This window comes from Mauremys mutica, chromosome 8 (genome assembly GCF_020497125.1).
Source record: "Mauremys mutica isolate MM-2020 ecotype Southern chromosome 8, ASM2049712v1, whole genome shotgun sequence".
Taxonomy (NCBI): Eukaryota; Metazoa; Chordata; order Testudines; family Geoemydidae; genus Mauremys; species Mauremys mutica.
In genome coordinates, this window is record NC_059079.1 from 86206736 (window position 1) to 86278824 (window position 72089).

Consider the following 72089-nt stretch of genomic DNA (forward strand, 5'->3'; position numbering starts at 1 on the left):
GCAGCCAAAGAAGCGGGACCCGGTAAGCGGGCCGGGCGGCAGGCGAAGCGGGACCGGGTAAGCGGGCCGGGCGAGCAGGCGGCACGCGAAGCGGGGACCAGGTATGCGGGGCCGGGCGGGCGGGGACGGGCAGGGACGGGCAGGGACCGGGTATGCGGGGCCGGGCGGCTGGGGACACGGTGGGTCGGGGACGCGGGGAGCCGGGCGGCTGGGGACGCGGGGAGCGGGCGGCTGGGGAACCGCGCGGCTGGAGAGCTGGGGAGCGGGCGGCTGGGGACACGGTGGGTCGGGGACGCGGGGAGCCGGGCTCGAGATATTAGGGTTCGGCGAATCGACATAACGGATGAGAAACCCATAAGACAAAGAGGGAGTTTGGCGGTTCCACTTGTAAAACGTCGACTTAATAGGATTGGCAAGTTAACCGAGGTCGAGATAAATGGGTTCGACTGTATAATATAAAATGCATAATTAATATAGTTCAAGTGCTTTCCATCTGAGGACCTGAATGTGCTTTATATATATTAATTACTTAAGCCTCACAACAGTCCTGCAACATACTGTATATAAATATTGTCTTTTCTGAGGCACAAGAAGTTGAAATGATTTGCCCAAGGCAAACACCAATACAAACAGAACCTTGGAGTTCTGAGTTCTCTAATCATTAAACTGCACTACTCTCATTGAGTCTGTTTCATAAACTTTAGGTTATAGACCTGGTTCTCCACTGTGTTACTTCATTTTCATGTTAGTGTAACTTGAGATGTATCTGGCCCACGCATGCATAGTTTGCAAACTCTTGCACAGTGTAAATAATTTGTCCTACCACATTTACTAATCTCTTTCACAATTCTGAAAAAATGTGTATTAATTCACTTTGATTCTTTTCCAATGAATTGTTGCCCACCTAACCTAACCTATCCCATCACTTAGGGTTACTTACTTCCTTATTTACATAGAAAATACCCATTGGTTCTAACAGGAGTTGTGATAGTATTAATGAAATCTAAATGAGAGAAAAATGATATAAATAGAACAAAAACCCTGCAGAAATGTCCCTGAAATTAAATTCTTCCCTTTGCTGAGCATTAGCGTGCTAACTAAGCAGCCAGAAGCTTTTAGACAGAAGGAGAGGGTGGTGACTTCATTTCTTTAGGAAATAAATGAAAGGACACAGACAAGGTAACAGTTAGGGTAATTAACTATTGGAACAATTTACCAAAGGTGGTGGTGGAGTCTCCATCACTAGCAATTTTTAAATTAAGATTTTTTTAAAAATAAGATGTGCTCTAGTTCAAAAGGAATTATTCTGGGGAAGTTGTCTGGCCTATGTTGTACAGGAGGTCAGAGTAGAGATCACAGTGGTCCCTTCTGGCCTTGGAATCTATTATCTGCATTGCTTATTTATATGCGGAGCCTCTGAAGAAACAATTCTGGACAGAAGTGACTACTAAATATCTAGTATGTTTAAATGTAAAACTTTAGAGATTCAGGAAAGTCTGCCTTGAACAAACACAGACACAAAAAGTCAGTCCTATTTGTACCTGTTTCTCTGCAAATGCTCTTTTGAGCTCTGGTTAAGTGGTTTGGAGGATTGCTTCCTCCTGCCGGCTTCAAAGCCCTTCTGTCCAGGAGTTGGTACAAAGGGTAGCCACTTAACAGATTCTGCACCTTACCTTAACACCTTATTATTTCAAATGCACTTACACGGCATGGGCCTGTAAGGACCTGATTCTGCATCCTTTCTGTTGTAACATTTACTCATGTGAGTGGCTCCACTAACTCGCATGGGCTGTCTTAAACACTTTATCAGGATAGGAGGCACTATTACTTCACATTAGTACTCTTAAACTCTTGACATCTAAACTAAAGATCAGTGTTGCTGAATCTTGCAATTTTACTGGGAATCTTGCAATAGCTGATATTTTCCTTCAAGCCTCAACTGCTGGAGGTATGTGATTTCTTGAGAAACTCAGCTTGCATTAAAAAAAAAAGTTTCTACTCCTCATGGTCACGGGGAAACAAATGAAAACATGACCCAAGTGTAATCTAAATGCTCAGAAACTGAGATGAGAAATTTATTTTTAAATGTTTTGATTTTTAAGCCAATCACATGATTTTGGGGACCTGAATCATGATTTTTTAATGTTTTGGCTTAGCAATACTGAAGACTAACTTCCAGCATTTCTAATTCTAAGGCCTGGCCTGTGTACATTTTTTATAGTGGTATGAATATTTCAGTTAGGAGAGTGATTTTTTAAAATAGTTATATCAGTACAACACATAGTGTGGATAGAATTATATTGGTATAAAGGCGCATTATACCAGTACAGATTATTCCTATTCCTGTGCAGGAATAGCTATATTAGTATGAAGCACCATTATACTGATACAATTGCATCCACACTGTGGGAGGGTGGTAGAGGTGTGTGACATCCTGTACCCCATGTTCACCACTTTTATATGGTTATGATATATTTTGTACAAAGTATGCCTTGTGAGTACCATTGAAAACTCATAATCTACTGAATATTATTATCCTGTTGAAACGTGTGCAGCATCACTGCAGTGTTACCTCACAAGGCATACTTTGTATAAAAATGGTGAACATGGGGGTCAGGGTGTCACAGGGGGTTGGGTGTTATACTGTTTTAACTGTACTGGTATAGATAAAGTGGTACAATTTGTGTGTGCAGACAAGACCTTATTGGTAGGAGAACTTCCTTTATTAAGTTGCATAAGTTTGCAAGTTTAGTCACATCGTCCTTCTTGAAGAATAGGGAACATTGTTATGCACAGTGTTCTAGGTGAAGTCAAACAAATGCCTCATACAGTAACAGCATCAATTGTTTGGTTCTGCAACTGCTAATATAAGTAAGTATTCTGTGTTCTTTTCCCTACAGCTTTGCTCTGAGCCAATAGTTTCCATGACTTTTCCACACTAAACCCCCCAAATCCTTTTCCTGTTCAGTGTGCTGTATAATTGTCCCATTTAGCACACTTTCTCTGGCTCAGTTCCTTGCTTCCAGACTAATTATTTTGCAATTATCTGTGTTGAACTGCTTTTGCTATCTGTTGGAGCAATCACTTAATGATTCAAATCCTTTAAATCAGGTTGCATTGTTCCTCATTATTTATTCTGCCTCAAGTTTTAGTATCATCTACAAACTTGGTGAGCTTGTTTTGAATGCCGGTGTTTGCATTGTTTCTGAAGGGAGTACAGGAAAGTTAGTGAAAAGTTTTATTGTTTATTTTGGGGTTGTCAGTTTGCATGCAAGTATTTGACCCCAACATTTTATTTCCAATTAATTAGTTTCCACGGTGACTATGTTATTGTGATAGAAGACACTTATATGAATAATCTATCTTGTAGGTACGATATTCCTGTCATGGGGTCTGTATATCATGTTCAGGTTCAACAGCTAAAGGATTAACAAAGCATCTGCCTTCCAGCTCATCCAGAGCCACAACAGCTGTGCAGATGAAAGGGCTGCAAAGCAGAAGAGTGTGGTGGCTGCTAGGAAGACTGGTGAGAAGATGCCAGACAGACCAATGCACCTAAGAAGGAGACACTGGGAAAGACTACAGAGGTAGGAAGTAGCTCAGGGAACAACAAGGAACTGGTCCTGGCTATTTCAAACCAAGAGCCCAGCTGGAATGCAGTGAATGAAGTGGGGATTGGCCTGGGATACCCTGCCTAGCCCATACAGGGACTCTTTGAGAAGATGGCCCTAAACCAGGAGAACTAGGGCTGATTTAGCCCTCATTGGAGACACAGAATGTCCATTTTCCCAGTATGATAAACTATTACTATTATTCTAAAGGTGACAGAGACCGTTGAGGACTCAGCCAGGAGAAGGTTTGGCCCAGAAAAGGATTTGACAAATCTAGAGTTGGGTGGGATGGAGCTTGGTGGGTGTAGCTCCCTATCTCCCTGCAAGTGGACACTAATGAATAAAGACACCCATGTTACAGTTACATCTGCTTCCTACAGAGATTAAGCTTTAATGCCTGTGAAGTAGTTTTTCTTTTTCCATTGCTAAGAAAAGGTTCTCCCTAAGGACTTCAATGATTACTGTACACTCAGAATGAAATTCCCCCCTGTGTAGAGAGGTCTGTGCATTTATAAGCTCTGAGGCTGTAGGAACTGACTCAAACATTCCCTTGTAAGCCGGCGTGCTAACATAGTTTTCAGGAAACTTTCTCCAGCTAAGCAACAGTAGCTTAGGGGTGAATTCCACATTACATTGATTTTATTCAAGTCACTAGTGAACTCTCCTTCCTGTTCCATTAACCTCAATGCGGTGTTAATTTAAAAATGTTCTTGGGACAACTAAACCTTAGTGTAGGATAGAAACTGAGAAAGACAAGGTATAAAATAGACCTTAGTTAAACAATGGCTTAACTGATTACCTGTACCACCTTTCCTAGGGTACTTTTAATTTCAATTAATTAAACAAAAGGACTCGAGCGTTGAAGGTATGTCCCAAGATAGATGTGCCAACAGCTATGGCCTAATTTGTCTTACACAAACTAGTGTAAGAAGATGTGTTGCACAAAGAGACTGGAAAATTCCAGTCAACCATACAAGAACTCAAAAAGTGGTGTTCTGACTAGATGGTGAGAGAGGATATTTGGAAGGACATTGTACATCTTCTAAAGAAGTATGGGTTACTATCTGATTAGTCCATGCTAGCACCTGGGATGTATCCTTTGGCCAATTTTGTAGTTATACTTGCTCAAGTTTCAGTATCTCCATCAACATTCTGCTAGCTGCTGAAATGTCCAGTTTAAAGTTCATATAATTTATACAAAGTCTGTCCATATTCTTTGATGCTCTTTAAACTTGTTTTAACAGTTCATTATACAATCAAAAGTCACTTCAAGAACCGTTTAAGAACAGCAGGTCAGAACAGTTATATAAATATTCCATTTCCGGTATCCTTGTTTTAATAATAATAGTTGGACCTTTGTATGTATGGTGGAGGTGAGTCTTTGCATTATTAACCAAACAGTAAAATTTCTGATTATTCCACTGTGTGGTCAAGTGTCCTTATAAATGTAACCCTTCTGCCCCTCTGAGTTGGCAGCAACAAGGGCCGGGTTCAGTATCCAGGGGTTCCGTTTCAATAACACAATGCAAAACCGGCTCGAGCCCCCACCCAGTGACCTGGGACAATTACCTACCACCCCCCCCGGGCGCCTCTAGGAGGCAATACTTCCCCACTCGCAAGCATGAAATCTGAGTGTAGCAAAATCCTTTTAATAAAGGAGGGAAACAATGTGGCATCACGTTGGAGAGACACCACAAGCAGGACTATACACAAACCATAAGCAAAACCCACCTCCAAGTACATTTGGCACTGTCCTTAGGGTCTTAAGTCCAATCACCCCAAAGTCCAACAACCCAAAAGTCTCAGTCTCCGGTCAGTGCCACCCCAGAGTTCAAAAGTTTATCTGCAGAGTTTTACTCCCCCCCAGCCTGGGTGGAAATGGGGGGGGTCGCGCACACAGGGTGCTAGGGACACCTTACGTGGGCCAGGGCCGACTGCCCCGCTTCTCCGTGGAGTTCTGCTGCAGCCTTCACCACGACTGGCTCCACTCCACCAGCTGTGCCGCTCCTCCAGCAGACCCGTGAACCACGTCAGCCGTCCCCCACAAACCGCTCCACACTGCTCACTGTTCCATGGGCTGCTCCAACGTGCTGCAGACTGCTCCGCTCTGCCAGCTGCTTGGTGATAGATCTTCAGGCTCTCCCACTACTTAACACAGCACTCAGTGATCTCAGCTTAGTAAGCTTAGCTCTTTTAGTGATTTCAGCTCTTAGTGATTTCAACTTGTAGTAGGAGAGCCCCACTGCCACATGGCCCAACGTGAATTCAGGTCAGCAACCTCTAGATGGACTCCTAAAGGAATCAAAATTAGCTCTGCTCTTTAACAGTGGAGAGAGGAGGAAGTGCAATTGGTGTTCCAGGCCCTCAAAAGGGGCCCATACCATCAGGTACACACACCAGTCCCCAGCCTCTCTCCCTTCACTGGGTTTTGGAACCCATGTCCCTTGTCTAGCAAGTACTATTTAATGTAGGTTGAGTCATTTCTGTCATAAAGCAGTCTCATAGTTCCTCATTCACATAATTAAGGTAACAGCCCCATTTTTTTCTTCCTGCCCCAATAACAAAGAAATTGGAGATTCCACAGTGTGAAAATAACCATCCCATGCTGCTGTGTGTTATGCTAAGTGGAGTGGGTTTACCAATGCAAATGCACATTCCTAAAATTCCTTTGCCCACTCCTCATAATGTACCACCAGATGTCAGGGTAGATCTCATCCTGACTCTGCTTACATAAACATACTGTTTCCGTTCCTTTTTTTTAGTGCTGCTTTCAGCACAGTTGTATTTCACTAACACATAATATAAGCATCCTTGACTGCAAACATTAGCCTTCTTCAATTTGTCGCTGTGACATTTCTTGGGATGTCTAGGACTGTGGGCTACCTTGTTATCCCCTTGCCTTAGTGAAAACCAGACTTGCTGGTGCTATATTAGATGTTAGTTCCCTCTTCACCCCAGTCTGTTAGCCACCCCAAACAATCTCCTCAGAAGCTCTGTTAGCCTTTCACTCTGCCATGCAGGTAGCACTGGGTATACTCCAGTCCCCAAACACCTCAGAAGCATCTTCCTGTAGTGTTCAGCTGCTGTCACTGGACACTCTCAGTAATTGCCAAGTCTGCTGTCTCCAAAGAGACAGTGTACACACAATTGGAAAGTCACCACTCAGGATTGGATCCTTTATAACAACGTAGCACTGTAAATTATTTATGATGAAAACAAATATAAGTTTATTAACAAAGAACAGATTCACAGATTTAAGTGAGTATTGAGTAAGAATAATGGAAACAGAAATGGTTACAAAAAATAAAATGCTTATAAGAGACTAAACATAATGTTGACAGGCGACATTCCTTTGTCCAAAATAGCTTTTCACCCTTAAAATCCTTTTGCAAAGCTTGTTGATTTTCAATCCAGTCAGGATCCAGATTATCAGGAGTACCACCAACATGAGTGTTCCTCAATTAAATGCAGAACTAAGGGTTTCTTTTAGAGTGGTAGCCATGTTAGTCTGTATCAGCAAAAACAACGAGGAGTCCTTGTGCCACCTTAGAGACTAACAGATTTATTTGTCCTTCTTATTGTCCATAGTAAAAGACAAAGTCTGCCCCAAAGAGCTTATAGTTGAAAATATTCTTTTGAAGTATATCCCTAGATAAGATTCTCCTTCCCCAGTTGCTGGTTCTTTGCTGTGTCAGTGACGTGCTGATGTTACATCCCCCTGTTAACTTGTTTTTTCCTGTTTACTTCATTTGCAAGGGCAATTCCAGATGTACAGCAGACCCTCGCTAGAACGCGCGTCTTTATAGTGCAAATTTGGTTATACCACAAGACCGCGCCTGGATCCCAAATTTAATTGCCTTCATTGGAATCCCTGGTAACGCAGTCCCCGTGTTAATGCGGGACCACGCATGGATCCAAAACCCTGCATTCTAGTGGGGGTCCGGTGTACTTGGTTTCACAATGCTTAATTTACATTAGAGACAGGGATAGCTGAATAGACATGTTTTGTCTGGAGAAGACCTGCTTGTTACCTTGTTACAGACTTTACAGCATAATATCACACAGTATTAATACATACATTTCACAGTGATATTAATGACCAGAGTGTCACTGGTTTTCATTGGATACCTCACAAGACACTTTTTGGATAAACACTATTAAAACAGTGTATTAGATACTATTATAACTGGCACATCATATAAATATCAAAGTCTGATATTAATCTTATTACTATTTTCATTCATTCATTCACAAACAGGGAGAGGGGGAAGTCTCTTTAGGTGCATCAGCTTGCAAAAGGTTGCAGCAACTCTGAGTTTCCTCAGACCATGGAAGAAAATCTAGCCATTAGACCATAGATTTTTATTCTCTTAGCCCTCCATTCTATCTTTTCTAAAAGGCCTTGATGCCTGGGCAATTCTTAAATAGTAATCACTCATAACTTGAGGGGTGGGAGGGCTTAGTTACTACAAAACTACAAAGAAGAAACTACAAATATGACTTGATAGGAAAACAGTCCAGGAATCTTAAACATTTTTAAGAGCCATTACATAAAATATTTTTTTGTTTTCTTTTTTTAAACCAGGAGACTTTTGGACAACATTGTTAAAAAACAAAAAGAAAAACATAACCTCTTTTGTTCTAAAACTAATTGACAGGATAGTCTTCTCTGAGTTCTCTTAACCCATTTCCATTTTGAAAAACACATCTTGATTATTTGTTGTTGTTATAGCAATACCCAGAGGTTCAACTGAGAACAGGACCCGGTTGTATTGGGTACAACGCATATAGTGCCTGCCGCAAAGAGTTTACAGTCTAAATAGACCAGTCAGAGGGTGGGAAGCTACTCTTCTATTTAGTTCTTGAATTAATTATTATTGTTATTGAAGAAATTACTGTAATACAATGATAAAACAACAAATTATATTTCTCTTTTTAAAGTGATGATGTACAGAATAGAATAATTGAGTTTAAGGCGAGAAGGGACCACCAGTCATCTAGTCTGACCTCCTGTATATCATAGGCCATTAAACATCAGCCAGCTACCCTGATCCCAAGCCCACCAACCAAAATTAGACCAAAGTATTAAGCCCTCAGGAAACTAAACTGTTGTGTGCCATGGGAAGAGAACAGGAGGGATCATTGTGCATCAATGTCAGAGACCCCTGAAATGGCAGAGAATTGAATTGGTGAGATGTATTCAGATGATCCTAGCAAGTGACCTGTGCCCCAGGCTGCAGAAGGTGAAAACCTACCACGGTCCCTGCCAGTCTGATCTGAGGAAAAATGAGTCCTTGGTACAGGCTGATAGAGAGGATTACCCCATTCTCTGGCTTTACCCTCAGGACAATATCTTATTATGTCAGGAAATAACTGTGACATTACACCCCATATTCTTCTTAGAAATATTGTTATGATACGAATATGGCATAACTAAGATATGTTTTATGCAAGAGGGGTCATGTGAGGTATCATTGAAAAAGTTATGATCTACTGAATGTGTTTATCCAATTTATATTCAGGCTGTCGATTAATCGCAGTTAACTCATGCGATTAACTCAAAAAAATTAATTGCGATTAAAAAAAATTAATAATGACTAATCACACTGTTAAACCATTTAAATTTATTAAATATTTTGGATGTTTTTCTACATTTTCAAGAATATTGATTTCTATTACAACACCATATATAAAGTGTACAGTGTGTACTTTATATTATTTTTTATTACAAATATTTGCACTGTAAAATGATAAACAATAGAAATGGTATTTTTCAATTCACCTCATACAAGTACTGTAGTGCAATCTCTTTATCGTGAAAGTGTAACTTACAAATGTAGATTTTTTTCTGTTACATAACTGTACTCAAAAACAAAACTATGAAAAACTTTATAGCCTACAAGTCCACTCAGTCCTACTTTTTGTTCAGCCAATCACTAAAACAAACGAGTTTGTTTACTTTTACGGGAGATACTGCAACCTGCTTCTTATTTACAATGACACCTGAAAGTGAGAACAGGCATCCACATGGCACTTTTGAAGCCAACATTGCAAGGTATTTACGAGCCAGATATGCTAAACATTCATATGTCCCTTCATGTTCAGCCACCATTCCAGAGGACATGCTTCCATGCTGATGATGCTCATTAAAAAAAATAATGAGTTAATTAAATTTCTGACTGAACTCTTTGAGGGGGAGGGGGGAATTGTATGTCTCCTGTTCTGCCATATATTTCATATTATAGCTGTCTCGGATGATGACCTAGCACATGTTCATTTTAAGAACACTTTCACAGCAGATTTGACAAAACACAAAAAAGGAACCAATGTGAGATTTCTAAAAATAGCTACAGCACTCCACCCCAGGCTTAAGAATCTGAAGTGCCGTCCAAAATCTGAGAGGGACGAGGTATGGAGCATGCTTTCAGAAGTCTTAAAAGAGCAACACTCAGATGTGGAAACTACAGAGCCCGAACCATCAAAAAAGAAGATCAACCTTCTGCTGGTGACATCTGACTCAGATGATAAAAATGAACATGCGTCGATCTGTTCCGCTTTGGATCATTATCAAGCAGAATCCATCATGAAGGTGGTTGAAGCATGAAGGGACATATGAATCTTTAGTGCAACTGGCACATAAATATCTTGCGACACTGGCTACAACCGTGCCATGCAAATGCCTGTTCTCACTTTGAGGTGACATTGTAAACAAGTGCACAGCATTATCTCCTGAAAATTGGAACCAAACTTATTTGTCTGAGTGATTAGCTGAAGTAGGACTGACTGGACTTGTAGGCTCTAAAGTTTTACAGTGTTTTATTTTTGAATGCAGTTATTTTTTGTACATAATTTTACATTTGTAAGTTCAACTTTCATAATAAAGCAATTGTACTACGGTACTTGTATGAAATGAATTGAAAAATACTATTTATTTTGTTTTTTACAGTGCAAATATTTGTAATAAAAATAAATAGAAATTGAGTACTCTACGCTTTGTATTCTGTGTTGTAATTGAAATCAATATATTTGAAAATGTAGAAAACATCTAAAATATTTAATAAATGGTATTCTATTATTGTTTAACCATGTGATTAATCACAATTAATTTTTTTTAATTGCGATTATTTGTTTTAATCGCTTGACAGCTCTAATTTGTATGCATGTATCATTTTTGTCTCTGAAGCTAGGAATATTGACCATGTATCAGTATTTCAAATGTGCTACTTTGGGTGATACCCCCCCAACTATCCCTTCAGGTTCAACAATGAAAAATTTAGACTGGGCTGATGGCACATCAGCAGAGACAATGGACTGTGAAAGAGCTTAGTCTTCCTGTGGATGTTCCGAACAGCCTGCGAGTAATGGCTGCTATGACCTTGCAGAGACATGTGACTGAGTCACCTGGTATTGGACCTCACCTCGGAATGCCAGTGTTTTTCCACTGGAAAACAAAGGGTTCCCACCATACACAAAAGCTATATAAGGCGGGGAGTGACATCACCAAGGTTCTCCTCTGCCTCCCCACCCAAAGAGACACTGGGAAACACCTGGAAACAAGAACTGAACTGGGGAGAGAAGAACTGAGCCAAGGCTAGAAGGGTGTTCAGCCCGTGAGTGAAAATACCTGAAGTTTCAAGCTGCAGGCCAGTGCAGCTGGCTTTCAAGAATCTCTTTAATCTGCCTGAGACAATATTTAGGGTGAGAAATCAATATTTGTAGCCAATTTCTTTAGTGTATTAAATTTAGCCTGTGTGTTTTGTTTTATTTACTCAGTAATTTGCTTTGTCCTGTTTGTTATCTCTTATAATCACTTAAAATCTACCCTTTCTAGTTAATGAACTTGTTTTTGTTTATTCTGAAACCCAGTTTGTGCAATTCATAAAGGGGGTGGGGCAGAGAGGATAAGAGGCTGTGCATGCCTTCCTTCACATTAGGGAGGGGGTAGATTTCACAATATACCTTTTGGCTCTGCACTCCAAGGGAGTAGGGCACCTGAGTTCTGGGGCAAGTCGCTTAAGCTGAGTCATTCCAGAGCTGATCTCAGTGTCTGTGTCTTTCTGCAGCTGGGTGTGGCCCTGCTTATGTGTGCGCTAGTGGAGGCTTAAGAGCCTGCACCGCAAGACAGGGTAAAAGGGGGCCCAGGCTGGCAGAACAGGTGGGTTCAGTGGTATCCCAGTACATTAGGTGGCACCTTAAAAGGGGGCAACCTGTTACAATAACTAGGAGACAGAGAGAGCGAGACTCTCACATTTTATACCCTGGCGACTAGGGCACAAGATTGGGATATGGGAGAAACCAGATTCAAGTCCTGTGCTCTGTCTGATTAAGAGCAGAGTTTTTCACTCCAAATCAAGCAAAGCAGGGACTTAAACCTGCTTGTCCCACATCACAGGCCAGTGCCCTAACCCCAGGACGTGCAGACATGACACAATTCTGTGTTTTGCAAACATGTTTCACAGCTTTTGTTTTCATTCCAATGCAGAATGAAAACAAATTTTGAAAGCTTGACATCATGGTGATATGTAATTGTCATCCTCTGGTCAGCTCTACTGACAATGACTTTGTGGTCAGTGAAAACAAGTGCAAGTCACATTCATTATAGTGATGCTGACTAACTCAACTCTTTACAAACACAATCTAATATACTAAATCCTTGTACTCAAGACAAGCCTTTCATCTGACTAGACCAGGGGTCGGCAACCGGTGGCTCGCGGCTCACCAGGGTAAGCACCCTGGCGGGCCGGCCCGGTTTGTTTATCTGCCGCGTCGGCAACTTCGGCCGATCGCGGCTCCCACTGGCCGCGGTTCGCGGTCCCAGGCCAATGCGGGAGGCAGGAAGCGGCGCGAGCCGAGGGATGTTCTGGCCGCGGCTTCCTGCCTCCCGCATTGGCCTGGGACCGCGAACCGCGGCCAGTGGGAGCCGCGATCAGCCGAACTTGCCGACGCGGCAGATAAACAAACCGGGCCGGCCCGCCAGGGTGCTTGCCCTGGCGAGCTGCGAGCCACCGGTTGCCGACCCCTGGACTAGACTATGGGCTATATTGCGTGCCCTTGGTTCATGTATCAGCAGGGCTAGACCAGTTTTGGGGGATTACAGAACAGAATAGTAGAGGGCTGGTGAGGTTTTTGCTGCCAAACTCAGCCCATCAGCAAGGAATGTTCTCTGAAAAGGGTAGGCAAAAGGAGAGATTGACTTCAGTTTAGACTTTTTTTCTGGAACTTGAATGAAGTTTAACTTAGACCTGGGCTTGAGCAGTTGGTAGAAGCAATCCTTACCTTATTCATAGACTTGGGCTGAGTACATTTGATTTGCCTTTAAAGTTTTTTTGTTTTTTTTTTTACAATAAAGCCAACCACAAAATGTTTAAACTTCACTCACCATACAAGATCCTTTCCTGCTTCAGCTGTCTTCACACAGTCTCTCTTGTGGTAACTGATTTGAAGAATGTGAGGTGCCCAGTTGCCATTAGCATGGGCACCCTAAAACAACCTGTATAGATAGAGCCCTGGTAATTAATATACACCCCTGTTTTAATAACTTGTTACCTTAAATTTCTAACATGGAACCTTGCCAAATGTCTACTGTATTTGCCTTCTCTCTCATAGCAGCAATATCTTCAAAGAATTCCATCAGGGTAGTTATGATTAAATTTCATTGCTCTTTCACCATCTTTTTCTTGTCAGCAATGAGCAGCTCCATTGTCAATATAAATATAATACTTGTTTCTGAACTCCTTTAAATAAATCCATGGTACTTCAATAGTGCCTGTAAAATATGCTGGATGACAAGAAAAGGTATATCTGCTTTATTATCTGCTCCGATGGTCAGAAAAGTTTCTCTGCTCCTGACTAAAGGGATTACTCTAAGGCTTTATTAAACAAGATGTCCACTCACTTTGTAGTCTAATCACACCAAGTCATTTATTATGAATTTGAAATTCAATGAAGGGGCCAGAATTCACAGTCAGAGTTGGATTCATCCAGAGAATAATGAGAGGGTTTTTTGTTTGAATTTTAATGAAGGGCATTGCTATTTGTTATTTAAACCACTGATGAATATTAATGGATGACCCTGTTGCTAATGATTGATTTCTAGATTCAGGGGGAGGGATAGCTCAGTGGTTTGAGTACTGGCCTGCTAAACCCAGGGTTGTGAATTCAATCCTTGAAGGGGCCACTTAGGGATCTGGGGCAAAATCAGTACTTGGTCCTGCTAGTGAAGGCAGCAGGCTGGACTCAATGACTTTTCAGGGTCCCTTCCAGTTCTACGAGATAGGTATATCTCCATATATTATTTATTTAGATTTATAGGAGACTGGCAAATATATAGTTGATAGCATTTAAATTGAAATCTACCAAATGGTGGGATTTTTAAACATATACAAATGTAGTAATTTTGTTAATACTCAGGAGTGGACTAATAACTAATAGACATGCTATTAACTTTTGTAAACTGTAATACAGATGCACAGTATTCCTGTGACAGATGAGCCCTTAACTCTTGACTTTGCAGGAGTTTCTGACTCTTTAACGATCCCACATGAACACATTCCAGACCAGTTCATTAAAAAGATTTCACCAGACATGAAGAAATGGCCTTCACATATCTAGGAGGTCCACCCCTAGGTCCATAACTTCCTACCCTCCACCTTCTCTGTCATAACTATATATTAACCTATGAAAAGTGTCTGCCTGCCTTACAGAAGCTGTAACTCAATATATCACAGTTGGGATCAATCCTCTCTATTGCTGAATTACTTGATTTGATAGTCATATTATCCTCCCCACTAAAGTTTTCCCCTCTCTTCTAAATCCTAATTTCTATACACTCTGCAGTTATGGTATTTACCAACTCAGACTATAACCTTCTCAGAGCTTTGGCTTGGAGAAACACCACTGTTTCTCTAAGTAGGAGCAGCAGACATAACATAATCTTTTATTTCCCATATGATCTTTCTTACCAATGAGCTAGGCAACTCAGGACTTGGTGTACCATTGCCTTGTGTCTTGTGTAGTCATTTACTTCAGTGCAAATATTCAGGGTAACTATGAATCTGCTTAGTGGGTGAAGAAGGAGAGGACAGAATGGATCTCCCACCTCTCCTTTCTTGTTCCACCTTGATTTTAGGTTAATTCCCCGTTTGTCACTGGAGGCTCGTAGAACTGTTGTGTTATTTAAAATGATCCTTTTGTTGGGTTCTCCTCTAAATGAAAGGGAACTATGTGTTTTCCAAATCTGACTTTCCTGGATGTATATTCCTTTTGAAAGCTTTTTGCCTCCTTAAAATATTCAAAACATTATGGCAGCATTCATTCTCTTTAAGGGTTTCTGAAACTATCAACAACACATTTGGAAATTCCTAAAGTGCCATTCTTTAAGACTCAAAATCTGATATTTTTAAGGTTACCTTGTACCTCATCCTTCACATGTTCATCAGTTACTCATTTTTCTTTTCTATTGACTTTTTTTTTGGCCTACTTTTATGAACAATTCTTCAATCCCAAACCTTCCCTAACTTTGCCTTTGCCTTTCATATTTGGGGTCTGATTACCCGTTACCTTGCACTTTCTGCAGTCTTTTACAATCTGGAAAAACTGATTTGGTAGTGTTTTATACTCCCTTTGCACTTCATTTGCACAGATGTAAATAACACAAGGCGGTGAGGAATCAAGCCCTTTAGTCAATGCTGATCAATTTCAAGCCCTTCTGCAATTAAACTCATCTGCCTATTCACTTAGGCTCTTAGCAGCTATTCATGCTTTGAGCCAAATTAAATATAAACCTAAGTTAGTTTTTTCCCCCCCTGTATTCTAAATGTCAACCCAAACTGAATTTGAAATACTGCTTTTCTGTATTAAAAACACCTGGGACTTGAAACAGACAGACCTCTTGAAAAATGCTTCAGATTCTAGCCTACGGAGAGCTTTCATCTAAGTTCACCCTTCACCTTTACAAGCACTAAGGAATATACAAGTTCAGTGTTATATTATTTTCAGAAAGTTTACTGCGACTATTTAAAAGCTTTACAGGAGAAGGGTAAAATAATTAAATTAATGAGGGCTGTAGATATGCAGATCTATCTTAATTGCAATATATTTTCAGGATGCTTGTTGAACCAGCCAGGCCTCACTATATACTGTACTATGCCAGGGTTACTAGGATAAAACTGGAATAGCATCCTGAAGAATCAGGCTGACAGGCTGCAAAAATTGACTGTGTTAAACCTAAAATTCAAGTAAATATGGACGTGGATTTTAGTAGGGAAATAAAGACAATCTCTCAGTTTATTAGCTGATGAACTACTGGTAGCTTCTTCTTGGAAAAGGGAAATAGAATGTCCGAAATTTGTGAAAAGATTAAAAATATCTGATATTATTGTGATGAGAAAATTAACGCATTAAGTGTCTACACAGCAAAAATAGGCAAAGGATATACAGATTATCAGATACTTTGTAACTATTTGTTCAATAGTCAGGCAGAATAGACTTGTGTGCAAAAAATCACCAAAAACAAACAACATTGGGTTTGCCAAACTGCTTTTACTATTAAGTGTAATAGATAGACTTTGGGTGGCTACTATGAATAAAGACAGAGTTTTATTTAAGTTCTTTAAGGAAAACCCCAGAAATATGTCCTTGATGTTGTAGGAACGACCATCTTGTAACCTGGTATTGTCTAGACTCAAAAAATGTGATGAGTGTATTATTCCTAATGTTTCTCAAAACAAACGTATCCATTGTTCGTAATTGTTAATATTTTATTTTCAGTACATGCATGATGATGATTTGTAAAATTGCTTGTATTTCCATTAGTTCTATCTAGATTCACTCCTAAAATAATTCCATTAAAGAGCAGTAAAAATAGATAGCCCTCAACATGTGTAAGGCTATCACAATCTGAATTAACAAAGCACTGACCATGATATAAAAACACCTCATGGTGACCCCTTGTATCTTCCAAAAGAGAATAAATGGCCTCACTCAACATCATCTGGAAAATCCTAGCTCTGGTGACTCTCACTTTTGGGAGTCCAGAAATGAATTACTACATCCGTATTTCCAGGGTTGCTTTTCCTGATTTACAAACCTTAATGATATATAACATGGTTGGCTAATGATGGACAGAACCTTTCCAATGACTTTAGTAGGAGTTTGATTGGGCTTCTAGGCACGGATACAGTAAGCTGTTCTGTGCTAGTGAACCTCACTGAAGTCTGCCCATGTGGAACAATCTCCAGAATAAGAGTATAAGGTAGGAAACTCTTTGACTAACTGCGAAACCCAATACTCCTGTTTAAACCCTTCCGTTAATGCCTATTAGAAATACATACAGTAGCTTTTATACTAATTGAATTACTCTTCCCCTGGTATTCACAGTCTATATAACAATCCTTAAAAGTAGGTTCCAATTAATCTTATGCCATATTGTAACTGTTCCAGAAAGCACTATGGGATGAATATTAAATTAAGCTCTACAAAGCTTATTTCTTTGCAAACTTTTTTTGTGAACAGCCCTACTATGTGGTTAAATTTGATAAAGATCACTTAGTGTTCTTTATTAAATTCAGCAGCCTCTGAAACCACAGGAAAGCCTGAAGTAATTAAATAGAAGGAAAAAAAATCAGAGTCCACCCCAAATCCTCATCTAACCCATCTAGTTATATTTAGCTCTGTGCTGCTATTGTTTTTTTCAAGCATAGAAATCTTCTTTCTTCTTTACACTTTAGAAGAGCAGCGAGGATTTAAATCCTATACAAAGGCATGCATTTCTCTACATAACAAGAAAAGAACCATTATTTGTTACAAAAGGGGGAAAATTATATTTCCTTAATGACATTGTCTCACAAATAATCAAAATGGTTTTTCTACCTGAACTCATAAAGAAAAAGTGTCAGAAAAAGTGAGCTCTATGGGCTTTTACTGGTGACAATATAGTAAGGTTTTCTAAGGTAGAGCACAGTTAAAAGAGAATTGTCTAAAAGTCTGTTACATCAACATTCCTGAATTTCCTAAACAACTTTATTTAGGTCCTCATTGAGCATGTGCTTAACAGTAAGCACAAAAGTAGTGCCAAAGAAGCTGATTAATTGGTGCTCATTTTTGAAAGTTGTTGTATGGATTGTGAATGCGGGTGGGAGAGCAGGAAGTAGTATGAATATTGTAAGAAATCAAGAGGAGTATTCGTTTATGTTAGGCATGTGCTTAAGTACTTTGGTGGATTGAGGCCTTACTATTTTTGCCTTTCAAATACTTTATAAATCAGGGAAGGTTTCTTTTTACATGTAACTTTGTAAGTATGCTGTGGCCTCTTCTCTATTAGGAAAATGCATCATGGTTGAACTAGATTGACAGCACGATGCTAATTGGTCAGTAGGGCTGGTTCAAAGTTTGCCTTGCAAATGTGTTTTAAAGGAAAATTGAGTTTTTTGACTAACGAGAAATTTAAAGTGACTATTTTCGGTGGAAAAGTTTGACTTTGTCTTAAAAAACCTAAATATTTGAAAACTTTTTCAGCCAAAACCTAAAACATCTTCAACTTTAGAAATATTGTCAAAACATTGTTCCCAAAATAAAAATGTTTTTATTTTGACTCATTCAACATTAAACTGCATCTTGAGCTTCTACTGTTTCTCAGTAGTTTGAATGCTTCAATACTCCCATTCTCTATCAGCCGGTTTCTTAGCTAGCCTGTATCTCCCATGATGCATCACGGCCACATGACTCCTATGATGTACTGTGAAGAGTCATCAGGACAGAAGACCTTGGGTGCATGAGCTGGGCCCAAAGAGGAGAAAAGGGAGGTAGAGGCACTGGAAGTGCAGTTCCCACAAGGCACTGCAGCAACACACTGTGTAATGTCAGACTGCCCCAAACATTTTGGTTTGATAAAGCAAAATATTTTGATTTGTGCTTGAGTCTAATCAAAATATTTCACTTTGACTTTTCCCAGTGGAAGCTTTGAGTTTTCAGCCAAAAGGTTTTGTTTTTGAAAAATTATTTTTCCATGGAGCACCTTCCCCACCATTTTCCTACCAACTTTATGGTCGTATAGACAAGATATTTATGATCATTGTGTCAACTCATCATAAGCAAACAATATTGGTCTCAGGGTTGTGATGGGGCAAGGCCAGATGGCTACAGTAAAGTAGTGAGGAACAGGTATGTTAGCCCCAGGCTAAACAAATCCCCGGTACCATGGTAACCAAAGGGCAGTTGCTCCAGGTTAATCAAGACACCTGGGGCCAATTAAGATCCTTCTAGAAGGCAGTGGAGATAGCTAGATTGATTAGGACACCTGAAGCCAATCAAGGGCTGGCTGGAACTAGTTAAAAGCCTACCAGTTAGTCAGTGAGGTGTGGATGTCAGGACCTATAGGAGGGTGCTGTGCTGTTGGAGGAATGAAGCAGTATGAATCCATATCAGGTGTAAGGAAGGAGGCCCTGAGGTAATGGTGAAGGAGATATTGAGTGGGGGCTGCTGTGGGGAAGTGGCCCAGGGAATTGTACACGTCCTATTACCCAAAAGTCAGCTACCATAGCTGCTAATTGTAGGGTCCCGGGGCTGGATCCTGGAGTAGAGGGTGGGCCCAGGCTCTCCCCCCACCCTCCGATTCATCACTGAGACTGTGAGACAACAGAGACTGTGCAAGGGAGGGTTGCTTCCAGTGATGAGCTGACAAAATCTTAACAACCGGTTCCCTATAAAAAGTTCTGATTTAAGGGCAGGGGGAGACATAGCTGGGGGCCCCTGCAGGGCCTGGGGCAAATTGCCCTACTTGCCCCCCCCCGGCAACCCTAGAGCTTGCAGCCCCCTCCCCTCTTACCTTGCTGGCAGCTCAAAGCAGCAGAATGACTCTGGAGCTCAGCTGAGCTGCCCAGCTGGTGCTGGCAGCTGGCCATGCTGCAGCTGGGGGGAAGCGGGGGAAGGGCCGGGGGAGCCGCAGCCTCCCCAGCTAGGAATCCTGGGAGCAACAGGATGGTCCAGCCCGTGGACTGGAGTTCTTTGCCTACCTCGTGGCCCTTTAACAACCGGTTCTCCACAGAGGTCTAATTTTAGCAACCGGTTCTTGGGAACCTGTGGGAACCTGCTCCAGCTCACCACTGGTTGCTTCTCCTCACCTCCGTTGTTGGCTTATGATGAAAATGGCTCAGTAAGCTGTGACCCTTGCCTCTAGAGAGAGAAGGGCTACATGGAGGGTCACAGTGAGCCTCTGAGGCTAGCAAAAATCTGCCAGGAAACACAGGACCCATGGAGTCAAGGACAGAACTTTGTCACAGGGTTTATTCATGACTTGCTGATTTAATGGTAAACTTGTCGATGTAGACAGCTATACATCCAGTCAGTTGTGATCAGTGTTGACACTAAACATAAACGTCAAAAGTTGAGTTTAAGCACAATTAAATTTCCTTGTGAAGACCAGCCCAGTTAAATAGCTACATAAAATAAAATGGATTAGAAGGTGACTCAAATAATTCTTCTGGACAGCATTGTTAATAAGAGCCAGAGCAGAGCTAATGGGGCTCTGGTTTATTTATGCTAAACTTTGTTGATCAGATTTTGGTTTTGCAAAAACAACCAACTCACAGATCAAAGAAACCCAAACCAAAAGGGGTGTTGAATTCAGGTTCTATTTTAGTCCAGTTTCTGAAGTTTGGGGATTTGTGTTTTTTTAAAAAAAGTGGCTCTGGTTCCCTTTATAATGGGAAAATCAGCATTATAAGTTCTAATGACTTAGTTACAGGAAGACAACAGCATGCTAGTATAAGCAACTAGCAATGACGGCCTATAGCTCTCATGGTTACTAAACAAACATTAGCTTTGCTTTGTATGGATAGGCACTATACTTAGAGGCAAACATATTACTAAACGATTTCCCACTCAGCAAAATATAATAGTGTAAATCGGACTATAGCCACTACAGATTGTCTGTAAAACTATTGATATTACCTGTTAAGGCTTAAATATGTTTGAGGTTTCACTCACTGTCTAGATGCTAATACAATTGTGGTAACAAGAAGTAAGCTATCGATAAGCAAAGAACAAGTTCTGTATTAATTTATTTAGAGCAAATATTGCAGAATGAAATGATGATGTATTCACTGTACACATATTCAAGGAAGTAGGACTTTTTGAACTTAAGATATTGATCGCAAATTGTGATGGACAGCTTTTGGATGATATTGTTTTCTGTGGTCACCTGAAATAAATGTTGTTAAGGGAAGCCTGTCTGATTATCAAGGCAAAATAGTAGAATAATTCAACTTCCTGGTAGTTACCATCCTCTGGTGATATGTTGTAGAACGTCAGCTAACTCTATTAACTTTGAAATGTTTGCTTTCTACAAGATTCTCATTCAGACTTTTAATTAAAATTTGTTTACAGAACAGATAAATGATTTTTAATATTTCTTGGTTATTGATGTTCAGTTAAAACAAACTTCTCCACCCCAGACCTCTGAAAATTAAAGTAATAATCCTACATGCCATAAGTGACTCTTGTAGGCACCTGAAATCCCACATAACTCAATAAGCATGTGTGAAATGCCATACTGTGGCCTGGCTTCCAGCAGCTGACAGGATTTGGCATCTCTTTTACAAAAACCCTGTGCCATCTACTTCTTTATCTGTATGGCCAGGAGTACCTGTGCTGGAAATAACAGGGCTCTGAAGCTCAAAACAAGCAGGAGGAACAAAGCAGATTGTCATATAGGAATTTTGCTGCATAAACCAAAAAATTAGGTCACTATGAGGAAAGATGATCCATTAGTGAGCCCAGCCCATGGAAGACTTGGGTTTGATTTCCTCCTCTGCCACGGACTTCCTGTGTGACCCTGGGAAAGTCACTTAGGCCCCATTGTGTGATCCACAAAGCTCCCACTCAGCTGCCGCTGAATGATGTAGGCACCTAATCACACTTGGTGCCTAACTTTTCAGGGCAAATGTTTCCTGGGCACCTAAGTTTCTTCCTCTGGGCATGTGCTTTGCTGCCTCACTTTTGGTGTCTGGCCACTTACCTTCCACCTAAGAACCAGTGGTATTCACAAACTGGGAGAGAGTAGGTGTTTGGCTCCTTAAGTTGCATACGGGGCCTGATCCAGTAGGCATGCTCAGCAGCCACCTACTGGATTGAGTCCTGATCAAAGTCCAGCTAGAGTGACTGGTTAAGTTTATAACCACAGTAGAACAGTAATGGTAGAACAGGTCAAATTAAAATGACTGTATAGGTCAATAGTTGGGGCACCTACCTGGGAGGTGTCAGACCCAGGGTTCAGTCCCCCTGTTTCAATTGCTCTTTCATTATTTAGCTACATCTGGAACAATTTCAACAGGAGAGATTGAGGAAACCCCTCCAGCAGAGGAGGAACTGAACTCCCCACCCCCATCCTAGGTGAATGCTCTAACTGCTGGATGAAAAGTTGTAAGGTGGGGAGTGGCAGCTCCTCTTGTAGCCATTTTCTGTAAAGCCAGACAGGCTCCTGATTCATTACCACAAGAAATGCCTAACCTGCCTGACTTCAGTGGTGGGTTCCTGTTCATAGATTGCTAAACAGAGAGAGGTGCATCCTGGCAGCCTGGACTTAAGTGCTGAACTCATAGGAATTCTTGACTCCAGCAGCTATAGGTGTCCCGAATTATTGCAAAGTGCCTTCAGTTCCATAGGTGTATCCTGGAAAAAACAGGCCTATTTTGTCAGCCCTTCTGCCATACCAGGGCATATTTTAGCTAGACAACAAATCGGATCTTACATTGACTTTTGCTTTACTCTGAACAGTTTATTTTGACATTAAGACTTCAGTTCTCCTGCTCAGCAAGGGAGAATAAAAAGTGTATAACACTTCATTCAAATCATTTACCACAGTTAGTGTTTGTTTTGGGATGAGAAGACAAACATATATGAGCAATAGAAAAAAAAGATGAACTGCATCTCTGGTATTTGACAAAACTCCTATGTTCTCTATCCTTCCCTTTATCCTCTTATTATCCATCTAGACAGCAACCATCACAGATGCTAATAAAGTCCAATTAGCCCTTCAAGTTCTCCAACATTCCTTTTTTCTTCATTTACGATGCCAGCAGGGGGGCTGGAACAATTCTTATAGTGGGGGTGCTGAGAGCCATTGAACCAAAATGTAAATCCCATATATGACGGAAACCACTTCAAACTACGTGAATAGTGAATAGACTAAGGACTATCACAAACCTCACCGCTTTCTGCTCCACATGCAACGCATATTTATTTGATCTTGTCTTCACTAGTATAGCAACAGGAGTGTATACATAACAGCATAAATGAATAAACAAACAAACACCCCTTCAAAACAATGAACCTCCACTCCACATGCTTCTCCTTCTGGGGAGTGGTCGAGAGAACAAATAACACGTGACTGAGGTATAGTCGCATTGATTAATGCATTACTGGAATGGGCCCAGCTTCCATTGTGATGAGCATAGTATAAAAACCTGTATAGAAATACTGTTTATATAGTCGTTAAGCCATAAAGTTCTACATCTCCATCAGGGATTTTTTTTATATGTTGAGTGAATTCCACTGTGTAGCAAAATAGGTTGCTGTTAAAAAGATACTTTCTTCCTCCATGAGAATGGAGTTTTAAAGAATATTAATATCCAGAGCTGTGAATCAGAAAGAGAAAACTATATACACAGTTTGTTACATCCCAGTTCTGGTTTTGGGTTCATACAATGAGATGATGAACAGACATTCATGAAAGCCTCTCTGTAATTAGCTTGGGAATCTTTCAGATTATTTGGCACTCCCTAGGATCGGTTGACCTCCATCAGCTTCCTCCCAGCATTGTTTCAGGAAGGATTACAGACCACTGTTAACCAGGACCAATGATTGGGCAGTTCCCTCTTCTACTAATCCAGCTTTATCTGAGCTTGGTGCGCCAGTTCCTCCTAACAGCGGATACCTTCACTGAACAGCCCCCACATCCAATCCCATTGATTTTACATAAAAGTAAATTTACTGTCAAAGGATAGGAAATAAAGAAAAACCAGAAATAAAATGAATGTTAAACAAAATATAAATACAGCTGGACTAATCACTGCAGCGATTGTAGCTACTGCAGGTGCAGAACTGAATTTATATAAAATATCGGTTTAACACGATGAAAAGCTTAGATAATGAAGAGCCCTTGTTTTGTCTCAGCCGCAGTGGACTCGCTCAGCATTCGACTGTGAATTCTTTCCGTTGATCTGGAAATGAAGTGTTTCCTCCAACTCAATACTCTATTGTGTAGGAATCCGATTGTCCTCTGAGTCCATGCCCAGTTCATTATTTCTTCTTCTCCTCCTACTTTGGATAGAGCACAGGTGTCTCTCTCATAACGTTTTGATTTTCTTTTCCTGTTGCAATATTAACAAGCAGACTGATTTGCATTTAATCAAAGGTTTGCTTGATCAGTTCCATTGACTAAGCTGACCATCAGGTATACACATGAAAATCCATTAGCATGTTATTCCATTACCATGCAAATGGAAATAACCCATTTCCCAGCAGGCAGCTGTTACATAGCATAATTGTGAGACCATCACATAGCTCTAAACAATAATTTCATAACTCTCACATAACAAATACAAATTATATGAACAGGCATGGCATTTGCCATCATATTCCCCTTCTCTATTTACACTGTAAGTTCCATGGGTAGAAATTTGTCTCATGTTTCTGTGTAAAGTGCCAAAGACAGCTATAGATCTCTAGATAATATTTAGAAGTTACATACGACTGGTCAGTCTTCTTTCATTTTTCCATTAAAAATAATGTGGAAACTGGAATTAAAAAATGGCCATATGGAATCAGACCAAAGATCCTTTTACGCTGGTATCTACTCATTGCAATGGCTTTCTGGATATGCATGCTGCTTTAAATCTGTAGCACGAAGGTGACCTGATGAAGGTTCAAGGCAGAAGTACTACAGCACAGAAGAAAAAGATAGAGTAGCTTTAGGGATAATACTTATTTAAAAATCTTGATCATTATTAGAAGAAAGTTTATTCCAAATCATGAATGATGTGGTAAATAGTACCAAACCTAGTAGAGAGCCTGAGGGCAATCCATTGGAATTTCTTCCATAATTAAAATGAAAAGTACATAAGAGTGGCAAGTACATGGGAGTGAGCCAGCCAGCAATCCCTGAAAAGTTTGGGAAGGGAATTGAAGGCTACTGGGCTCCTTCAAAAGTGGTAAAAAGTGAATGAAGCAAGGTAAAAAGGCCCTGGACAACATGACTTCTAGGCCAGCCTAAATTCGCTCAGAAGCACTGCAGAGGCCTATGTGATGGTTACATGACCCTCATGGTCTCAGACCTTTGAATACTCCTGGGTTTTGTGGAACTATCCCGCTTTGACCCACAAAACCTCTTGTCACGGGTTGAAGTGGCTCCTGTCCTGACTGGGCATGGTTCCGTACTCTGGGTGTTGCATCTTGGCCCATGGGATCACAATGCCACTCACTGAAATTTGGCCCAGGTCCCCCTGCCAATTAGGGGGACTGGGCCAAACCTAAGCAGCTGTGTGACCCCATGTACCAAGGGCCAGGCCACACACCTGGAGCAGGGAACTGAGCCCAGCCAGCTCTGTGGGACCTCTGTGTGGGGTGAGTACAAGATGGGCTTGCTCTGTAACTCCACCCCCCAGGAACTGGACCAATCTGCTTTAGGCATTTTAAATGTTGGGAGGTAAGTGGACTTTCTATTGGAGGATGAGCACAAGCAAGCAGAGTCCCAAGAATGATGACACTGGCACTAGCTCATAAGCAGTGGAATGTGTATTTGATATGGGATCTGAGGACAGAGTCAGCTCCTGCCTTACTGATGCTATTGACTGAAAACACTTTCCCCTCTTTCCCAGGCAGGAAGCCCACATTCCACCATGAACATCTGCTCTCTGGTTTACTTCCTGAATCTGGAGTCCGTCCAATATAGCAGGAGCCACACCCCTTGGGGCTGTCTGTGACTGTGCCTACATACAGACCTAGCCAGCCAGTGCAGTACCTCTGCTGCGGAACCTGTGAGATAATGAAACTGAAAGCAGGTACATTTATTCTAAATGATGGAATGCTTAATCAGCTATTGGGTTGCAAGTTCTGAATACCTCCAGTCACTGTGTGGAGCAGCTGCTATTGTTTGATTAAGAGTGTTGATTGTGGAGAGAACAAAGGTATTACCCTTTAAATAGTGTCGCAATGGTCAGAATCTGAATGCTGATCAGAACAAAGAGCTGCCTGCTGTAGCCAGGAGAAAGCTCTGCTTTGTGTGATGTTAGATTAGTTTATTCTTAATTTTAAATCTACATATTTGTTTAACAGCAACTCTTCTTCTGTTAATCCAGAGGTCATAAAGACAACCCCAAAATCAGTGATAGCCAAAGTAACCAGGATTACAAAACAACCATTCTCAATGCTGGGGAAGACCAAAATACATAGAAGAAAACGGCCATATGTGGGTACAAAGCTCATCTTTTATAAGTTATCTTGTTAGATAAAGATAGTGTGCATGTAAAATATTGTATATTCTTGCTATCAATACAACGGTTTCCTATAAAAGAAGCAAACTAAACTACATAAAGGTCTGGTACATGGAATGTGGGTAAATACTAAATCACATTATGTATGTGATACCAATGTAGATCTCAGTTATGCAAATATAAGTAACCTTTTCACATGAGCAGTCCAATTAAAGTGGATGCCACTACTCTATTGTGCACAACTTTAGACATGGATAAGTATTTGCAGGATTGTAGTTTAATTTTTTAATAGCCCAAAATTTAATCTGGCTCATAAGTATTGTATTTTGAACTCTAACACAGAAGAAACAAATTGCATTGCAATGTGATGTTTATGAAAGAAAAACCTGTAACACAATTTGTTTCAGTTTGTCTTTGCCTAGAGAACAACCAACCATCGGTAGTATATTTTAGCATAGTTATGCTGACATAATCGGAGTAGTGTAAAGAAATGGACTTTTTGTAAAAAGTTCCCTTTCTGATGCTTTATCTCCCATAAAGTGTGCTGTCTACTTTTAATTAAACCATCTTGTCATCCTAGACACATACAAACCATGGTTGTTCATAGCCTTAGTGTCATAATTCAATATTTCAGCAATAATAAAGAAAACTACTGCTAATCATTTGAAGGGTATGGGCAAAGTTTGCCCAGAAAATGTCTTCCTAATACCTAGATAGTTAATAAGGCACATTTTTGAGCTTGATTTACATCTAGTTTAGCACTGTATAAAAGGACTATTGTATAGCCACTGCTCTATTGACACTGAAGAACAACTTTAGATAACAATCCTTATTCTTCCACTGATATGTCTTCAAGAGTTTCTTGATTTCTATAAAAGTTGGTTTCAATTCTGCCCCATGATTTGGAAGTATATAGAAATTTCTAATTCACAATCTCAGAGAAAGAAGAATGGGCACTGCGTTTTCAAATGACTTTCTTCAAGTCTGACAACATAAAGTGTTGCAGACCATTTTAATGAAATGAAATGAAAAAGGGTTAAATCAGATAATTGGAGGAACTTCTCCCTGCCTCTGGAAAATCCCTCCAGAGCAGTTGGTTACTTATTATTTGGATTGGGGTAGAATCATGGACAAGGTTTCCACTGTTCTCAGTGCTATAACAATATAGGAAAAAAGTAGACAATCTCTGCCACAAATAGCTTATGTTGTGGGTGTATGGAGCTAGATTCCCCAGCTGGTATAAATTCACATAACTTCATTGCCTTCAGTGGAGCTATGTCAATCTGGCCTGAAGATCTGGCCCCATGGACTTTAATGTAAGGGTCTATCTGTGCTAAAAAGCTGAAGGAGTCATCTCAGGGTTGTGCGGCACAGTTTAGGGTATCTGGGACCTAATGTGCATTGTTGTGGTGATTTGGTTTAGTTTTGGTTTGCAATATGTACAGAACAACCCTGTTATAAACCTGCAATATGAATTTGTGTTACATTTGAGGTCATACCTCCGTAATTCCCATAACAATGGTGTTCCATATATGCCACAAAGAGACAGATAAAAAACATTGAAGTCATTTGTCTATGCTGAAACAGTAGCATGTGGGGGTAGTCCAGGCTATTTCAAAGTATTCATTCCTTATGGACATGCCAAGTAATATATGACCCTTACTTAAGTATCTGTTTGTAATCAGCTCTCAGATAGACCCACAGACAATTTTTGGCATATCAAATAGCGTTTCTGTCAAACAGAAATATTTGGCATAATCTGTGTGGGGTGCCAGTGATCTGTATGAGGAAGGACTGAGAGTAATTGCAAAATATCCTGGGAAAATGCCCAGAAGAGCACTTAAAATGAGAAATATAACATGCCTAACAACTTACTGGCACGGCACAAGGAAGCATTCTGTCTCTTTCCCATGTGCACAAAGAGAGCATAAACAGACGCAGTGTTCACAGCTATCACTAGTCTATATGGATAAAAAGCATTATTAAAGTTTGGTTGCCCATAAGTTATCAATATTGCCCACCCCAAGTTTTCAAAAATCAAGAGTCAGGACCCAAAATATCTCAATAGGCTTAAACATCATGAAATTAATATATATAGGGTCTTTTTTTATTTGACTTCTCATTTTTGAACCTGTAGAGATAGTGGTTTTAAGCTCTTCTCCACTAAATTCTGCTTGATTCAGACAACCGTCTTGAATCTGGGTCTCCCACATCCCAGCTAAGTACCCTACCCACTGGGTTATTCAGACATGGATTTCTCTTGACATTTTTGTGAAAAACTTTAAAAGGTCTTGGTTACATTCCATGCAGGAAGAGAACTAACTATTGAAACCTTAACAGTTTTCATGAAATGGAATTTCTGTTGTCCAGCCAGTCCTATTTAAATTTCAGAAAAAAGATTACAACCATGGCACATATGCTTTTGTTACTGTGGTATAAGTAACATCTTACAAAGTCATCTGATCTCTGTAGATTTTGAATGGAACATTGCATTTTATTTACCATAAAAAAGTCCAAGCTAAAATATATGTTTGTCAACCTTAATTTTAAGTATTACCAAACAGAATGAATATGGGAACCAGTGAGATGTATATAAAAAAGGCATGCAACATAAGGGAGAGGAGAAGTTAGGGTATGTCTACACTACGAAATTAGGTCAAATTTATAGAAGTCAGTTTTCCAGAAATCATTCTTATACAGTCGATTGTGTATGTCCCCACAAAAAATGTTCTAAGTGCATTAAGCCGGCGGACTGCGTCCACAGTACCAAGGCTAGCGTCGACTTCCGGAGCATTGCACTGTGGGTAGCCATGGTTAGCTATCCCACAGTTCCTGCAGTCTCTGCCGCCCATTGGAATTCTGGGTTGAGATCCCAATGCCTGATGGGGCAAAAACAGTGTCGCGGGTGATTCTGGGTACATCGTCAGCCCCCACTTCCGTGAAAGCAATGGCAGAGAATCATTTCGCGCTTTTTTTCCCCTGGGTTACCTGTGCAGACACCATACCACGGCAAGCATGGAGCCTGCACAGCTGACCGTCACTGTAAGTCCCCTGGGTGCTGGCAGACGTGGAACTGCATTGCTACACAGCAGCAGCTCATTGCCTTTTGGCAGCAGATGGTGCGTTACGACTAGTAGCCATCATCATCGTACTCCTGAGTGCTCTTTTAACCGACCTTGGTGAAGTCAGTCAGAGATGCTTGGGCAGATATGGGAGTGACTCAGCCAAGTCATTCCCATCTTCTGCTGAGCACCCAGGAGATGACAATGGCTAGTAGTACTACTGCACCGTCTTCTGGCGAGCAGCCAGGAAATGATGATGGCTAACAGTCGTAATGCAGCATCTTCTACTGAGCACCCAGCAGATGATGGTGGCTAGCAGTCGAACTGCACTGTCTGCTGCCACCCTAAAGATGTAAAAGATAGATGGAGTGGATCAAAACAAGAAATATACCCGATTTGTTTTGTATTCATTTTCTTCTTCCCTCCCTCCCTTCTTCCCTCCCTCCCTCCATCAAATCAACGGCCTGCTAAACCCAGGGTTTTGAGTTCAATCCTTGAGGGGGCCATTCTGTGTGACAGTTGTTTGTGTTTCTCCTTGATGCAAAGCCATCCCCTTTGTGGACTTTAATTCCCTGTAAGCCATGTCGTCAGTTGCCTCTCCCTCCATCAGAGCAGACAATCATTTCATGCCTTTTTTCAGCGCAGACGCCATAGCACTGGGATCATGGAGCCCGCTCAAATCACCGTGGCAATTATGAACACTGTAAACACAACGTGCATTATCCTGGAGTATATGCAGAACCAGAACCTGCAAATGCAAAACCAGGTGAGGTGGCGACAGTAGTGCGGTGACGAGAGTAATGGGGACATAGACATGGACATAGACTTCTCACAAAATACGGGCGCCGGCAATGTGGACATCATGGTGTTAATGGGGCAGGTTCATGCTGTGGAACGCCAATTCTGGGCCCAGGAAACAAGTACAGACTAGTGGGACCACATAGTGTTGCAGGTCTGGGACGATTCCCAGTGGCTGCGAAACTTTTGCATGCGTAAGGGCACTTTCATGGAACTTTGTGACTTGCTTTCCCCTGCCCTGAAGTGCCAGAATACCAAGATGAGAACAGCCCTCACAGTTGAGAAGTGAGTGGCGATAGTCCTGTGGAAGCTTGCAACGCCAGACAGGTACCAGTCAGTTGAGCATCAGTTTGGAGTGGGCAAATCTACTGTGGGGCTGCTGTGATCCAAGTAGCCAACACAATCAAAGAGCTGCTGCTATCAAGGGTAGTGACTCTGGGAAATGTGCAGGTCATAGTGAATGGTTTTGCTGCAATGGGATTCCCTAACTGTGGTGGGGTGATAGACAGAAACCATATCCCTCACTGGAGTACCAAGCCAGTGAGTACATAAACCGAAAGGGGTACTTCTCAATGGTGCTGCAAGCACTGGTGGATCACAAGGGATGTTTCACCGACATCAACGTGGGATGGCCGGGAAAGGTACATTACGCTTGCGTCTTCAGGAACTCTGGTCTATTTCAAAAGCTGCAGGAAAGGACTTTCTTCCCAGACCAGAAAATAACCATTGGGGATGTTGAAATGCTTATAGTTATCCTTGGGGACCCAGCCTACCCCTTAATGCTATGGCTCATGAAGTCGTACACAGGGAGCCTGGACAGTAGTCAGGAGCTGTTCAACTATAGGCTGAGCAAGTGCAGAATGGTGATAGAATGTGCATTTGGAGGTTTAAAAGCGCGCTGGCACAGTTTACTGACTCGGATAGACTTCAGCGAAACCAATATTCCCATTGTTATTACTGCTTGCTGTGCACTTGACAATATCTGTGAAAGTAAGGGGGAGATGTTTATGGCAAGGTGGGAGGTTGAGGCAAATCGCCTGGCCGCTGATTACGTACAGCCAGATACCAGGGCAGTTAGAAGAGTACAGGAGGGTGTGGTGCACATCAGAGAAGCTTAGAAAACCAGTTTCATGACTGGCCAGGCTACGGTGTGAAAGTTATGTTTGTTTCTCCTTGATGAACCCCGTCCCCCTTGGTTCACTCTACTTCCCTGTAAGGTAGACGCTCTCCTCTCCCCCCTTCAATCACAGCTTGCAGAGGCAATAAAGTCATTGTTGCTTCACATTCATGCATTCTTTATTAATTCATCACACAAATAGGGGGATAACTGCTAAGGTAGCCCGGGAGGGGTGGGGGAGAAGGGAAGCACTGGGTGGGGTGAGGGAGGAGGGAAGGACAAGGCCACACTGCACTTTAAAAGTTAAAAACTTTAAAACTTACTGAAGGCCAGCCTTCCGTTGCTTGGGCAGTCCTCTAGGGTGGAGTGGCCGGAGGGCCCCCCCCCTCCACGTTCTTGGGCGTCTGGGTGAGGAGGCTATGGAACTTGGGGAGGAGGGCTGTTGGTTACACGGGCTGTAGCAGCGGCCTGTGCTCCTGCTGCCTTTCTTGCAGCTCAACCATACGCTGGAGCATATGAGTTTGATCTTCCAGCAGCCTGAGCATCGACTCTTGCCTTCTGCCAGCAAGCTTACGCCACCTATCATCTTCAGCCCACCACTTACTCTCTTCAGCCCGCCACCTCTCCTCGCATTCATATTGTGCTTTCCTTCACTCCGACATTGTCTGCCTCCATGCATTCTGCTGTGCTCTGTCAGTGTGGGAGGACAGCAGGAGCTCAGAGAACATTTCATACCTAGTGTGGTTTTTTCACCTTCTAATCTTCACTAGCCTCTGCGAAGGAGAAACATTTGTAGCTGGTGGAGGCAAAGGGAGAGTGATAGTTAAAAAGACACATTTTAGAGAACAAAGGATACACTCTTTCACATTAAATCTTGCTGTTCACATTACACAGCACATGTGCTTTCATTACAAGATCGCATTTTGCGTCTTGTATTGAGGGCTTGCCGGTTTGGTGTGAGAGATCACTCACGCTTCACCCCCCCACACCACCACCATATGGCTAACAGCGGGGAACATTTCTGTTCAGCCACAGCCGAGCAGGAACGGGCACCTCTGAATATCCCCTTAATAAAAGCACCCTATTTCAACCAGGTGACCATGAATGTTATTACTCTCCTGAGGATAACACAGCAAGATAAAGAATGGATGTTGTTTGAATGCCAGAAAATACCAGGACCATACTCTGCCATGCTTTGTTATGCAATGATTCCTGACTATGTGCTACTGGCCTGGCGTAGTAAAGTGTCCTACCATGCAGAGGCGGCTCCAGGCCCCAGCACGCCAAGTGCGTGCTTGAGGCGGCAAGCCGCGGGGGGCGCTCTGCCGGCGCCGCGAGGGCAGCAGGCAGGCTGCCTTCGGCGGCTTGCCTGCGGAGGGTCCACTGGTCCCGCGGCTTCGGCGGACCTCCCGCAGGCAAGCCACCGAAGGCAGCCTGCCTGCCGTGCTTAGGGCGGCAAAATGCCTAGAGCCGCCCCTGCTACCATGGCAGACGGAAAAAGGCCACCCTCCCCAGAAACCTTTAGCAAAGGCTTTGCGAGTACATCCAGGAGAGCTTAATGGAGATATCCCTGGAGGATTTCCGCTCCATCCCCAGACACATTAACAGACTTTTCCAGTAGCTGTACTGGCCACGAATGCCAGGGCAAATGAATCATTAAACACGCTTGCTTTTAAACCATGTGTAATATTTACAAAGGTACACTCACCAGAGGTCTCTTCTCTGCCTTCAGGGTCCAGGAGCATGCCTTTGGTGGGTCCAGGGGTTACTGGCTCCAGGTCCAGGGTGAGAAACATATCTTGGCTGTTGGGGAAACTGGTTTCTCTGCTTCCTTGCTGTGAGCTATCTTCAATCTCTTCATCATCATCTTCCTTGTCCCCAAAACCTGCTTCCATGTTGTGTGATTTTCTATTGATGGAGTCAAAGCACAGGGTTGGGGTAGTGGTGGCTGCACCCCCTAGCATGGCATGCAGCTCATCATAGAAGCGGCATGTTTGGGGCTCTGATCCGGAGGGGCTGTTTGCCTCTCTGGTTTTTTGGTAGGCTTGCCTTAGCTCCTTAATTTTCACATGGCACTGCTGTGTGTCCCTGTTATGGCCTCTGTCCTTCATGCCCTTTGAGACTTTTTCTAATATTTTGGCATTTGGTTTACTGTAACGGAGTTCAGCTAGCATGGATTAATCTCCCCATATGGCGAGCAGATTCCGTACTCCCGTTTGGTCCATGCTGGAGCTCTTTTGCGATTCTGGGACTCCATCATGATCATCTCTGCTAATGAGTTCTGCACTCACCTGCACCTTGCCACGCTGGCCAAACAGGAAATGAGATTCAAAAGTTCGCAGGCCTTTTCCTGTCTACCTGGCCAGTGCATCTGAGTTGAGAGCGCCGTCCAGAGCAGTCACAATGGAGCACTGTGGGATAGCTCCCGGAGGCCAATACCGTTGAATTGCATCCACACTACCCCAAATTTGACCCGGCCGATTTCAGCACTAATCCCCTTGTCAGAGGTGGAGTAAAGAAATCAATTTAAAGAGCCCTTTAAGTAAAAAAAAAGGGCTTCATCATGTGGACGGGTCCAGGCTTAAATCGAGGTAATGCTGATATATTCAACCTAAAATCGTAGTGTAGACCAGGCCTTAGTTTCTCCTTTATTTGTCAGTTTCAAATACATTTAGAGGATATATACATTTTCTTGAATATTTATACATCACTGACAAGAAATGTAAAAGTTTAACATTTTATGCTGATTTTATCATTGTACTAATGCTCAGATGGAAGGGCCAAGGAATAACAATCTCACCAGCTGCTTCAGGCTGACTTTCTAGAATCTGGCACATTGTTTTAATTTCAAATTATATTTGCATTATGTTGATCAGCACCCATAAGTGCGAGTTCTAATGTCTTAGCCTGATATTGCTTTAAGACATTAGTCCTATCAGTCAAATATGTTCTCCTGGCTAACTGAATAATTATACCAGCTTATGTTGCTCATATTAATGAAATGACATCTGGATGAATGAAATATAATACTAATTTTGGATAGGAAAAGATTTATTCATCAGTGAAAATGATACTTACTTTAAATAATACACCAGCAATTTAATTTACTAATAGAAAATATACAGTATGCATTATTATGTTTGCACATCCTCATGTTAGCAAACCAATAAGTAAGATACTCAATTTTCTTGGCACAGTGGCATAACTATTTTACCTTCTCATAGTGCCCTACCAGATATACAATTACATCCTTTTTATGTTTCATTCTGAGGGTATGCTCATACAATGCATAAATAAACTTTGTACTGAAAATATTCACACAGTCAAATGTTTATCTTATCATGCTATACATTGCAGCAAGTCTATGCATTTTCATTCCAATTAAGTATTCCTGCCTTGTGTTTTGTAAGTTAGGACAGAGTGTACTTTTCTGGGGGTAAGAAAAAAGGTTTTGAATTCTGCAGGCAAAGGATGCTTTTAACTGAAATTGATAAAGGAAGATGTGCACCAACCGCTTACATTGCATTACTTTAGTGTGAAATTGCAGCTTCAATTACTGGCAGCTCTAATGAGACCTCTTTTCTCTCTAATATGAGAATGGCATTATACTGCTATGAGTCTGTCAGAAAATATATATGCAGCCTTTCCCAAAATCACTGGGAGATGCCATTCCTACAAAATTACTGGCACTAAGGGAACGGGTCAGGAATCAGGATGTGTCCTCTGCAGGCGATGAGGACCAACAGAATATGTTAGTAAATTAAAACTGATATTCACTGAAAAAAATTGCAAACATCAAATAGAAGCAATACATCTCTCTTTGCATAAAGAGTGAAATGAGATTGTTTATTTTCTCTGTCTATTCACAATTTCAATGGGTGAGGTAGCCTCGGTCATTCAGAACTAGCCAGAAGGTTAGGTAAATGAACAGAACAATTCAGTTTTATTATCGAAGTTTGGTAATTGCCTGAACTTTCTTTGAAGCATTAAGTAGAGGCAAAATCCCTGACTTTCCGATGCTTATGCAACTCCAAAGGCTGCAGCTATTTTTGGTTGGATTCTCTTTTGAGAATGGGTGGTGGACAGGCTGTTAGGAGAGAGAAATCCTTCTAGAAAAAGCCAGACAGAAGAGAGCGCCTAAGAGGGGACCACAGGGCAGGTAAGGCCCTCAGGCAAAACCTTCTCTAATCACCCCCTTAGAGAACTCACATATCTGGCAGGGCCGTGCTTCTTTGGACTCCTTTGATTGTGAGGTGTCTGTTTTGACTACAGGGACCATGCCACAAACTGAAGGGATCTATAGGTAGGAAATAGCCCAGGGAAGTAACTTAGACTCTCTTCAGGGAGGACCTGCTGGTGTCCCTTCCCACAGGCCCTGGGCTGGAACCCAGTGGAGAGGGAGGGCCTGTGTTCCCTACCATACCCCCTTAAGGGGTGAGGCCCAGATGTGGGTGGAAAGCTGAAAATCCCTGGCTTAAGGTCAGAAAAAGGTACAGCTACCACCCTGAAAGAGAGGCAAACTGACCGGAAGTTGGGTGCTCTAACCACTACACTGCCCAGCCCTCCAAGCTCCCTATCACTACTTTATAATTCTAATAAAATCAAGGTACAGTTCAAGAAGTAAAGTTCTGTGAGCTGAGTCTGGCCCATAGTCAGTAATATGAATGCACTCTTGGACACTTTTATTTTCTTTATAATGCTGCAATGGTACATTAATAATAATATTTCCTCATCGCCTATATAAGTTGTAGTGTCCCATACAAAAATCTGCTTTGGGCTGTTTCAATGACATTAGCAGACCTGCTGAAAATGTTAGTGTGCATCAATTTAAAAAAATCCAGTTAGCCTCCTTTTGAGAATAATATCATACACAGCAGTGTAGAAAGCCATGCAGCTTCATGGAACTATAGCACTGAGAGAGACAATTCTTAACTGACATTTTCTTGTGAAGCTAATCTTTATGCTAAAACAGTTCTTCTGTTTGTATCAGTCAAGTACACCGAGACAGTCTCTCTGACAGATATTGCAACCTCCTGTACTATCTTTGGGGAACATATTGTTTTAAATGTTGGTACCACTCTGGGTCTGGGATGGGATGATTGTGTACTCACTCCCATTGTAAACACCTCCAGAGAGGGATCGCTGCCTGGAGAGGTTGACATGTACTGGTTCAAACTGGGTTTCCAGAGATTAGGAAAATAAAGAAGGGGCTTTGGGTTTAAAAAGATGGCATTTAACTGATGTAGGCCTTCTTTATGACTCAGCAAATGGACAGGACATTCTGTCCAAGGGCCACAATCCCTGTGAAAGGATTGGATGGGTGACCTCTGGTAAGCTTTTACCATGTGTATGGGAACTGCTATTGTTGTTTTTATATGGTTTCTCTGTAATGCTTTTGCCTTAAGCATGTTTGCCTAGTAGGAGTTGTGTGGTAACTTGTAACTGCTGGCAATACACTATTCATAGACCTGAGGGTATGTCTACACTATGAAATTAGGTCGATTTTATAGAAGTTGATTTTTAGAAACAGATTTTATACAGTCGATTGCATAGGTTGACACTAACTGCATTAAGTCGGCAGAGTGCGTCCTCACTACTGTGGCTAAAATCGACTTACAGAGTGGTGCACTGTGGGTAGCTATCCCACAGTTCTCACAGTCTCCACTGCCCATTGGAATTCTGGGTTAAGCCCCCAATGCCTGATGGGGCAAAAACATTGTTGTGGGTGGTTCTGGGTACATGTCGTCAGGCCCCTTTCCCTCTCTCCCTTCCTCCCTCCCTCCGTGAAAGCAACGGCAGACAATTGTTTTGCGTGTTTTTTCCTGGGTTACCTGTGCAGATGCCATATGATGGCAAACATGGAGCCCGCTCAGCTCACCGTCACCGTACATCTCCTGGGTGCTGCTGGCAGATGCGGTACTGCATTGCTACACAGCAGCAGCTCCTTGCCTTTGCAGCAGACAGAGCAGTAGGACTGATAGCCGCTATGCATCTCCTGGGCGCTCCTGGCAGACCTTGGTGAGGTCGATCATGGGCGCCTGGACAGACATGACTATCCTTCTCTTAGAGCACTGAATGGGAGCCAGAGACTCCAGGTCATTCTCTTCTTTAAGTTTCGTCTCATGGAGATTCAGTCCTGACTGGAATATCATGCCAGCTGGAGGCTTCTGCCTCAGGCTGCTCTCCCAGCCGGCAGCACCGCGCAGTCGCACCTACCTCAGCCTGCCCCTTGCTCTCATGGCTCATGAAGCCTGGACAGTAGTAAGGAGCAGTTCAACTGTAGGCTGAGCAAGTGCAGAATGGTGGTAGAATGTGAATTTGGACATTAAAAGCTCGCTGAGGCTGTTTGCTGACTAGGTCAGACCTCAGTGCAACCAACATTCCCATTGTTATTGCTGCTTGCTGTGTGCTCCATAATATCTATGAGAGTAAGGGGGAGATGTTTATGGCGGGGTGGGAGGTTGAGGCAAATCATCTGGCATCCAATTTTGAGCAGCCAGACACCAGGGCGATTAGAAGAGCACAGCAAGGCACACTGTGGGTCAGAAAGACTTTGAAAACCAGTTTCATGACTGGCCAGGCTTAGGTGTGACAGTTATTTGTGTTTCTCCTTGATGCAAACCCGTCCCCTTTATTGATTTTAATTCCCTGTAAGCCAACCACCCTCCCCCCTTTTGAAATAAAGCAACTATTGTTTTGAAACCAGGCATTCTTTCTTTAATAATTAAAAAACAACAACAACGAGATAACGGACAAGGTAGCCTGGGTGGGGTGGGGAAGAAGGGAAGGACAAGTCCTCATTGCTTATTGTAGCCACACTAAAAATCAGACTGTTGGAATGAGAGCCTTCTGTTGCTTGGGCCATCCTCTGGAGTGGAGTGGCTGGGTGCCTGGAGCCTCCCCCGCACCACCCCCGCGTTCTTGGGTGTCTGGTGAGGAGGCTATGGAACATGGGGATGAGGGTGGTGGTTATACAGTGGATGCAGCAAGGGTCTGTGCTCTTGTTGGCTTTCCTGCAGCTCCAACAGATGCTTCATCATGTCCGTTTGCTCCCCCAACAGATGCTTCATCATGTCTGTTTGCTCCCCCATTAGCCTCAGCATCGCATCCTGCCTCCACTCTTTGCACTCACTTAATTCTTTCCTGGCCTCTTCCACTGAATGCCTCCATGCATTAAGCTGTGCCCTATCAGTGCGGGAGGACTGCATGAGCTCGGAAAACATGTCATTGCGAGTGCATTTTTTTGCCTTCTAATCTGCGATAACCTCAGAGACGGAGATGATAGGGGGAGCGTAGAAACATTCTATGCTCTATGATTCTGGGGGGACTGGATGGTCACCTGTGCTGCTGAGTTTGCCACGCTGACCAAACAGGAAATGAAATTCAAAAGTTCCTGGGGCTTTTCCTGTGTACCTGGCTAATGCATCGGAGTTCAAAGTGCTGTCCAGAGCGGTCACAATGGAGCACTCTGGTATAGCTCCCGGAGGCCAATACCGTCGATTTGCGTCTGCAGTACCCCAAATTTCACTCAGCAAGGTTATTTTAGCACTACTCCCCTCGCCGGGGAGGAGTACAGAAGTCAGTTTTAAGAGCCCTTTAGGTTGATGGAACGGGGTTGGTTGTCTGGACAGTTCCAAATCTCTTCTGCAGAATAATTTAGCCACCAAGAAACCAGAATAATTTAGCCACCAGGAAACTGCATAGTTTACCAGCCACTTACAGCCATAAGCAGCATAATAATTTAATGTCTGCTGAACTGAAGATGTCCTTTTCCTTGATAGGGGGAGGGAGAGGCGGGAAGAAGGAAAAAGACACAGAAAGAAGGCTGCTTTCTTTTGACTGCTAGTAGTTATTTGCATTTATGTATCATTCATTGCCAACCCTGCACCTTGCATTTGATATCTAGGGAAAACTATTTATTTTGCTTTCTGAGGCAGGTGTAGTCAAATGTATTTGATATCTGTGCAGCCAAGTGAGCCAACTCTAAATGTATTTTTATCAAATGCAATTGAGAATTCCTTAGATTCTTCAGGACTCTCACTTATGGTCTTTCAATTTCCTGCCTTTTCTTCCCTCCCCACTTGTGTATTTTCATGTTTTAGTCATTTTCCATCATACATGAATGTGCCTGCTCATTCTAACTGCTGCCACCATTTACAGGGTTGATATGTATTTCTTATTTTCTTTAGGAAATTGTTTACTGCAAGGACATGAAGCTTGGAAGCTATTTGTCAGCCCTATATGGAAAAAAAAACTGGAATGGGAGAGTGTTTCACTCACTCACTACTGTGCTTTTCCCTCCCGTTATTCTGATGTTGCAATTTGCAACAGACATTCACTAGAATTAAAAAATGGGAAATCATGAAGCACTGGACCTGCACACCTGCTGGGCACACCTGGTATATAATATATAATTTCCTAGTGAAGTAGCTAGGGAATTCCTATGGATTAGTGAAGGTACTTACATAAATCTACCTCACCAAGCCATGAGATGATGGTCACTTAATTAAACTGACAACAAATAAATTTAGACCAAATGGAAGGAAATGCTGTTTCATACAGTGTGTAACCAGCCTGTGAATTTTACAGCTGCAGGAGGGCAGAGAGTCAGCTAATAAAGCAAGCTTTTAAAAAGATGGGATCATTTTATGACCAATAATACTTTTTGTTGTGCATGTTAAGTTGATGGGGTTATTAAATCTTATGCTTTGGTGCATGAGCTGATCACCTTGTGGGGCTTAGGAATTGGTTTTTCTCTCCACTCTCCCAAGTAAAGCATTGCACAATATGGCTAGAGTATTTATTATGGCCTGTGTTTGCCTTCCTCTGAAGCACCAAGTATTGGCCATAACTTGCAGAAGAGCATTAGACTGCTGGACCACTAGTCTCACCTGGCAAATTCTGCAATCCTATGGTAAAGTAGCAAACTAGATTATTTGATTACAAGAGCCAACAATTACAATTTTGTTAACTTTCAGAGGGAATTTACATGGGGAAGAGGAGGCTGGAAGAAAGAAACAAAATATCCAATATTAGAAATGGCTGTTTACTTAAACACTGAGAACCCAAATGCCATTCCTTTTACTCCAGTTTACTAAAAAGAACCCAAACAAATCCCTTCCTGACCAGCTGTAGTTACAGGTAATTAAAATAGCCCCCATTTTATAGGTTGTTTTTAATATCGTTTATCTTTTTTCGGGGGGGGGGGGCGGGGAAGAAGAGGGGCTCTCTAGCTCAATAATGGGCTTTTTTGTTAACTTTCAAACTCTCCACATAGTTACATTAACTTGAAAATTTGCATACTGTCTATATTTGAGAAAAATATTAATTAAGTAAATCTATCAGTTATTCTAGTGGGCCCCATCAATATAAATGGGATGGTGGTGTTTTGTTTTGTTTTGTTTGCCATTTACTTCAGTGAGAACAGGTTCAAGCACTACAGGCCAGATCCAACTTGCATTGAAGTCAGTGGAACTCTTTTCACTGACCTCACTGCCAGTTAGGTCAGGCTATGTGTGTTATATCACATCACAACACAACAACCTTAATTCTGCCCCAAAATAAATACTATTCTTGTTGGTTTGTAAGGAAATATATAATTCTTTATACTTAATAAGAATAATTTGCTTATTATAGGGTGAGTGTAAGATTTATGACATCTTTAGCTATTCGTTTCCTTTCTTTTAAGTGTCTGAGATTTGCAAAAGATGTGATACATTGTTGTCATTTAATAACCTTAATGGGTTTTTGATACAAAGCTTTTGTTTTTGTAACTTATAAACACACATCTAGCATGGCACTTTATACATACATACACATATTTTGTGCATAGATTTTGATTTTTGGCATAATGTAATAGATGTAAATGAGAACCTGTACAACTTAGTCAACAGACTATTATCTGGAATTAGATAGGATTTACTTAACCTGGAATCTCATTAGCATTTACATGAGTTAAGCGTTTTAAAAAACAGAACCCTTATAATAATCACTTCAGAGTCTATGCATAGCTAAATTATTTAAATATATTCCCCTTTGCAGGTTTCAAGGTCACAGTGAAATGATAACCATTCCTTTTTCACTGCTATGGTAAAAAAGGATCAGCAACTAACTTCTGTTAGATGGCTCTAAATGACCACCTGAACACATAACCACATGGCTCTAAATGATTGCCACCTAAAGAATTACATAAAGCAAGTAATAAGATGAAAAGTCAGTATCCTAATTTCTTCCAAGTTGGCTAAAGGCATTTAAAATGCATTATTTGTGTCATTTCCTTAAGACAGTGTCAGGGTTCCCTCCCCACTCTGAACTCTGGGGTACAGATGTGGGGACCTGCATGAAAGACCCCCTAAGCTTATTTCTACCAGCTTAGGTTAAAAACTTCCCCAAGGCACAAATACTTTCCTTGTCCTTGGATGGTATTGTTGCCACCACCAAGTGATTTAGACCAAGATTCAGGAAAAGGATCACTTGGAGTTCCTATTTCCCCAAAATATCCCCCCAAACCCCTTCACCCCCTTTTCTGGGGAGGCTTGAGAATAATATACCAACCAATAGGTTAACCAAGTGAGCACAGACCAGACCCTTGGGTTTTTAGGACACTAAAAACCAATCAGGTTCTTAAAAGAAGAACTTTATTATAAAGAAAAAAGTAAAAGAAGCACCTCTGTAAAATCTGGATGGAAGGTAATTTTACAGGTCAATAAAAAGATTCAAAACACAGAGGATTTCCCTCTAGGCTCAACTTTAAAGTTACAAAAAACAGGAATAAACCTCCCTCTTAGCACAGGGAACATTCACAAGCTAAAACAAAAGATAACCTAATGCATTTCCTTGCTTTACGTACGGGTAGGGTTTTAGGAGATGTTTTTTTCCTGCCCTGGTCCCTCTCTATCTGCGAGAGAGCAACAAGGAGACCACGAACAAAACCTTCCCCCACAGATTTGAAAGTATCTTCTTCTCTTATTGGTCCTTTTGGTCAGGTGCCAACCAGGTTATTTGAGCTTCTTAACCCCTGACAGGTAAAGGAGGGATTTTATGCTACCCCTAGCTGTATGCTTATGACACATAGTAATAATGCAATTATTAAAAGCACACTAGCAAAAATGACATGTTTTATTCTAAAATAATATTTAAACAGAAATAAGTGTCACCTTGGCTAAGCCTGCTTAATGCAGCATGTAAGAGAAGTATTCATCTTGCTCTCACTCTACCAGGTCTTTTTTTCCTCTGACAACACTCACAGGCTACCTCATTACTGCAATGTTGAAAATAGAGTGATACCACAAAACTCCAGATTCCTCATATTCCCAATTTTGGACATGTTCAGTAATGTTGGGTGTAGGTTATGTCTGGTAGTTTAAGCCACACACATGAAATTAATTTCTTTTTAGTATCCAAGCAATCTTGTCTATCTTACTTTGAAGTATATAGTTTCTGTTGCTCCTCAAATTCAAGTCTAGCCAACACTGGTACAGTACACTCATCTGGAGATGTGTCAATTTTGGTTGTCTCACATTCAGAATTATATTATAGTGTTAGGGTTTAGAAGTACAAAAAGATGCCTAGAGACATGCAGGTTGTACATCCATTGAGAAACTGCAAATGGTAGGATCATTTAACAAGGAAAGGAGAGGAGTTATTGAGCGTCTTGCATTACAGAAAACCTAGACAGACACAGGGAGAGATCATTCACTCTACTAAGCCTCTGTATGCTTCTGTAGTGGCATACAGGTGCTGTAAAAGTTCCTTAGCTGTTCCGAGAGGAATTCCCCTGGTACAGGCACCATATAGGACAACCTATGAGCTTCTCACAAGCCCTGCTGTAGGAGGTGTACTGGGGGTTAATGTCTGGGGTAGGAGTGGGTGGAGCTGAAGCACTATGGCCATTTTGGGTAGATTTGGTTTTCAGGGCTGCCTATATACAGGCCAAAACAAGGCCTCATATCTTAGAACAGATCTTTAGGCTGCCTGTGTTACACTGGGGGCTATTTCTTGCCCTGACCAGCCCAGAATCATGAGGACACTGCTCTTGGCTGTATCTGTGTGTGCTGTGCCTGCAGGAGATGCAGCACACTATCACCCACAGTGTCGGCTTGAAATATCTTAAAAATCTAAGAGCCAAATTATGCTAAGCTAATTCAATATGATTACTACCTTACTACACAACTATTATTTATTTGTATTGCCATAATGCCTAAAAGCCCTAGCCATGGACCAGTACCTCACTGTGTTAGGCGCCATGCAACAACACAATGAAATGATGGTCTCCACCCAAAGAGCTTACAATCTGAGTATAAGGCAAGGGACAACAAATGCATTCAGAGAGATGGGGGAGTACAAGAAAACAGTGGGAAAATATTGGTCAGCATGCCACGCAATAGTCTCTGCACATCAGCAATCTAACCCAGTGTTTCCCAAATGATGGGTCCTTACCTTGAAAGTGAAGACAACAGTGTATGTATGGTGTGACAGAGAAGGGGGAGCGACTGGAGGGATTCAAACAGAGGAATCAAAGTAATGGGGTAGGAAATCAATCTTTGCAGCAGCATTTTGAATGCTTTTAACTGCAGTTCTGTAGAAAAGGACAGAGAACAGGTAAGGATTGGAAGACAGAGAGAGAGAGAGAAGATAAATCAAGTTCAGGGATCTTTTTTTAAAAGTAGGCTAGAGCCTTAGTTAGTGTAAATCTCCAATTTACATCACCTGAGGACCTGGCCTCAAAAGTTCAGTTTTGTCCTGAATCCTGTAATGAATGGGGAACCAATGGGAATTGCATGAGAGTGAGCTTGTTAAGGCTTCACTTCTTTGTATGTTTGCGAGGTGATAATTGACATTGTTCATATGCCAGAGCCCAGAGATCTGGAAGCTGAGGATGCCATAAAAAAGGGAGTTTCAGGAACTAAGGTGAGAGGAGATTAATGTCAAGGTGAGGAGTGCAGCAGGGAAAAAGCAAATTAAAAGAAACACACATTTATGCAGCAGTCTGTGCTGTGGAGCTCACTGCTAAGGTCACTTAGTCACATTCTGCCACAGGATTTTAAAATATGCTAAATAATTTGATGGCACCTGGTAATGCAATACAATAACAAAGGTGATCAGATCTCATGCTTCAGGGCATAAACTGCTCATCCAGAAAATTCAAGGACACATCTCCCTAGCACAGCATTACAAACCTTGTACACAATGTTGTAGCTGTAGTTTTTAGCCTTCTCCTCTAGCTGCATGTTTTAACCTCTGCCATACCAAACAGATTAATTGTGTGATCTGGTATGACAAATCCCATATTACCCTCCTGTTTTTAAAAATCAGTCTAGGGTTCTGCATTCAATTAATTTGTAACAGAGGTAGAATTTCCAATGAAAAATAGTGAGCGACTACACAGGATGCAGAAGTAGAAGACCCATGGATTGTGTCAGAAAAAAGATTAGCATGTATGAGATGTAGGACTAGAGGGATTTTTCAAGTTTTAGTTCAAGATGCACAACCTTAAATGAATATTCTTGTGGAGGGAATAGTTGTTTCACTGTATTTTATTACCAAGGGCTCCACAGTTCCCTCAAATGAATAATAAGTGCACCGAAGAGCTCAAACCACACAAACAATTAAGGGTTGATGAAATTCAGGTAAAGAAAGTATCCTATGATTCAATCAGGCAAAATTAATAGCAGGTTAGGGAATCTTGGGTGTTGCATTGCTCATGAATTTAATGAATTCCTCATCTATTGACAGATAGGTAAGTGACAGAACATAAAATAGCAGCAGATTATTGGGATTCTAATTGGGGAATTCAGATAATAAATTCTCCACCCACTTAAGAGAAGAAAAATGTGTGTAGCACTTAAGTGCCTCTCTTTCAAGGTAACACTTCCATGTACAAGGCATGCTGCTTTATTGGTTATAGTTGTAAAAATGCTAGATAGGACTAATACAAGTAGATGCAATGGTTTGATATAGTGGCTATGATTTGTGGAAGGCCTTATCAAGTTTTCTTATAAGTTTCTTGAATTGCTGACAGAACAACATCTATAATTTTACTTACTTCACCCCTCAGACCACTGGTATTTACCAAATGACTAGCTAATGAATTCTTAGGGGTGCATGTGTTTGAAAATAATCCACCTTTCCTATATGAACCAGGAAGGGGACTATCAAAATAGCATTCCCTTCACCCTCTACTCTGGCATAGCAATGATAGGAGTAGAAAGGAAGTGGACCCCTGCTATAGGGATGAGAAAAATTCTGAAGATAGAGCCCCCATGGGTGATTGCATCAGCAGCTATCTCTATTGCAACATTTTCCAAAATGAAAAGATTTGATTTTTTGTGTCAACACAACTTTTTGTTTAGATAATTTAGTAAATTTAGATTAAAATGGGTTATAAAAGGCCAAAGTCAAAGCAAAACATTTAGAAATGATCAAAATGGTTAGTTTTTCCAGTGACCCAAAGCAGGGAGAAAAAAAAATTTATCAGTTCACAAAAAAATATTGAGACTTCATTTATTAGTCAATTTGACTGGTCATTTGCCCAGATGACTAAGACCGCTATTGAGCAAAGCACTCAAGCATGCATGTAACTTTAAATATACAAGTAGTCTTATTAACTATGGGAACACACTTAAAGAAACATGTGCATGTATGTCCTTTGATGGACTGGAGTTTCATGTAGCATTCCCAAGAGAAAGGGCAATGACCTAAATCAATTTTAGATGCCTCTATTCATAAAATAATCTTACTCATAATTGCAAAGAGAAGGCAGTAACATGCTTATGAAGATCAACATTTCTTATTTTAACTAGGTGACAATAGTATCATCTGATCAGCTAAGACAGACAAATTATCTGTGCAGATGGAAAGAGCTTGTGTCTCTGGACTCTAAGTGATGATGAAAGGTCCTCAGATTATAAATTATCATAATATTTTCTTTCTGAAATTGATAATGTTCTTGGATAAATATAATCTTCTAACTATGAATTAGACTGTTTGTTTTTATAATGGGGTATAGAACTGCTATGTTATCTGTGATTTAAGCATGCTTTCATCTTCTAAAACTTATTTTTTTAAAATCTATATTTTAATTTTAAAGGAGCTCTATACATCAAGCACAGGGGACCATGGGAAAGAGATAAGAAGATTAATTCTGATAAATGTGTGGGGAATCTGGGACTTTCTTGCTTCTTGTGTGTATTCATTCCCTCACCTAGAACCATGTTCAGCTCTTCTCAGGAGAGAGATGCTTTTTGTATCCCCTAAATGGCACATGGATGATATGAGCATGTCCTATGGAACGAGACAAATTGGGGGCAGATCCTCAGCTGGTGCAAATTGTCATACCTCTTTTGCCTTCTGTTGACTTCATTGGAACAATGACAACCTGTACCAGATGAAGATCTGCCTGAAGGAACTGGTTTCATACAGCAATATGGAATATGTTGCATCTACAATCCTGGGGTTTTTTAAGTTAAATCTTAAGGCCTTTGCTTCTGAGTAGAAATTAAAGCAGAGCAATTCACTACAACAGGGACACTACTTAATTGCATTGATATTTTCAGATTGCATAACTATTTGATCAATTTCATATGTATTTTCAGATATGAGAAATATTTACAATAGGCATAACCTTATTTGTCACTGGGAAGAAGAACTGTTAAGTGCAGTATATCTGGGAACCCTTGTTGCAAGTTATCCTGATGGGTTTGTCACCATTGTGCATAAAGTGTGCAAACTGAAGCCCTAATCCTTCAAAGACACACAAGCATGCTTTAATTTATGCAATGTGAGTAGTCCAATGGGATTGTTCTCATTGCATAACCTAAAAACATGCAAATATTCCTGCAGGAAGAGGGCCTGAGGTGGTTTTGGCTAGCAGGGGTTCATGTAAATCTTTTCTCCTATGCCGCTTCAATTGGATTGACAGCCCTTAAACTTCTTATTACATACAACATGAACAAAAACAACAATATTCAAAGTGAAATTCAACAGAAAGTGCCAGATTTCAGCTGTCTTCTGAGTTACATGTGGCCTCCACTGGGTCCCTAATTTGGTCCTGGTTTGCTTGAAATTTATGTAAATCTCAAACCTGTCCCACATCTTAGATTTGTAATGAAACTCATAAACAGCTGACAAATGTCAAACATTTGGGGTCCTGTTATTAAAGTTTCACCCAACTCCAGCTCTCTCTGACTGAGAAATGAAAATTGGATGAATGTGAAATGAGGACCATTGAATCTAGCTTGCCAGTTTGGAAAAACAATACATAGCGATCACAAAATACTTCATTTAAATGCCAAAGAGCAGAACTGAAAACAAAACATAACTTAAGCTCTTGAAATATGCCATTGCCTAATTTAGAATAGGGAAAAAAAGGGGTAAAGAAGCCCTAAAACAAATACTGCCCCCACTGCATAGTCATCAATGTACAGTAACCAATCTTAAACTTAACAGGCAAAAGTAACTCAGCTTTTTTGGCTTCACATGTTGCCATGCTATTTTCTCAAAAACTGGGCTTTAGGGGGCCATTCAAAACAACTTTTCCATCTATCTGTCTTGCTGTGTGGCATTCTGTTAACACTAACACGATCCATCTATCTTGTCCATGGACATGCCATTGTAAGTCTGTCTACACTAAAGACATTTTCTAATTGGTTAGAACTGTAGCTTGGACTTGGATTAAGGTGGCCTGAAACATTTTAACTAAACTGATTACAAAATGAGTCAAGTCACCTTAAACTACCCAAGTCAGGTCTACCCTATAGGACAGCTTCTGAGGTGGTTTCATAGTTCCGTTGAAGTCAATCCATATCTTCAATATCATTGAAATTAGTGCATCTATGACAATTTATACTATATGAGGCTCTGTCCATGTAGCTCTAACCCAAAATAATCAAAGGCTCTTTCATGGGCCAAACATGAACAAGTAGGTACTTAAAAAGCCAGTTTGAAACTTGTATACATTGTCATTGAAGCCATGTTGGTCCCAGGGTATTAGAGAGATAAGGTGGGTAAGGTAATATCTTTTATTGGACAAAATTCTGTTGGTGAGAGAGAGAAGTTTTCAGGCTACATAGAGCTGCTCTTCATGTCTAGGAAAAGGGAGTTAGGTAGGTTAATTGTAGTAATAAGTAATAAATCCAGTGTCTTAATTAAAGCTGTGATTTTTAGTGTCTAGAAAAGTTATGAATTTAAGCTTCAACAGTCTGTAACCCACTTGTCCCTCTTTTTGTCCTATGATTACAGGGGTGTTAATAGGCCACTTCATCTTGAATGGTTCCTTAGAATATGTGCTAACTTCTTATGCTAAACTATCTATTCACTCTTTTATTTAGCTGTGACACTCTGGGTATGTCTACATTGCAGCTAGACACCCATAGCTGGCCTGTGCCAGCTGACTCAGCCTTGCAGGGTTCAGGCTAATTGCAGTATAGACTTTTGGGCTTGGGCTGGAGTTAGGTTTGCCAATTTTGATTGGACATATTCCCGGAGGTTTCATCACATGACATAATTTTAATTAAAGATTAATCTTTAATTCCTGAAGACTCCAGGACAATCCTGGAGATTTGGCATCCCTAGCTCAGCCTGGAGCCTGAGCTCCGGGACCTCCCACCTCACAAAGTCTTAGAGCCCGGGCATCAGCCTGAGGGTCTGACTGGCGATCCCTCAGTTTGGGGATGATCTCTGCCGTGGATTTACATATGGTTCTGAGATGACTCAGGAGACCTATCCGCAAATCCGAACCACAAATCCGTCTGCAGTAAGTACAGACATTTTGTGGCAGGCCAGCTGCCTTCTGGGAGAAAGTCATTTCTTTTTCATTCTTTCTCTCTCTCTTTTCAGCTTTGAAGGCAAGGCGCTTCTCCTTGAAGCGAGCCACTGCCTGATGGAGGATATGGTGCCATTGGGGTCGGTTGGTGGCTTGCTCCTCCCAGCTTGTGATGTCCACCTCAGTTCTCTTAAGATACACTTTCAGTGTGTCTTTGTAGCGTTTCCTCTGACCACGGGTGAGCTGAAAGTAGAGGACTTGTTTTGGGAGGTGAGAGTCTGGCATTCACACACAACGTCCATTCCAGTGAAGTTGGTGCATGAGGATCATTACTTCAATGCTGGTGACATTGGCTTCAGCAGGGATGCTGGTGTTAGTGCAGCGATCTTGCCACTAGACACGAAGGATCTTCTGGAGGCATTGTTGGTGATACCTCTCCAAACTCTTGAGGTGCTGTCAACAGGTCATCCAGGTTTCGCATCCACAGAGGAGTGTAGGAACAACAATTGTCTTATAGACCTGGATCTTGGTGTCCTGCTGTAGGTCGCAGTCCATGAAAATGCTTCGGAGAAATTTCCCAAAAGAAGCCCTTCTGCACTGGATCCTGTGCTGGACCTCATTGTTGATATTTTCATTTTGAGAAATTTGGCTACAGAGGTAGCAAAAGTGCTCAACTGTCTCCAAAGTCTGACCCTCAATTGTGATTTGGGGTGGGTCACGTGCAAGGCTTGAAGCAGGCTGACAGAGCACTTTAGTCTTCTCACTATTGAGCGAGAGTCCTAGGCTTTGATAAGCTTGTGCAAGTATGGACTGAAGGTCATTCTCAGTGTGCTCAAGGATGACACAATCATCAGCATAATGAAGATCAGTAATGAATGCCCTGAAGACTTTACACTTTGAGTGGAGATGCTAGATTAAAGAGCCGCCCATCCATTCTATATTGAATGTCTACTCCACTGGGGAGGTGATCTTTAACGAGGACCAAAATAACTGCTAAATAGATGGAAAACAGGGTTGGGACAATAACGCCTCCTTGTTTAACCTCAGCTTTGATGACAAAAGGTTCCATTTCAAAGCCATTAGAGAGAATGGTGGCAGTCATTTGATCATGGAGAAGCCTTAGGACCTTAAAAATTTTGGAGAGCAGCCAAATCTGGCCAGTACCTTCCACAGGGCTTTGTGATTGATAGACTCAAAGGCCTTTGTCAAATTGATGAAAGGCATGTATAGGTCCTGATTTTGCTCCCGAGACTTTTCCTGGATTTGGTGGGCAACAAAGATCATGTCAGTTGTCCCGCAGGATGGTCTAAAACCACACTGAGATTCTAGCAATATTTCTTCAGCAAGGGGAAGTAATCGGTTTAAGAGGATACGGGCAAGAATTTTCCCTGCTATATATAGCAAGGCAATGCCTCGATAGTTTCCACACTCTGACTTATCACCTTCCTTAAAGATTGTAAAAATGCTAGCATTTCTCAAGTCTTCTGGAATCTTCTCATTATACCAGATATAAATAAAAATTTTGTGGAGCTTTCTTACCAGCCCTTCACCTCCAAACCCTTCAACCTCCAGTTGAGTTCAGCTGGAATGCCATCTGGCCCTGCTGCCTTGTTGTTTTTAGTTTGCATAATGACTCGTGTTACTTCTTTGAGGGTGGCGGGTGTCAGCAAGAGATTCTCTTTCATGTAGTTGAGGTATAGATTTGATAGTGGCATCAGAGACACTTGACTCATGGTTCAGGAGTAACTCAAAATGCTCCTTCCATCTGGCTTTGATGGCTTTGCTGTCCTTAAAATATGTTGGCCCATCTTGGGCTCGGAGTGGTGTGGGTCCATGGGAGCCTGGACTGTAAATTCCCTTATTCCCTGAAAGAAGCTCCTCATGTCATGTTTATCAGCATAAATCTCAATCTCCTTTGCATTTTCTCACCACCGCTTATTTTTGATGTCACGGATTTTCCTTTGGGCTTCAGTCTTGAGTTGCTTGTATGACTCTTTCTTCTGTTGGTGTGATATGTTGTTTTGCCACATGCAATGAGCTTTTCTTTTCTGGATGAGCAGGCCCTGAATCTCAGCATTGTTCTCATCAAACCAATGGACTCAGCAAATGTTGAGAGAATGGCAGTCTTTAATCCCTTCCAGAAATTTTCATTATCATCATCAGCTGTAGGCAGAGTAGCAAACTTCTCTTGGAGACACTGCTGAAGTTTCTCTTGAGTCACTATATCTTTAAGGGACTTGACATTGAATTTCTTCCATACTGATTTTGCCGGCTTGTGATGCCTTGAGGCAATCTGGAAATTCATGATTGATCTAACATGGCAATGGTCTGTCCAACAGTCATCTGTTCTATGCATGGACCTTGTGATATGGACATCCTTCCGATTTCAAGCTCTAACAATAAAATAGTCAAGAAAGTGTCAACGCCTGGAGCAAGGGTGTCTTCAGGTGATCTTATGCTTCTCACTTTGTCTAAAGAGGTTATTCATGATGACCAGGCCATGTTCTATGCATTTGATCAGGAGGAGGATGCCATTAGAGTTAGACTTTCCTATTCCTTTTCCGATAGTGCCATTCCAGAGATCTGACTGCCACCTGACTCTAGCATTAAAATATCCAAGGAGAATGATCTTGTCCTCCTCGGGAATGTTGGTCAAGACTCTGTCAAGATCTATATAGAATTGTTCCTTGATACCCTCAATAGAATCAAGTGTTGGGGCATATGCACTGATTACAGCAGCAGACTGGTTGTTGCTGAGCTCAAGATGAAGAGTCATAAGATGTTCATTGATTCCTACAGGAAATTCTGTAAGCTGACTGACAAACCTATTCCTAATTGCAAAACCGACACCATGAACATGCCTGTCCTCTGCAGATTTTTCTTTCCAGAAAAAAGGTGTAGCTTCCATTTTCTTCTCTCAGTTGACCTTCCTCTTGGCACCTTGTCTCACTCAGGGCTGCGACATCGATGTTATATCTCACAAGTTCCATGGCGATGATAGCAGTTCTTCTTTCCAGCTGTACATTATCTTTGCTATCCAGCAGGGTGTGAACATTCCATGTAGCAAAAGTCACTGTCTTTTTATAGCATCAACTGCAGGCAGAGTGATCCCATTGGATGCGGTAATCCAGCCAGAAATGTATGAGTGTCTACAATGCAACTAACAGTCTCTTAGCCCAAATCCCAATTCCAAGTCAACTGGCACAGGCCAGCTGCAGATGTCTAACTACAGTGTAGAAATACCCTCTGAGTATCTTTCCCAGATCTGAGGAAGAGCTCCGTGTAGCTCAAAAGCATGTCTCTCTCACCAGCAGAAGTTGGTCCAGTAAAAGTTATTACCGCACCCAGTTTGAAATGTGAAATTTCACCATGTAAAATTGTATTAATTTTTTTCAAAAACATCCAGATAATTTAAAAAGAAAGGAGAGAAAAAAATACTTCAAGTTCAGCTTTAACCACATTTCTGCTTACATGAAAAATGTTAGAAAACACTGGATTTTCAAGAAAGCTCAGCAGATTTGTAAAACGGCATATTTTGCTTATCTTGAATTTTGGAAAGAATATTTCAGAGTACGCCAGTAATACACAGCCTGTGTGCTAATGTACATCAGTGGTTCACTGAACTCTGCCTTTGGGGAATAAATTAAGGTTAAACTGAAGACAGGTAGTCTCCACCCTGGTTTTGGATAATTGGGAATGTATAGGTTTTTCTTAACATATTTATAATTACAAATAAGGCAATTAAGATGCAAATTAAATTACTAGTCATTTGACAGCAGTTCACCATACCAAAAACGAAGTTTTAAAAAAATCTGACATTTTAAAATTGCTTGGATTCTGATTTAAATATTAGAACAAAAAACAACAAAATAAATGATGGTATCCTTTAAACTACCATTTTAAGCTGTACAATAAAAAAGCTCACATTGTAGCATGATGGGTTTTTTCATTCAAAATATAAATCACAATTAAAGAAAACATTTAGTGTTTTTTTTGCTTTAAAATGTGTAATATAAAATGATCTACTTATGGATTCAATTGATGGAATTGCCAAATCTTTTTCATATAAAGTAACACTTATTCAGGCATTTTCTTGGCAGTTTGTTTTATCAGCACTGAAATGTTGCTATAGCAACACCCATTTGGATGCTGAACAAAGTAACAAACTGTAATTCCGATGCCTGCTTCTGTAAAGTTGCACCCTGCTTGGAAAGCTCTAACAATCCGTCTATCTATCTGTATATTTGCAATGTACCCATTACAGTGAGATCTGGGTATCAGCAAAATGATGTAAGGGGTAAAAGTGAAAATGATCATTATTACTTAGTTTTTATCAGGGCAGATTGGTGGGGATGGTGAAGTTGGATGTAATGAGTTAAAATGTCAGAAAAGGTTTCTAGGTGTTTGTCACAGGTCACTTTTCCAGGAACCCTAAGTGCTACTGTCATGTAAATAATAAATGCTGCTGTGATCTAACCTGTCTGCATTCTCTTTGTTTTTGCAAGAGCTACCTATTTCTGTGTGTGAGACAATCTGTATGCAGTGTTGTTGTAGCTGTGTTGGTCCCAGGATATTAGAGAGACAAAGGTGGGTGAGGTAATATCTTTTATTGGACTAACTTCTGTTGGTGAGAGAGACAAGCTTTTGAGCTCCACACAGCTTTTCTTCAGGCCTGGGAAACTAACTCAGTGTATCACTGCTAAATACAAGGTGGAACAGATTGTTTAGCATAAGTCTGTTAGTTTCCAAGACCTGAAGAAGAGCTGTGTGTAAGCTTGAAACCTTGTCTGTGTCACCAAGAGAAGTTGGTCTAATAAAAGATATTACCTAACCCACTTTGTCCCTCTGAGACAATCTGTGTAATTCAACAAGAAACATGGCCCTATAGGAGTCTCCAGCAGGTTCTGTGGCACTATTAAACTGCTTGCTGACAGGGCCGGCTCCAGACCCCAGCGCGCCAAGCGCGCGCTTGGGGCAGCGTCCCGTGGGAGGGCGGCAGGCGGCTCCGGTGGACCTCCCGCAGACATGCCTGCGGAGGGTCCGCTGGTCCCGCGGCTTTGGTGGAGCATCCGCAGGCATGCCTGCGGGAGGTCCACCGGAGCTGCGGGACCAGCGGACCCTCCGCAGGCACGTCTGCAGGAGGTCCACCAGACCCGCGGGACCGGCGACCGCCAGAGCGCCCCCCGCGGCGTGCCGCCCTGCTTGGGGCGGCGCAAATCCTAGAGCCGCCCCTGCTTGCTGAAGTCTTGCTTTATGGCATGTAACTGCAAATTCTAATATTTTAGCCAGTGCAGATATCAGATTCAGACCAACCAATGAAATGCTAGCATGCACAATTGTTACCAGATTTTTCTGTTACTTTGGGGTACGCTAATTTATTAGGGTTACTCTTCGGGGGGAGGGGAGGGGGTTCTGTAATTCTATCAATGTACTACTTGTGTCACTTGTGTTTTCATATGGAGCTCTACTTCTCCCTTCTGCAAGTCCCCTCCCAAGAGCGCTATCCTCCAGGACCTAGGTTTCCCAGGGCTGGGTTCCTCCAGCCCCAGAACCAGATGAACACACACACACACACACACACACACACACACACACACACACACACACACACACACACACACACACACACACACACACAGCAAGTCTGATTGGACCGCATCAATCAGCACTCTCAAGTTGACCCCTTATATGTCCCTGGACACAGTGGGCTGGGTCAAGCAGGATTTCCAAGCTGCCACCCTTATATGCCACAGGTACCGCACCGGAATAGAGTAAGCCTGAGCAGGCTGGGTCGAGCAACACTTCCAGGCTGCCACCTTTATATGCCCCTGGACTCAGTAGTCTGGGTCAAGCAGCACTTCCAAGCTGCCACCCTCGTATGTCACAGGTTCAGCACGTCCCTATCCCCACCTTCATATTACAATTGTTCGGGTAGTAACACGCTTGACGAGCAAACCCCACAGTATTTTTGGGCACTGCAGGGATCTTTAGCTTATGTAAGAGGAGCATTGCTGCAGAGTAAATGGGGAAGCCAAAAACACAAAAGAGTAAAGTTCAGAGAGAGGGAAGGAAGCAACCAGCTTAACCATAAAAGTTATTTATTGAATAATAGTGACACAAGGAGAGCCTAAACAAACATAACAGTTACATTATAAAGGATTACAAAAGTCATATATAGAAAACTATACCTGATCAAACAAATCAGGGTTAAAAAAAGTTTTACCTGAAGTAGAAAAGAAAACAGAGAGAGAGAGAGAGAGCTGGGCTCTCACCACTTGATGAAGCTTGAACTGGTCGGGGTTCCCAGGTGATGGTGGTAGCTCAGGGTCCTGAGTGCTGGAGACAGGCAGAGCCCCAGCACAATCAGTCAGGAGAAGATGAAGTCCTAGTGGAACTGATGCAGAGTTTGGATCCACGCATCAGAACACTTACTTGAGCATGGATAGGGGTTTTCTGTAGGGAAACAACAATAGTTCAAGGGAGAACACTAGATTTGTTTATGGGTAACTGATGACTAAAGGGTTTTCTTTAGGCTAGACGATAGGAACTGATCATTCCTCACTATGGGTGGTGTTCCTTCAAGGGAGCTCACAATGCAATTAGGCAGCTTCAGTATTTTGGATATCAATCAAGGATTCATTACTAGAATTGGTCTGATAACTGCTGAGCTGGATGCGGGCAGGCCTAGGTTCATTAACATCTGGAGCAGAGATCCCCCATGATGCAGTGCTTTCTTGCTTTTCTGGTCCCAGAATTCAGTGTGGTTCTTGCCTTGGAATCTCAGTTCTCCATTCTGTATGCTAATGGAGATGCCTCCCTGACCCATCTTTGATGCAGATGAGGCTAGCAGAGTTGCCTTAATCCTATCACCCTTGTCAGGAGGGGTTTAGGTATGTCTCCCACCTCCTTTTCATTCCTTTCTGTAAGTCTTTCCTCTGATTGGTTTTGGTTCAAGCAGAGGCTGGGGGCGGAGAGTGTCCTTCATGAGTCAGATAGGCTGGATACTGTGCCCTGGTTCCCCAAGAACACAGAGCTGACTGGTATCAAGTCTCTCCACTGATAGGTGTATGCACTTAGTGAGTATCCCCATCACATCCTCACTTCATGGTACTGGGTATGATCTTCCATCTCATCAGTCATTGTATCCAACAAACCAGCAGAACCAGAACAATTGTTAGTATAATTTGGAAACCAATGATCATCACAATGGGGTGAAGCATGATATTCAAAAGACCTGTTGCATTGTGGCTCCATCCAAGCAAAGTCTCCCACCAGGAATGATGGCCTGTGTTTTTAACTGTGGCTGCAAGCCTAGAGTTCTCCTGGTTGTGGTGTTGAATCTCGAGTTTGCCATTCTCCCCCAAAGTTCTGAGCCTTTGCAGCTCAGCTTGTAAAGAGGGATGTGTTAATAGTCCCTTAATGGCAGTGAGACCCATTCCCAGTGAAAGGGAGAAACCTCCTTGTAGAGCTCAGGATAGGCATTTAAATTTTGTACAGTCCATGTAGGCATACTAAACTTAATATCACAGCTAACAATGGTGGTTACATTACAGAAACAGCAATTAATGTAAGGCATCATGGGTTGAATCCAATGTCCATTAATGAGTATGATATCGCATCTTGTCCTTACACACACACATGCGTTACCAACATAGACAATAACAGACCCCTCTTCTTGGATAACATCGAAGGAACAATGAGACTTATTCCCAGGTTGTGGGAAGAAGCATTCATCATGTTCCTCCAATGCTTGGTCTTCACAGATATAGCTCAAACTTTTTCTCTTACACCCTTTTACATTTACTGTGTTCCACACATTATCTTTCTGCCAGGCCCAAGTGTTAGGATCTCTGGAGTACATTACTGAGTTATCATTAATCTGTAATTCCAGTGGGACTACTGGGTGGATTACTCTAATTTCTTTGCCTGCCACAGTTATCAGGAATAACTGCAAGCTTTGCTGGTGGTGATTGTACGAAGTGTTAACTAGTCTCTACCAGGGCTGGAGGACTAATTCTTCCTCCGATACATGGGGCCAAATTAAGTTGATTGCCTCCGCAGGAATTTGTCCTGCTATGGCTTGCCGAATCATTCCCATGACTACGTTTTGGGTGAGAGCCTGAGCTTGCTCACACATTGAGGCCAATGAGACATTATTCTGGAGAGACTGTACACTAGATATTATTAATTCTTCATCCTTTTCTATGAGTCTTTCCCATCCAGGAAATACCTTACTTATTAACTGCTGTTCCTCACTTACCTGTTTCAAAGATGCTGTTAATGGAGTTCCCATCTTCCCTATACTTTCGGTGGCATATGACAGTTTATTAGCCAGAACTTCTATATTTGCGGCATCAACTAAAGAGATTCCTGTTCCTACAGGTGCAATCCAATCACTTAATTCCCTTTTTACTCTATTTACATGGTTGGTCCCTTGCCACATATTTACCCATTCATCCCAACGCTTATGGCTAGTTCCAATCAAGGGAGCACATGCTGGTGCAATGTGAGAGATATTCATTCTCTCTAAGTGGATTTGAACCTCCTTCAGAGAAATTTGAGGTTGAAGAACCAAATTTTCTTGTTGATCTACACATGGGGTCCTGAATTTGGGGCTCTTAAACGTCAGAGGGGAGCAAGGTTTGTGATCAGATGGTTGAAATTTAAAACTGTTTTTTGTTGTTGGCCCAATTCCACTCTATACAAACTGGGCTCATGCAATCCCTCTGAAATGGCAATATGACCATAGAATTTAAACCAAATTGTTGGCGTGAGCTCGTCAGAATATGTGCCCTTTAATGGAACTACCCAGTCTGGGGGACCTTGCTGAGTCAGGTCACGTCCAGCTAAAGTCCAGTTCAGCGGTTCCCAGTTCACGAGGAATCGTGTGATATTCTTGTCTGCTGGCCTGATCAGAGACAGCTGCAGTTCGTCTCCGGGTAACGGAGGTATCTGAGTTCCAATGACAATAATGACACATAGGGGCATGGTTGTTCCCCAAAAAGCAGAGGAAATCAGGGCTACCCTGCACCTTCTGCCACCCAGGAGACTGTCACTAGATGTGTTTGATGGTGTATGTTCCGTTCAAAACCACAACGGCTTACAGAAGAATGGGACGGAATCTGGGGTGGTCTTAGTTTCATAACAAAACTTGAATGACACTCCGGTGGCACTCTGCATGCAATTGGCAATGCTTTCCCAGGGGCAGTCCAAGGAGTTGCCAATAGCATAGAACTGGTAGCGATGCTGCAGGGCCAGGGGGTGCTCCCATTCCCATTGAATCCATGCATGTGGCACAGCAATTTTACTTCCTGGGCTCCAGCTGGCAAGCATCTCCAGAGGTTCAGAGGGATCACAGCATAGAGCCTGGACAGCATCAGACTCCAGACACTTATGAACAGCAGGGTGCTGGTGCACCAGTGGAATTCCATGGCCCGTGTTCGGGACCTGTGAGGGGGCAGAGAAGAGAGAACAAATTCCCACACTCCCCCCATATATACTGGGAGAATCTGGGACCAATATTACAGGGTGAACATGAAGCAGTGACCTATGTGAGGGTGACCATAATAAGTCAAGGACTTTTTTGGCCTTTTCCTGTCGCAACATCAAGGTAGGCATTGACCAGCCCACTCGATACGTATTTTCCAATGGCCTAAAGCTGTTCCTTCTTGCTCCTATCACCCTTGTCAGGAGCGGTTCAAGTGTGTCTCCCACCGCCTTATCATTGCTTTCTGTAAGTGTTTGATCGGTTTTGGTTCAAGCAGAGGCTGGGGGGGGGGTGTCCTTCATGAGTCACACAGGCTGGATACTGTTCCCTGGTTCCCCAAGAACACAGAGCTGACTGGTATCACAATGAACCCCAGGAATGCCAGCTATAAAGGTCACATCCTTCTGACTTCAGAGGTAATCTGTTCATCTGATCTCACACGCGCTTGTCAGAAAACAATATATTTTTGGTAAAAACAACTATGTGGGACAGATGGTCTCATGAAATGACAGTGTGAAAAAAGTTAGCATTTATGTAATATTTTTCGTTCCACTATACTTAACCAAAATGCTGGAGAGTTTTGTAGTGAGTGTACCAGTATGTTTTCACAGCAGGTAATGTTCTAGATTTTCCAGTTGCCTTACTGGCCATAATAGAGATGTCATCGGCTAGCTGATGGTCGTTCTGTTTGCAGTATTTTAACACAGCAGTGTCCAATGTATTAGAGACTGAGTATGTGTAACTAATGAATGAATCTCATTTCCGATTGTTTATTTTCCAGCTTGGCCTTCATGTTGTAAGGCAATGGTTCTCAACCACAGGTAAGTGTGCCCCTGGTGGGAAGCAGAGGTTTTTCAGGGGGTACATCAACTCATCTAGATATTTGCCTAGTTTTACAACAGGCTACATAAAAAGTACTAACAAAGTCAGTACAAACTAAAATTTCATACAGACAATTAATTGTTTATGCTGCCCTATAAACTATCCACTGAAATGTAAGTACAATATTTATATTCAATTGATTTATTTTAGGATTATATAGTCAAAATGAGAAAGCAAGCAATTTTTCAGTAGTAGTGTGCTATGACACTTTTGTATTTTTATGTCTGATTTTGTAAGCAAGTAGTTTTTAAGTGAGGTGAAACTTGGGGTACACAAGACAAATCAGACTCTTGAAATGGGTACAGCAGTCTGGAAAGATTGAAAGTCACTGTTGTAAGACTCTTCTTTTGTAGATGATCACGTAAAAAAGTTTAAATATCTCTGATGTGAAAATATGAAAGTGATTCATATTTCCTCTGCAGTTTATCCTGAATCACTTCGGATAAGACTGGGGTAAACCACTGAGTGTGGCACTGACTATACCTTTTCTTTATTATTCAGGATTTCTTTTCCACTTCTCATTCATCTATCACTTTCCCAAGATCAGTTTCCCTGAATTTCCCAGGGGTTGCTAATGAAGGTTCATGTACAAAGATGTCACATTATGGTCAAATTTATTTGAATGCTTCTGAAAAAGTCTGTTTTAATAACTTTAAATCTCATTGATTAAAAATTAGTACACTCCCTTAGGTCAGGCTCCACTGAAATTGTGAAAAGATTCACATTGATTTCAGTGGGAAATGATATAGCACCTTAGCCCCAACTTATTATTCAGCATGCTGATGTGACTTAAACTAGGAAATGTGATGCAATTTTCTTTTTTTAGTTTTGGTGAAGTGAAGTGAAGTTTGCAACTGCGAAGTATTCCAGTTATACTGCAGAGTATGAGAACAGGAACATAGTGGGTCATCACTTAGGGGAAGACAAAAAAAATGATCAATACTTATAAACACCAAGGAAAAAATACAACTCAGTTCAATCTGTCATAAAAATAACAAACCCATATAGACAAGTCATGTTACACTTAGAGGTCTTCAGAGTCATTCATTTATCTCAGGCAAAACACTTTTTGCAGTTTATTTAAAAGATCCTGATCCCACTAATGGTAGCGATAACAATATCTGAGATCTCCATTTGTTGATGATGCCCTTATAATAAACTTGTTTGGCTGATACAGTATATGTAAAAAATCTCCACATTAGAATTTGGTTTTAAAGTAAAAATAACTAATGTGAAGGTTTTTGTATGTTTATATAAATAAGTGATAGTGTAGATGGACAAATAGTATAATTAGCCCGATAAATTCTGTTCTTGGCTCTGAAACATTACTTTACATGAATCGTTTACCTGCTGTGTGCCTTTTCATCTATCTGTGTAATAGACACATACATTTTTACCTAGGTAAAGGAGTGTTGTGAAGCTTTAACTAATATTTGTAAAACTCCTTGAGTTGGTGATTGACAGTAGATTTGATTTATAATTCCAAAAGGTTATTTTCATGATATATATTTCTTAAATCCAATTAAATTAGTAGATTGTCAGGCTTGGTAAACCTATCTGAACATGATGGCCCTAGACTGGATTTTGTGGTTACCTTAAATTGAAACCAACTACCAACTAGACTGCAATAGATTTCTGCATCTCTAGAGATACTCCCACCTTGGCAAGACTGGAATGAATGATGATGTAATTACTTCTCTGAGCCAAAGATCCACTAGGTTTGTGTTGCAAAGAAGTGACCTACCATAGTTATTCTCTTTACTTCTGAGAGGAAGAGAAGGTCCAATTGCATGGGCCCTAGTCTAGGATGTAGCTGCCCTTAGATAAAAGCAGATATAAAGCCTCCAGCACTCAAGAGATAGTGAACACATTGGAAACCACAGCATACCTTTTGTGAAGGTGTAGCATGTACTCCCCCAGCATTGTCCTCCAGGTGCTGTCTGGTCCAGAGAAGAAGATAGGACTTCCATCACACCCTACCTCAGCCTTTGGGCTGTTCAGCACTGCTGGCAGGACTATCAGTTCCATCTTCCTCCTTGACTCAGGTAAGCAAGGCACCAAACTGTGCATTGCATTGCTGTGCATAGGTGTATGAGAAGGACGAAGGATGAACACATACCCCTGTTCTAGGCATGGCCATATTTTGGCCCTGAGTGTTATCAATTCCCCAGCCTGGTTTTACAGCAACTGGTAACTCTCAGATGCTGCCCCCCTGCTATCGGCACATTATATTGGTGAACAGCAATGATGTTTAGAATGGTAAAAGAAATATGCTGAAGTTATTGTTGATCTTGTTATACCAATTTTTTTTTGTCAATTTCAGTTCAATTGAAAATGCAGGAAGAAAATCATTGCTCCAAATGGAAAGAAGATAAAAGCGGCAGGGAAAGAATAATTCTCAAACACTTATTAAAAATGAAAGTAAAAACAAATATTAAATGTTGTTATTTCTCAGTGTCCTTTGTGACTGTGTGATTTATGTAGTCCGTTTTTTTAATTTGAATTGGATGTGTAAAGTAACTTCCATCTCTTCTCCCCCTCCCACCCCCAAGTATTGCTTGATAGCTTAGTCATTCAAAGCATGATTGGATGCTGTGCTAGTCAGGACGTCGGAGTGCAATTATATTCAAAACCTAAAATTAAATAGCTATAAGATGCTTTATCTCATTTCTCCAGGAGTAAGTTTCACTAGCAAGCCAATAATGAAATTCAGTACACACATTCGGCAGTACACAGAGCAGAAGGGATGGATCCAGGCTGGGATGGGGCCCTTGGACTCACAAAGATGAGATTCAAGCATCCATTGGGTGCCTTCAGCTGGCGGAGCATGAGGGAACATTGACAGGATAGGTGACCAAGAGCAACAGAGCACAGGTACTTCATAGATGTGTCCTTGGTTTGTGACTTCTTTCCCCAGCTGACTCTCTGCCTAATTTGAGGTTTGTGCCTAGGACTGAATTCCCCAGACCCCTTCCAGGCAGGGCCGGCTTTATTAACTACGGGGCCTGATTCAAATACCCGGCGGGCTTCGGGAGCACTTCGGCAGTGGGGGGTCCTCTCTGGGTCTTCCACGGCACCAAAGGACCCCCCGCCGCCGAAATGCCACCGAGGACTCCGAGCAGACCCCCCGCCAAATTGCTGCTGAAGATCCCCAGAGCGGACTGCTGCCGAGTGAGTAAAAAAAAATTAAAAAGGCTCCTAAGGTGTGGGACCCTGGCGTGGGGCCCTCTGAGGTGCGGGGCCCGATTCCGGGGAATTGGGCGAATCAGCTTAAAGCCGGCCCTGCTTCCAGGTTATGTTTTTCGGCCGTGAAATAATGGACAGAATGGGGAGGGGGAGAGGAGGTGAGAAACATTCTTAATCCTCCACAGTTATGAACATCAAATTCATAGACTATTTTTTTTTAAATCAAAAAAATATTGGTTCAGAGGCTGGCACACCCACACCAGCCCTTTGAGCTGTTCAAAGATTCTTCCAGAACGGGGGAATCCCCAGCTTGCAGAAAGCCAAAATAGCTAGTTGGATGCCACCCAATCCTGTCACCACTAAAGGGGTGTGCCATAGTTGCACGAGGGTGTGGCCATAGATTGCCGCACTCTGACGATCCACAGCCAGGATGATGCTCCTTCTGTTACAGAATCTCCCTCTCTCTTACACACGCATACAGAGTTTTCAGTCAGGAGTCTTCTGTCTTTTCCTCTGACATGAAAGTCACTACACTTAAAAGCACATACTTGCTAGTTGTCTCTCTATGAGAAGATCTTCAAACCCAAGGACTTAATTGACGGAAGGATTGAACTACTGGGTCAGGGTTGCAACACAGGGGTGGTGAGGTGGGAAATCTTTGTTTTTAACTGTGCTGAATAAAACCTTTCCTTGGTCTTTCATTTTTCAGGATTATCAATCAAGCACTAAATTCATGTTAAGAATGAGCAAACAAATCAAACACAAATCAAAATTCCACTCTGGTTTTGGCTGGGCTGTACATGTTTTCCTTTGCTACCCTCACCTCAGTCCCTGGAAAAATCATGGAGCAGGTCCCCAAGGAATCCATTCTGAAGCACTTGGAGGAGAGGAAGGTGATCAGGAACAGTCAACATGGATTCACCAAGGGCAAGGCATGCCTCACCAACCTGATTACCTTCTATGATGAGATAACTGGCTCTGTGGATATGGGGAAAGCGGTGGACGTGATATACCTTGACTTGAGCAAAGATTTTGATACGGTCTCCCACAGTATTCTTGCCAGTAAGTTAAAAAAATTATGGATTGGATGAATGGACTATAAAGTGGATAGAAAGCTAGCTAGATTGTTGGGCTCAACAGGTAGTGATCAATGGCTCGATGTTGAGTTGGCAGCCGGTATCAAGCGGAGTGCCCCAGGGGTCGGTCCTGGTGCCGGTTTCGTTCAACATCTTCATTAATGATCTGGATGATGGAATGGATTGCACCCTCAGCAAGTTCGTGGATGACACTAAGCTGGGGGGAGAGGTAGATATGCTGGTGGTTAGGGATAGAGTCCAGAGTGACCTACACAAATTGAAGGATTGGGCCAAAAGAAATCTGATGAGGTTCAACAAGGACAAGTGCAGAGTCCTTCACTTAGGACAGAAGAATCCCATGCACCACTACAGGCTGGGGACCGACTGAGTAAGTGGCAGTTCTGCAGAAAAGGACCTGGGGATTACCGTGGACGAGAAGCTGTATATGAATCAACAGTGTGCCCTTGTTGCCAAGAAGGCTAATGGCATATTAGGCTGCATTAGTAGGAGCATTACCAGCAGATCGAGGGAAGTGATTATTCCCCTCTGTTTAGCACTGGTGAGGCCACATCTGGAGTATTGTACCCAGTTTTGGGCCCCCCATTACAGAAAGGATTTTGACAAATTGGAGAGAGTCCAGTGGAGAGCAACAAAAATGATTAGGGGGCTGGGGCACATTACTTACGAGGAGAGGCTGAGGTAACTGGGCTCATTTAGTCTTCAGAATAGAAAAGTGAGGGGGGATTTGATAGCAGCCTTCAATTACCTGAAGGGGGGTTCCAAAGAGGATGGATCTCGGCTGTTCTCAGTGGTGGCAGATGACAGAACAAGAAGCAATGGTCTCAAGTTGCAGTGGGGGAGGTCTAGGTTGGATATTAGGAAAAACTATTTCACTAGGAGGGTGTTGAAGCACGGGAATGGGTTACCTAGGGAGGTGGTGGAATCTCTATCCTTAGAGGTTTTTAAGGCCCATCTTGACAAAGTCCTGGGTGCGATGATTTAGTTGGTGTTGGTCCTGCTTTGAGCAGGGGATTGGACTAGATGACCTCCTGACATCTCTTCCAACCCTAATCTTCTATGATTCTATGATTCTCTTATTTATGCTCATCTTCTAGACCTTATCTAAAGAGGGAAACTGTTTGCTTACGAAGATTTCTGTAATCCACTGCTGGAATTTCCTAAGCAGTAGTTGGTTTTTAAGAGAGCTTTTAAATAAAATATCAGCCACCTGCTTCCTTCAGGGAAAAGCCAAGATCCTGCTTTACAGAGGGGGAGATTTTGTTTCTTCTGGCAGCTAAATAAAATAGTTTCATGTGTGCTACACTAAAGCCATGTTTTTATCAGAAAAATAACACTGCATCCCTTCCCCTTTGTGTGTTAGTGGGCAGGAGTTTTCATCAGCTGAAGCTGTAAAGGAAAAAGATTTCACGATTATGATCTATTATTTGTATTGTTGTACTGCCTGGAGGCCTGAAATGAGACTGGAGCCTCATTGTACTAGGCAGCGATTGTCCCTACCCCAAAGAGTTTACAGCCTCAATCGATACTATTTAGAAGAGAAGCAGAAGCACAGAGAAGTGAGGTGGACAATGACCTGTCCAACTTTCTGTTATAAATTGTACACTGTTAAATTTCTTTACCAATTTTACTCCATTCTACTTTTATTATACCTGTATCATGATAGATCCTGATCCTGGTCTCCCCATCCTTGCATACCCTGGGCTCCATTGTGCAACTATAAATCACAAAGTGTTGTACTGAATGTTCTGAAGGTCCATAGAATGCAAGTCTTGCACCCAGGATCCTTAATGCTGCAGTATTAATTGTATGTTTTCTTTTTTGGGGTGGGGGTGGGGGAAGTGGTTAAGTAATAACCATGGACCCACGTAAAAGGCAGTTATGCAGCTGCACAAATAGCCACATAATCTACATTGTTGTCAAGACCCGCTAAATCGACCTCAGATCGCTCTCCCGTCAACTCTGGTACTCCACCAGTACGAGACGCGTAAGGTAACCCAGCGCGGTGTAGACCCTGCAGTAAGTCAACCTAAGCTACGTCAACTCCAACTATGTTATTCACATAGCTGGAGCTGCATAACTTAGGCCGACTTACCCCCGCAGTGTAGACCAGGCCTTAGATACTGACTTGAGAGGTGTTTTTAAGTCTCCTAATTAAGTGTGAGATGTTTGCCAAGCCCGCTCACAGTAAGCGGATTTTGGCTTCTTTCTTTGTGTAATTGCTGTATTGTGTCTATGTTTGCTTGTGGCTTGTTTTGGTGATTTTTTGGGTGTGGGGCTTCCCCTTTTTTCTTGGGTTTTGTGGATTTTGAATTTCTCGCTGGAGAATGGGATTGACTCTTGGTTGTGCAAGCCTCTTCTCTGCTCATGAGCACACTGCTAAAAAAAGGTCAAAAGTCTGCATTTAGTTTCATTTTTCTTTTAGCTTTCGGGTCACTGACTCTGCTGCGTGCCTTGCTTATTACTAGGAGGAGAACTGCTGGTGTCTGGGGTGACTGGCAGGGCAAGAGGAAGTGAGGAAAGCACCAAATAATATAGGCTGCCTTTAGAAAAAGTAGAACTGCTTTTTAGATAGGGTTTCTTTGGCTGCGACATACCATTATGGTGACAGTATCCATGTGCTTCTGTAGCCATAGCATTCTGTGGCAGATGCCACAGGCAATTTTCTCCTAAAAGCTTGTTTCCTAGGAGGGATCCCTGACAGGAAAAAAGGGCAGATTTTTTTAAAACTTGGGCTGGTTACAAAAGTGTGAAGATAACAAGACTGTTTTTACAGCACCTAATTAAAAAGCACTTCAACAGCAGGTCACTGCCTGGGTTTGTTAGAGGAGAAAAACATCACCTGCTTTGGTATTAAATGTGAGTGTTGACAACTACATGGGCAGGTTTGAGTTTGGAGAAAAGTGTTAGAATTCCCTGACGGGAGTTGAAGAGAGAACTTAAATAGCAAAATGCAAGTTTTTCTTGACATCAAGTAGGGGATTTTCTTTGATGGAAAACCTCAGAATGGGTTGGCATTCAATTATTTATCTGAAGCTTATCTCAGTCTCATGGCTTGATCCAGGGGAGTGGTTTAAGTGATCTAAGCATCATATTTAGCACACATTGTCTATTATACACACCTTACAAAAAAAATATATCTGGAACCCCAGAAGCTACAGGTTCAGTTTCCACTTTGCTCATTGTTCAATACTGAATCTCTCATTTCTATGTATAAGGCAAAAAGATTGTGCTGAAAATGGTTTGTTTTTTTAGATGAGACCTTAAAGGAAATGTAAATTCTATCTACTCTTTGTGGACATTAATGATCCTTTGGCATTCTTTGTAAGGTATGGGGGCAGATCCACAGCTCAGGTAAATTGTCCTATTTCCATTGGAGTTAATGGGGGCAGTAACTATTTACACTATCTGAGGATCTGACCCTAAGTGTTTACTATGGTAACTTGTACCAACATTTCAGGAATCTGAATAAAAATCTTCTGCTGCAAAAGAAGGTGGCTTATCCTTATAGTATTAGTACAATAGTCACCCTGTAATGGGTTAGATCACAGAAACCCCCCTGGGAGCTGCCACCTGATGTGCCAAGATAACTACTGCTCCTGCCTTCCTGCCCTGTCAACTTAGGACTTCAGTGCCCTGCCTGGTTTGAGCCAGACAGGCTAGCTGCTGCAAACCCAGACCCAGGTCTGAATTATGTCCCCTAACAGCTGTAGGATTACATGAAAGCAGCTAACAGAAGTGTTCATGTCGTTAACACTCAGATGCCTAACTCCTAGTGGGGTCTAAACCCAAACAAATCTGGTTTACCCTGTATACAGGGTAAACTCATAAATTGTTCCCCCTCTATAACACTGATAGAGATAGAGAGATAGAGAGATATGAACAGCTGTTTGCCCACTCAGGTATTAACACAATTACATTAATTGATAAGTAAAAAGTGATTTTATTAAATACAGAAAGTAGGATTTAAGTGGTTCCAAGTAGTAACAGACAGAACAAAGTCACCAAGCAAAATAAAATAAAACACGCAAATCTATGTCTAGTCAAACTAAATACAGATAATCTCACCCTTAGAGATGCTTCAGTAAGTTTTTTCCTCAGACTGGACACCTTTCATGCCTGGGCACAATTCTTTCCCCTGGTACAGCTCTTGTTCCAGCTCAGGTGGTAGCTAGGGGGTTTTTCATGATGGCTCTCCCTTTGTTTTCTTCCACCCGTTTATTTATCTTTTGCATAAGACAGGAATCCTTTGTCCCTCTCTGGGTTCCCACCCCCTCCTTCTGAATAGAAAGACACCAGGTTAAAGATGGATTCCAGTTCAGGTGACATGATTACATGTCACTGTAAGACTACAAGCCTTCATTCCTTCCAGCCTGACTCACAGGAAAGCTTGCCTGCAAACGAAGCCATCCACAGTCAATTGTCCTGGTTGATGGGAGCCATCAAGATTCCAAACCACCATTAATGGCCCACACTTTGCATAATTACAATAGGCCCTCAGAGTTATATTTCATATTTCTAGTTTCAGATACAAGAGTGGTACATTCATATATATAGGATGACCACACTCAGTAGATTATAAGGTTTGTAATGATACCTTACAAGATACCTTTTGCATGAAGCATATTCCAGTTATATTATATTCACTCATTAGCATATATTTATAAAATCATATAGAGTGCAATGTCACACACCCGATCAAATGCACATTTTAAAATGCATTGATAGAAGTGGTTGAAATTTCTTGAATCTTTGAAAAGAAAACAAAAAAAATGACCATTTCTCTGATAAACTTTGTTTTGCTGTTTTTATGTGTTTAGAAATTTTCCATTTTGCAGTTCAAATAACTTTCTAGTCATAAAGTGTTTTATATGAAATCACAGCCATTTGAAACACATTCAAGTTATAAAATGTAAGTCAAGTCATGTTCATTTAATATTTATTACATCAAAATATATTGATTTGGATAGCGCACACATTTTGTGACATTAAGTAAGATTAGTACAGTACCACATGTGTTTCATTAATATATGGAATATATTTGATATATATGTAAGCTGCCTTGGTAAGTGTGTAAAGAAGTAAGATTTTACAGACAGTAATCAGATAAACATAGGACTCTGTTTCCAGGCCAATCTTCCAACTATCAGGGGTTTTACCTGTTGACCAGTTTTTGCTTTTTTCCAGGACATCCAGCATAGTCCCATAGATATTCAAAAGTATGGTAGCTGCTTCTGTGTTACAGAGTTTGGGGCATGTGTAAGAAAGTTTTCCCACATCGGTCCACTCACAGTAAGCCTGACCCTGCTCTCCATTGCACCAGATCAGATCAGTGTAAATGGAATGACAATGCTGCAGTACAGGTAAAAGTGAGAGTGGCATTAGACCCTCAGAGATGATATTAATGCAAGGTGTGTTGTTTGATCATTTTGAGATTTGTTTGCAAATTATATGAGGAGCTGATATTTTTATAGCTTCCCAAAGTAAAAGAGAATCCATGTCCATTATTAACACATGAATTAATGAAAGCCATTAGGAGTGCCCAATATGGTGAGAGAGATTGGTTTGACGTAGTGGTCTTGCTGTTCGTTTGTTGTTTGTACTGTGGTATTAGGACCCCTAGTCATGGACCAGAACCCCATTTTACTAGGTGTTGTATAAACTCAGAACAAAGTGACGGTCCCTGTTTTAATGTGCATTTCCATCCTTTTATCTTTTTCTGCCTTCATCATCCATTTACCTACTTTGTGAATATAATTGATATTGTAGTTTACTATTGGAGGAAAGTAGATCCCATAGATCAGGGATCGGCAACCTTTGGCACTGTGGCCACCCTCGGGGAAATCCGCTGGTGGGCCGGGATGGTTTGTTTACCTGCAGAGTCCACAGGTTCAGCTGATTGCAGCTCCCACTGGCCGCAGTTCACCATTCCAAGCAAATGGGGGCTGCGGGAAACGGCGGCCATCACATTCCTTGGCCCGCGCCGCTTCCCGCAGCCCCCATTGGCCTGGAATGGTGAACCGCGGCCAGAGGGACTTGCAATCGGCCAAACCTGCGGACGCTGCAGGTAAACAAACCGTCCCAGCCTGCCAGCAGATTTCCCTGACGGGCCGCATGCCAAAGGTTGCCGATCCCTACCATAGATTATTGTATTTGTTGTCTGGAAAATGCATCTCCTTGCCAACCAATTAGGATTTCCTTTGTTTTGTTTTTCTGTTCCATTTTATGAATATAAAATGTGTCCTGTTTAAAAAAAACAAACAAAAAACCACCATCTTAAAACCCTATGCTCAATTCTGTGATATATTTGCTAGAAATGGAGCCATTTCTTAGCAAAATCCATTGGCTTGTTCCAAACAATAGGTCTATTCAATAGCAAAAATGGATATATTGGCCCAAAAACATGGCTAAGTGTGTAAAAATGGCCTTTATAAATGCAATAAGAGACTTCAGAGGGTGCAGAGTTGGAATTATTTTCATTTGAACTTTAGTGAGAAAAAAAGTTCTCTAGGGTCTGATCCAATGTCTGTTAAAAACAATGAGAAAGTTTCCATTGATTTCCATGAGTATTGCATCAGACTCCTAGTAAATAAATTAGAGGAGAAATAACGGGCCAGAGAGCAGCAGCACACTTCTATTATGGAGGAACACCATTGAGAAATGTTCTGCCTTTCAGCTAACAACGTGGCTTTATTACTGAGTGCCAATCAATTTTTATATTGTCCTGTGATATATACAAGAAACTATTTTTGTTGAGAAGTGCATTTTATATCTCTGTATCAATTGAGTAGTACTTAGACTCAGCAATATCTCTTTTCAGTAGACCATTTCATTTCCATTTTACTAAATGATTTATTGGAAAGCTCCCAAAATGATTAAATATAAATGTCAGGTAAAGGTTAATGCAATAATATAGGCCAAAGTGACATAAAACACTTAAGCATGGCACAGGGATTACTAGACCATTTACTCTGGGAAAGAAAATTGAAATATTTATTATGCAGCCATGTCAAGGTTAGGGAAGGATTTAAAATATTTTAGAATCACTACATGGTAAAACAATAGTTTATGGTCTCCTATATCTTGGCTAGAAACAAATATATTAAATGAGTTTGGCTTCATGATGTCAAAGAAAACAGTTAAGATAATCACGTAACTCACACAGGATGTTTGCAAACAATAGCTGAAAATGTCTCAATTTTAGATAAAGTGTGGCTCAAATCTTGGAGAGCTGGATTGACAAGATGATTGAGGACTTGACCTCTGTAACTTTCTGGCAATATACCAGATTGGATGTTTCAGAAAAAAACAAACAAAGCATAAACTTTCTGTTAGGGAATACTGTACTCTTGGAGGTGCCAGCTTTCAAATGAGACATAGAAAAGAGGTCATTGACCATTAACGTTAATTAAAAATCCCAGAGCACTTTTCACAGCTGTTAGGATATTATCCATCTGGTATCATCTTGGTAATAATTGTATTCTTCCTGCCTAAAACTCCTTCTGTGGCTTAGAGAAATAATTACTCAGTACTGCTGCTAAGAAAATAACTATTGGGTACTGAGGTTCATGTAAGATAACTATCACGTTTCACCCTAGTATTGGCTAGATTTCAACTGATATTATTTATATTACAATATCACCCAAAGTCTCCAACTGAGTTCAGAGCCCCATTGTGCCAGCCAGTTTAGAGACACTGTGGGTATGTCTACAGTTTGAGATGGTGGTGTAATTCCTGGTGTAGTGTGCTAAAAATAGGGTGTCGCTGCAGAGGTGTGAGCAGTAGGAGGGGCTAGCCTCCTCAAGTATGTGCCTAAGTGCTTACAGCAGCTGGTCGCTCCTGCTGGTCACAATGCTATGGCTACACTCTTTTTAGTGCATTACCTCTCTGATCTAGTGTGAGTATGTCTCCTCAAGCTGCAAATCACAGCCAGCTGGGGAGATAGCTTGAAGTTTGGACATACCCACTGTAAGAGAGGATCAATAGCTGAACAGCTTATAGAAAAGACAGACAAAGGATGGGAGAAAGGAAGTATTGTCATCCCCATCTGTAAAATGGGGAATTGAAGCACAGACATTAAGTGATTTGCCTGAGATCACACAAGAAGGCTGTGGCAAAACCAAGAATTTAATCCAGTAAAGATAAAGAGATGTTAGTACTATTATACAAGGCACTAGTGAGACCTCATCTGGAATATTGTGTGCAGTTCTGGTCTCCCATGTTTAAGAAGGATGAATTAAAACTGGAACAGATACAGAGAAAGGCTACTAGGATGATTCGAGGAATGGAAAACCTGTCTTATGAAAGGAGACTCAAAGAGCTTGGCTTGTTTAGCCTAACCAAAAGAAGGCTGAGGGGAGATATGATTGCTCTCTATAAATATATCAGAGGGCTAAATATCAGTGAGGGAGAGGAATTATTTAAGCTTAGTACCAATGTGGACACAAGAACAAATGGATATAAACTGGACATTAGGAAGTTTAGACTTGAAAATTAGATGAAGTTTTCTAACCAATAGAGGAGTGAAGTTCTGGAACATCCTTCCAAGGGGAGTAGTGGGGGCAAATGACATATCTGGCTTCAAGACTAAGCTAGATAAGTTTA

At 41.6% G+C, this 72089-nt stretch overlaps 1 long non-coding RNA gene across 1 annotated transcript; it reads left to right on the forward strand.

Annotated features, from left to right (window-relative positions):
- The first annotated feature begins 3226 nt into the window (after positions 1 to 3226).
- LOC123375538 lies at positions 3227 to 30013 on the forward strand. The gene is made up of 4 exons (XR_006581503.1): positions 3227 to 3587; positions 25484 to 25666; positions 25964 to 26073; positions 29806 to 30013. It is a non-coding gene; the product is annotated as an uncharacterized LOC123375538 (long non-coding RNA).
- The last annotated feature ends 42076 nt before the right edge of the window (positions 30014 to 72089 follow it).